This window comes from Pistacia vera, unplaced genomic scaffold (genome assembly GCF_008641045.1).
Source record: "Pistacia vera cultivar Batoury unplaced genomic scaffold, PisVer_v2 Contig220, whole genome shotgun sequence".
Taxonomy (NCBI): Eukaryota; Viridiplantae; Streptophyta; class Magnoliopsida; order Sapindales; family Anacardiaceae; genus Pistacia; species Pistacia vera.
In genome coordinates, this window is record NW_022196025.1 from 344,436 (window position 1) to 416,524 (window position 72,089).

Sequence of the window (72,089 nt, forward strand, 5' to 3'; positions counted from 1 at the left end):
TGGTTCCCCGAAAAAGTGCAGGGTACCCGGAACCGCTCACCCCTAATAACCACTTGTGCGGTCTAAGAATGACTTACTCATATACCTAAACGGTGTATTCTTGAATGACATGTGTTATTTTTTTTTCATAATAGAACCTACTTGTACATCGAGTTTATTCATTACCACACAAGTTTATTCAATTATTTTGAAAATTGTTTCTACAACTAATTTTTTTTTATTTCTTTTAATCCAATCATGCATTTTTTTCAAAGAAAACAAACAAATCACCTAAAACTAAAGACATACTATTACTACGTAAATAAACAACTAAATACACCTACAAATCAAAAAATAATCTTAAATCTAAAAAAACTGATAGAACATCAAAACTATTCTTTGGGAAATTGAATACGAAGTCCTGTAAGACAAGACAAATTTGTTGCCTTACTCAAATCAAAATATTCAATACAAGGCTTCTTAAGGTTTTTTTTTCCTCCTTATAGTGGTAGGGCAAAGGAAGTTAAGGGCATTTTTGCCCAAAAATATTGAAAAATGCCTTTATTATTGATGCATTTAAAAGTAGATGATTCCTTAATTTGAGTAGGAGAAAAGGGTCTTACTTTCCAAGTGTTTTCAGATCTTAATTAGTTGATATTTTGATAATTAATGGCAATTAAATAAGAAAACTTTCCCCATTTTTTCAATTAAAATTTAGGAGTAATATACTAAGAAAGTGACGAATAAAAAAAAAGATCTTCAGCCTTACGTAAACATATATGCGATTAAATATCTAAATCAAGCTTTTAGCATGTTAATTAAATATTTGATCAAAATTGCTTACCTATAATTAAACTTTTAGGAATTTGATTCCCTTTCTTTGTAAACTTGATACTTTGTTGCAGAATATATTGTATATCCTCATTGGACAATCATGCACACATTTATGGTGCGTTTGGATGGGAGCATATAAGATAACGGGGTAATCTTTGTTTATTTTGTAAAATTCTGATGTTTAATTTGTAAATAATAAAATATTATGAAAATCTTTTTTGCAAATAGTGTTTATTATTGATAATGTGAGGGGTAATCCGATACCCTCCCCCAACCCTTAGATTAAAACATTACTAGGATAATATAATTTTTATACCTATTTTGCCCTTAATTAAATACCATTTCGGACACAATTACCCCCAACCACCCAAGACCACCACCGACCGTTACTCACCACAGTCGCCTGCAGGCGTCAGTCACCGTAATGGTGCATGACCGGCGGGTTCTGGTCAACTGTGCGCGGGTAAACAACCAGATCTAATCGTTTCTATGGCATTTCACAACCAAATATGTGGCCATAAAAGGGTCACAGCCAGATCTGTGGCCGTTTCACGGCCACATCTTTGACCGTGAAATGGTCATGGATTTGTGATCCATGGCCAAAAATGGCTTTGCCAACGCATGATCGACCATATACAACTAGTCGTGCGCCATTCTATCGACTGCCGGTTGTGGCTAGCGGTGGTGGTTGGCTGCCGGCAGTGGCTTGGGGTGGGTGGGGGTGATTTTGCTATAAATTAATGTTTTATATGATTGGGGTGTTTTAGTAAAATTTCAAATGTAAGGGGTTAAAAAAATCATTCAAAAAATTAATTATAAAAATAATAATATATTTATATTAAAAAGGGGGCAATTTAGTAATCTATATTACATACCCACTAATTTATCCTCTTAACCAAATATATTATTCACCAATTTATTCGAACCAACCAAACACATTTTCTAAACATTTCCAATAATCTTCAAAGTGATCTATCTTTCCGTTAATATAATATCTCTCTATAATAAAATATTATATGATCCAAACGCCCCCTATTAGTTAAAGAATATTATATTATGTCAACTCCTAAAGTTAGATTATTTAGATAAAATTAATAATTAATCCATGGTCAATTGAAATGTTACCCTTTCGGGGTTGGTTACGCAAACTTTATTCTAATAAACGAGCCCCCTTTTCAACTTTTTGACATTCGTGAATTATTGATGATTGTGATTTGTAAATTTTACATTTATAACAATCAAATCAAGATTATATGTTTGGTTAATTCACTTTTTAACATCATAATCGTTACAGAATTTAACATACTTCAAATTGCAATGTAATTAACAATAAATTATTATATATTCTTTTATTGGCACGTTATATTAAATTTATTCTCATGATCTTTTTTTTTGTAGGGCTCCCAAATATCTAAATTCCTATTGGTATTCATGCATAATTGCACTTTAATTATGAGGATTGACTTTAATTTCATATGGAAAACACGAAATTTAATAAAATTGTTGCAATGATCCTATGTCCCTGTTTTTGCTTTCTTTAAACCCAAAAATACTATATATATATACGAAAATGATAGAGCCACCGAAGGTTGCGCACCGAATCTGTGCACCGAATGACGTGACACAATCCTGACCATTGATTAATATTAACTGATAATGAATCAACGGTCAGAATTTTGTCACGTCATTCGGTGCACAGATTCAGTGCGCAACCTTCGGTGGCTGTAGCATTACTCATATATATAAGGGTTAATGCTGCCCCATAAATTGGTAATTCCATAATCAAATATCCTTCCCTCAAATGCTAAGCCCCTGTTTGTTACACTATTCTGGATTATTATAACTATTTGTTTAGGGCCAGTTTGGTTGATTATTTGAAAAATGTTATTATGAAAAAAGTGTTTTAAATTAAGTTGAGTTGAATTAAATCGAATAGGATCAGATTCTGAAAATGTGTTTGGTAAAATATCTGAAAATTATATCAGAGTTTGAATAAAATGCTGGAATAGTTGTTTGGTGCGTTTTTTGAAAAAAGTCTTTAAGACAGAACAGTTGTTTTGTATATTTTCTGAAAATATTTAATGTTATTTTTTAACCCCCTACATTGGTACATTTAGTTAAACACGCCCACAATAGAAGTTTAAAAATAAACTAAAGCACCTCAACCACCAACAGGATAGTCGACCGTCAGCTACCACCGTCAAACGGCAGGCACCAGAATGGCGCACGGTCGGTTGGATTTGGCTGATCGTGCGTCGATATGATCGTTTTTGGTCGTCTTTAACAACTAGATAGCAAGATAGATCTAGCCGTTTCTGGTCGATCTGGTTGTTCCAGCCACATCGGTCGGCCACTGGTTGCTAGCATGTGGTGGTGGTCTTGGGTGGATTAATTTTTAGATTGGAAGAAGAGAAAAATGTTCTGAGTTAAATAGATTTGGATAAAAAAATGTTTTCAGTTGAATAGAGTTTGACAATCTAAAAACAGGTCTCACCCTTTTTTCATTTTTAGACTAAAAATCCTATTTGAGTATGATTGATTTTCATAATGGATTCCCTCAATAACTAAATAAACACTTATTCTGCTTTTTAATCCAAATAGGATAACAAAATAATAATCCACAACAATGTAACACTCACCATTCGCAAACCTCTACTCATCCTAGAGTTTGCGATTTCAGTGTTTTTTTGGGCTCGATTAGAGTTTGTTCTACTGAATTGAAAGGAGATTGATCTTCGGAGGTTGATTAGGATTGTTTTCGAAGTGATGTGTTGTTTTTCTGGGCTTTTGAATCTTTTTTGGCATTGGAAACCGACGTTTGTGAAGTTGGCACTCCACCTGTTTGACAAAAAGCCCAAAAACGAAATTAACGTTAATTGACTATCCTGCCTGTACTTATAACAGACTTTTGATCATCATGCCCTTCTTCATAATGAAATTGACTAACGAAACTGTACTGTGAATAGTAAAGTTGTATTTTGAAACTTTCTGAGTGGAAAAGTATCATTAGGCCATTATATGGGTGGGAAAAATTCGTTTACTCTATATTTTATAATACTAACTCCTAAAGTTAGATTATTTAGATAAAACTATTAATTAATAATTAATTAAGCTCATCGTATCACTAATCCATTGAAAAATGAGAGCTTAATCTTTTGGGGATTTTACGCCAACTTTATTCTAATAAATGACCCTTTTAACACTTAGTGAGTTATCGACCATTGTGATTTGTGAATTTTATATTTACAAACCATACTTTACTTTTAAAATTTTATTCTATTTTACTTGATTTGATTATTGCTACAATCAAATCAAGATTACATGTTTGGTTAATTCACTTTTTAAGTTTTAACATCTTAATAGTTAGAAAATTTTACATATTTCAAATTGTAATGTAATTAACAAATGGAAAACGGTAATCATATGAGTTATTATATATTGAATTATTGACCAAAGTAGTGACCACAGCCAAGTTCAAGCACTGCTTGAACTTGCTTCACATCCGATAGACACTTTTCTCTCAAGAGCTGAGAAGAAATATTGGATATCTTACTGCACTAAACAGAAGTCCAACAATGGAAGGAAGAAAGTTGGCTTCAAGGTGGAGACTGAAAAATAATGTGAAGCCAAAACGGGGTCGTTTCATTTAAGTCCATTGGTGGAATCCTAGCCGTCAGATCAAGATGGATCCAAGGCTGATATTTACTGATTTGATCATATATAAAGAAAGCAACAGTCTCGTGAACAATATAACGCGTCTTTGTCAAACAGAAGGGTTAGGGTTTGTGAGAGAAAAAGAGAGCAACTATGGTTGAGTATTTTGCTGGGTCTTTCTGGGAATAATCTGGGTAGATTAGAGAGGGTTGCGTTTCCTTCTTGAGGCTGGTTCTTGTCCTTTGTTTCTTGTAGATTATTGAGAGATTCTTGAGCGAATAGACCTTGGTTGAGGGGTGATCTGTTTCGGCAGATTTGTATGGTTGTCTTCTTGTAATCGTTGGTTATTCTTTTAGTGCTGTGAGTATTTGTATTTCGGAGCTCAACGTGTATGTAGTCTATCCAAGATTGGATAGACGAACCACGATAAATTCGTGCCTTGTTTGTGTGTGTGATTCTTTTGATCTTGAATCTTGTTTGTGTTTATTTGTGTTGCGAATTTGCTTATTAGGCTTGAGTTATAACAAAAGTCATAGTTTTATAGGGAGGATCAAAATTGAAAGAAAAATACTATCCTTACAAAGACTCATACAAAGAGGGTTACAAAGTGACATCAGTAAAAAGAAAAAAACAAAGAAAAAACAGAAAAAGAGGGAGAGCAATCATAAAAATCAAGGATGGAGATTGTCTTTATATGCTCTTTTGTATGTGTCTTTATAAAACTAGCATTGCTCAGATTGAAAACCTCAAATGTGAAAAAAATCAGATTTAAGATAACCTGTCTCTATCGTGAAGGTCTGCATCACCGTATTATATTTGGTGGTTGACCGTGCTCTTTCTTTACGTTTTTTTGTTTTTTCATACAATTAACAATTGTAATGAAGATGGTTTTAGAGAAATACTTATTTTTCCATGTGAATGAAATTCCATCAATATTCATATTTCATAGTTTATAGAGAGAATCAAACGTGGAGTTGACTTCACACAAGACTTCATTTTTTGAAATCATTTATTGTAGAATGTACTTTGAAGCAAACCCTCTACTGTATTTTAAAGGAACCTTAAACATATTAATATTTAAAAAATGTTGCATTACTGTCTCATTATCACCATTATTTATATAAAAAAAAAAAAATCTTACTTTAAGTTTTATATGAAAGATATGAATTGATAATATTTATTGTTGTTCATACAAGAATTCTTAAAAAAAATATTATTTTAATAAAAACCAAGATGTTAATAATTAATTTCAAGCCAGGTAAAGCCAAAAAGAGATTGAATCAAATTTTTTTTTTTTTCAATTTTTGTATTAAAATTAAGGTCTGCAGTCTACTTTATGGCTGTAAACTGCTTGTTGCTTTTTACTTTGTAAAATGCATTTGAAGCTTTCATGTACATAGGTTTAATTTGTTATATACTTTCCTCCGAAAATGTTTCCCATTGAAAGTTCACTTTAGGAAAGGCTAGAGAATGAAGTACAATACCATATACAGAACTGAAAATATATTGTTAGCTAAAAATAAGGATAATCAGATGGCATTTTCAATATCCGAATGTAATTAAATATAAACTCTTACTAAAATAATTATAATAATAATATAATAAGGAATTGTATGGGTTTGATGTATACACTTCCAAAGTAATATCCCAAATTTTCCATCTAAATGCCTTGTATGTTTTTTATATACAAATAAGGAGTTGATTTGGAACTCCAAGGGTTTGATTAATTTAGCAGTCAATGAGGTTTACACTATTCCTTGAGTTCATGGATTCAAAGCTTGAGGTCATCTACTATAGTAATATTATAGTTTACCTAGTCCTTTGGGCTTAAAAGATGGTCAATAGACCATAGGAATTTTGGTTGAAGTGCATGGAAACTGGCCTGAACACCCCGGTTACAAAAAAAAAAAAAGGAGTTGATTTGGTGAGTGATTTATCACGTCGCATGATGATATAACCTAAGATGAGAAATTTGAGGTTTCATTTGTGTAGTACTATTGCTCATAATAATAATACAGATATAATAATTTGTCTCCATCATGTAGGCCACCATCCGTAGAATATATTACTTGGTGTTCAATTCAATTTTTTTTTTTTAATAAGAAGTTGATAAATGTGAAAGAAGTAGAGGTAGCGAGATACTTGTGCTTAATAGAGTGTGGAAGCTTTGACAGAAGAGATAAATGTTCAATAATAAAACATTATTCACCTTTAAATAATGCATTATTCAGAGTTATAAATATGTTTACGAGTGATTAGAAGAAAACACAAGTGAGGTATCATAATTGCATACCATATTACAAAATATATTTGTGTGGCATTTGGGAAGGAGGAGGAGAAGCTCTTCTTCTCAACTCAACTATACGAGTATTTGTTCCCGGCCAAAAATGTTCAGGTTCTTTACATTTTCTTATGTTAGTTCTTTCCAAATATAACTAGATGACACCTGTATTTATTACTTTTATTAGTTTCAGACTTCAAAATATATATATATATATATATATATATTAAAGGTAAATTTCATAAAAGAAGAGAAATTATATAGAAAACTAGAGGTAAATTTCATAAAGGTAAAACACATCTTTTCTAAGACTATACAGAAAACATATCGTTAGTACTAAAACCACCTATCATGTATTATTCTCGTGTACACCATTACTCTTAGTTATATTTAGTCATCACTTTTTACTATCATAACAATAAAATGATTGATTTTCCCATATTAAAATCAATATGATATGATTTAACAAGTTTTACCTTAACGGAGACAAAATGATGAACTTACCCTTTTAAAGACAAGTACATATTATATATTAGATTTCAAGCTTAATGTTTTCTTAATCACATTGTCTACTAAATGTAACTCAATTCCATAAATTCAAAAGTATCTCTCTTAATTTGGATAAAGATAGACTAATAAACACTTCTTACACACTTATCTCACAAATATTGATGTGACGGTTTACAATTAGTCAGTTCGTATTTGGTCAGGTAGAATTTACCGCGAACTAATTAATTACGAGCCGATACATCACATTTGTGAGAGAAAGTTAATAAAAAGGGTTTGTAAGTATAATATTATTGAATTGGAATAAACTTATAAGCATATGTCAATGATGTGTTATTAAGTCCAAAACAAGATAGGTTGATGGGTGTGATGATAAAAGAAATGAGATTACAATTTGAAACCATTTTTTTTCCTTTCAAAGTTGAGTGTGTATGTATGTATTGATACAAAGTTGATTTTGCTCCTAGGAGAGGTAGCTTGATCTCAAACTTAGAGGGTTCTGCTGATAAAGGAGATGAGATCAAAATTGATATTGATATTGAGAGCAACAACAAAGTTCAGAGAATCGCCCCAATTACAATTGATATCAACATTGAGGATTACGAAGTGCCTTGTATTCACAAGGTTCCTAAGAATCTTCGTAAAGTAAATGAAGAAGCCTACACTCCTCAGTTAATTTCAATAGGCCCTTATCACCATGGGAAAGAACAGTTTGCCGACATGGAAATGCATAAAAGAAAATATAAGCATGAGTTTTATGAACGAATCAACGAGGATAGACAACGGAGACACAAGCGGTTTATCAAAAGCAAAGAAAATCAAATCCGCCGTCATTATGCAGAGCTCTCCAAACTTTCGAGTGATGAATTTGTAGAAATGATCCTTCTTGATGCCATTTTCATCATCGAGTTGTTCTTCAGAGTTTGGAATGATGATAGAAGTGATTTTTTGCTAAATGAGGTATGGCTAGGAGCTATAAGACGGGACTTACAATTACTCGAAAATCAGCTTCCATATTTTGTGCTTGAGGGTTTATATTACTCAGCCATTACCGTCGCCACCAAAGATGAACTCTTTTTTCCCTCTTTCACTACTCTTTCTTGTATTTTCTTTCAACTCCATATCCCACACAACAGACCACCTTATATGCAACCGACTGTCAAAATTAAACATTTCACTGGTTTGTGTAGATATGCTCTAGTTGCACCTCCGCCACGAAAGATGAAGTTGAGAGGAATTACGCCTCTCGATGGTTTACCAAACGCAGTGAAGTTGAAAAAGTCTGGAGTGAAGTTTATGCGACATAAGGGTACATATTTGGTTGATATAATCTTAGAAAAGAGAATACGGCCAATGTCATTCAGTAAATTTGTTGAGCTGAAAATTCCCCGCATCACCATAACTGACAACACAGAGTGTTTGATTCGAAATCTGATGGCCTTGGAGCTCTGTCATTATCCATCGAAAACTTACATATGCGATTATATTCACCTGATGGATTCGCTTATAAACACTGAGAACGATGTGGATTTGCTTGCTGAAGAAGGTATTATTCACAATCCTTCGGGTGACAATTCTGTGACAGCGAACATGTTTAATAAACTTCGGCTACAAATTCCACCAAGTCAGTCTTCATTTTACTCCACCATTTATAAGGATATGAGATATCATTACAACAATCGTTGGAACCACGCCATGGAAACCTTGAATAGTATGTATTTCAGCAATCCATGGAGAGGCACCGCAACTGTTGTTGCAATTATACTCCTGGTACTCAGTTTGACACAAACTGTATTTTCTATTCTGCAAGTATTCTTTGTTAAACAACGCTAGCTTGGTGATTTTACTATTTGCAAATAAATGGTATGCTTTATGTGTTACTGATTGGTTTGTTGTTTTCTACTGTAATTTGTTAGGCTTTATGCCCTAATATAAAGTCTTTGATGTTTACACATTTGATTGTCGACGATTTTTATTTGTATACGAACTCGTAAGTTATATTGTACATAATTTAGTGACAGACTAATTTATCTAACTCAAATTAAATTATATTCAAACTTCACATAAAAAATAATAATAAAATAAGCAACCATTTCAAGAACATTAATAATTAGAGGATAGCAATCCCAATATGAAGGTACATTATTTAAGTATCATGAATTATTGGAGTTTTACCAACTACTGTCCATGTCTTTTGTTTAATGGCTTTACAATAATTTGCTCCCCAAGTTTGAAGAAGTAACAAAATACCTAAAGTTTCGGATAACAACAAATGCACCTAAAAAATTGATTACTTTACCGTAATACCCTTTGTCTAATTACATATTCTTTTCAATTTTCTATTTCTTCTATTTTCATTCTAACTATAAATAGTAACATTTATTAACCTATTTTATATAATAAATTACAATTTAAATAATACATATATGAATAGATAAATTATTATTTAATTTAATACAAAGGATGCTAAAGTCTTTTAAAAACAACGTTCAGATTCTTAATTTTTGGTTTTTATTTCTTCATTTTTATATAGTTGAATTAAAAATTGAAGAAATAAAAATTGAAAAGAATATATAATTAGAAAAAGGGTATTATAGTCTTTATTGGTAAAGTAATTAACTTTTTGGAAGCATTTGTTACAATCCAAAACCTTTGGGTGTGTTTGTTCCTTTCCTCAAACCTTGAGGAAGAAGTTGTTGTAAACCCTTTGTATAATTGACAGGTTCTAATATCTGGCAATCTTTTAGATTAGTTATCCCTATGACGTTTTAAAATTCATCAAAAATCTATCTCTTTGCTTAGATTAACAGGAGTTTTTAAATTCACAGCAGGTGAAATGACTTAATTTACATATATAGTCAATGCATTTTTTTTAGATTCAAATGTATAAATTAACCACCTGTTTTTGCTGAAATTAATTAAAAATTTGTTAACTTTAACAGGTGAAATCACTAATTTATCCCATAATTAATATTTTTATATTTAAAAAAAAAAAAATAGTACAACACTAAACATTAATACGTACTCAAGTTAAAGAAAGATAAATAAAATAAAATAAAATGAAAAAAAATTCATTTCGATCGAGATCAAATTAATATAAAATAGTACAACCTCTAAACACTACTACAGTCTACACTAGTACGTTATATTCTTCAAATGTCACATGGTTTACGTCATGAAATTTTCTCCCGCTCATGTCTCTTCATAGATGTATAGTTATCTTTCTACCCTGACAAAATCCGGACCAGATCATTGATATGGTACCATCTCTAACAGTTGAAAGTTTAAAAAAAAAAAATTTTAAAGTCAATGATGCAGACAAAACCTACCTCGTATGGCTTAGAATCGCTGTTAGTTTATTTGTTTGTTGAAATGAGAAGTGTTGGAGAGAGAATGCATGTGGATGGAGAGTTTTGTTAAGACTTAAACTATTGTTAATCTGTGTCCATATATCTTAAAAGAAAAAAAATTAAGATTTTAATATTAGAAAATTATACTGAAATTGTTTATTTAAACGTTTCTTGGATCAATTAATTATAAGATCGACATTAAAAAAATATATATGATTTGCCGAAAAGACAACTATACATGCCTATACAAATTCAACTTTCAATGAATAAAGTTAACAGCTAACATCTAAGCTAGTGATTTCTATCTGCTGTTCTGTCATACTATAAAAAATATAATGAACAGATAAATTCGCATCAACATTGATTAAAAAAAATGATATAATTTGAGTGTAGACAAGATAAATTATTGATTAGGTCAAATTTCAACATTTTTCATAGATGAAGAGATGCATTTTAATTTTCTCACATTACTTCAATGTGATAGATAATTTTCTCTTATATTTACAACTTGTATCTTAATTAAGTTTAATTAAGAGATAAAAAAAAATACCATATATATAATATATGAAACTTATGTATTTATGCTTATGAAACTTAACAACAAAAATTTTGGCCACCCAACCATTAAAATTCTGACTCCGGCCCAGATCTTAATGAATCATATTTATTGATGCCAGTTCATCAGAAGATCTGTATGTAACAGCTAACTGGTTATGGTTAATGTGTAAGTGTGTCCATACAATATTTATATAAGTCAATTAACAGATAATTGAAAAAATGACTTCTTTTGCCATGTGATCAAAATTCCATATTTTTAGAGAGAATCCCAATTAAAAATCTACGATGCAAAAAGGAGAAAAAAAAAAAAAATTAAAATTACCTGCTTCTATCATGTAGGGCAGCATCACCATATTTCAGAAGTAAAAATTTGAGAAAGAAGCAGAGATAGAGAGAGAACGCATGTGAATGAGAGAGTGTGAAACCTTTGACGGAAGAGATAAATTAAAGAATAAATATTCATAAAACAGAATGGTGATCAGAATGTTGTTGCTCATGTTTAATTAATCATAGCATTACTGACTCTGGCCCTACTCTTAATGAATCATGTGTTTCAATGTTTATTGATGTCAGTTAATCAGAAGATCGGTATGTAACAACTAACTAGTTATGATTAATGTGTAATTGTGTTCATACAATATTTAAATATGTCGATTAACAAATAATTTTTAAAAAATGACTTCTTTTGCCATGTGGTCTCTATCGTGTAGGACAGCGCATCACCATGTTTCAAAAGTAAAAAATTGAGAAAGAAGTAGAGATAGAGAGAGAACGCATGTGAATGAGAGAGTGTGAAACCTTTGATGGAATAAATATTTTATAAAAACAGAATGGTGATCATAATGTTGTTGCTCATGTTTAATTAATTAAAGCATTACTGACGGTTATAAATATGTTTAGAGTGAGGTATCATATTACAAAACATATATTATCTGTGGCGTTAGGAGGGGGAGCTTTCGTTCTCAACTTAGCTATACAAGTGCTTCTTTCCGGTCAAAATATTCAGGTACTTGTCTCTCTTTATTATTATTGTTGTTGTTTTTATTTACGTTTGTTCTTCCACTATATAATTTAACAATTAGGCCTTGACTTAAAATGTACATCAAGTTAGCTAATAGCTAATATTAGCTAACTTGCTACGGGGGACAAGTTTAAGACATAAAAATTTTTTTATTGAAATTGTATTGTTTTTTATTTTTTCTCACTTAAAAACATCTCTAAAAGGTTCTTTATATTATTTAAACTCTTTATTTTAAAGAGTCTATCCATAAAAATAAGAATCCAACATACTTTTTATCTTTTAAATAAAAATTAAAGAATGAGTTTAACTCTCCATATCTAGAAAGTCAAATGTTATTCTCTATCTTAATTTTAATTAATAAATTACAATTTTTTATACATTTTATTTATTAATTCTCTCTCCTATTAAGTCTCTTTCTTGAAAATAAAGAGTATTTTCATTAAATTTAAAGAGTCCATAGGATTTAAATAAAAATTTTGTTCTTTGCATTTAAAAATTAATGAAGATGCTCCTTATTTACATGAAATATGTTCTTTAAAATAAAGAACATCATTGGATATGCTCTAACAACCAGGTTATTAACTTCTAGGAGCTTAACAAATATGGCATTTTTCTTCTGAATAAACTCGCCAAATTCAAGTGCCTTCCATTACCTATTTCAAAATCCATTTCCTTGGCTGCATTTGGTTCAACGACTATTGTATTACTGTAGAATGTTTTATTAATAGAAAGATGGATCGTCTTGAAGATTATGAAAATGTTATGTAAATTCATTTAGTTAGATTGGTGGGTATAAATAATTAATATGTTTGATTGGGATGAATAAAAGAATTCTGGGAGAGACTTTTATTGAATTGCCCTTCATTTTAATATTATTTTTACTATCATTAGTTCAATTATTACAACCCCACCCCCTATATTTGAGAATCTAACTAAAACATTCCAATCACAAACAAGTATGAAAGTTAACAAAATACCCCCAACCACATAAGACCATCGTCGGCCGTCGACGGTAGTCATCAAAAGAGCGCACAACCGATGGGATGTAGATGGCTGTATGCCGATCTGGTTGTTTCTGGCTAGATCAAAGGCCAAAAAGGGCCAAATCCATGACGAGCTGGTTATTTCAAGCCAGATTCAGGGCAATCTGGTTGTTTCCGACCAGATCAAAGGCCAGAAACAACCAAATCGTCGTGAATCTAGCAGGAAATGGTATTTTAGATTTTGGTGATTAGGGTATTTTAGCTAAATTCTCAAATGTAAGGGGTCTGGGTAATTATTTGGTAGACCTTTGAAAGCAATTATATCCGAAATGGTATTTATTTAAGGGCAAAATACGCATAAAATTAAGATTACTCTCGTAATCTTTTAATATCAACCCCTAAGGTGGTAATTTGATTATCCCATATTTTACCAATAATAAATACTATTTATAATGAAAGGTTACCGTAATATTTTATTATTTTACAAACAAACAAGAGAATCTTTAAAATTAAAGAAATAATACCGAAGTAATCCTATTTGACCCCTAACCAATCGCAACCTACTTTAATGGGCAAAAATGGTAACTCCGCCCAAACACTTAAAAGGAAATTTTGCTAGAAGTTTTGTGAATAAGTTTATAATATAAACTATTGTGTACTTTCATGTCATGACGAAATGCATATATTTAAATCCATTTCAGGGACAATTTAGTCTCTACGTAAAATACTAAAATTCTTTATCCGGTAAATAGAAGAATCATTTTGCTAGTATTTTAGAAATTTGTTCTTTGATTGTTAGTAGATCAGATGGGTGCGTAGTTGTTTTTTTAACCACAAAAAATAAAATAAAATAAAATTACCTATTTTGATAGTTGATTTGATATATATTGATAGAAATTTGATGATTCGCCTGAAAGGTAACGAGATGGAGTCCAACTTAGCAAGCCTTCCTCGTGATGAAGGTCAGGTTCAGATTGATACCGAGGAGCTTGAAGATCAGTTTAGATGTAGCATTCACAAGGTTCCTAAGAATCTTCGGAAAGTAAATGAAGAAGCCTACACTCCCCTAATAATTGCAATAGGCCCTTATCACCACGGCAAAGTAGAATTGGCTGACATGGAAGAGCATAAAATGAGATATAAGGAAGAATTTAACGATCGATTCGGCCAGGATAAACAGAAGGAATTCAAAAAATATATCAGAGACAACGAAAGTCAAATCCGCCGTTATTATGCTGACCCATCCAACCTTTCGAGTGCAAACTTTGTTAAAATGATTCTACTTGATTCTGTCTTCATCATCGAGCTCTTCTTGACATATCAACTTAGAGATAGAAGTGATTTTTTGCTGGAGAAAGTATGGCTAGGACCTTTAAGACGAGACTTGCAATTACTCGAAAATCAGCTTCCCTATTTTGTGCTTGAGGAATTATACATATTAGCCTGTCTCTCCGCCAACCAAGTTGAAAAATTGCATCCTCCTTTCCGTACTCTCTCTTGTGCTTTCTTTGATCTCCATCTCTTGCACAACATATCACCTCCGGACAGAGAGATCAAAGTTAAACATTTCACAGATTTATGCAGACGAGCTCTTGTTGGAATTCACCAGATGGGCAGCGTAGGAACAATCAACAGAAGGATGAAAGAAGTACCAAACGCAGTCAAGTTGCAAAAGTCTGGAGTGAAGTTTACGCCTCTTTCGGTGGAGCTGGGGAATTATTTAGTTGACGTACACTTAGAAAAGAGAAAAGGAAGAATATTATCATTCTCTAATGCAGTTGAGATGCGAATCCCATGCCTTTACGTAAATGATGACACCGAATGTTTGATTCGAAATGTGATGGCCTTGGAGCAGTGCTATTATCCGTCGGAAACTTACGTATGCAGTTATATTGAGCTAATGGATTATCTTATCGAAAACGAAGAAGATGTGGATTTCCTTGCTGATAAAGGAATTATTTACAATAATGTGGGCAGCGATGCTGCAATAGCGGAAATGATTAATAAGCTTTGCCGACAGATTCCACAAAGTTCCCTTCACTCCGACATTTATAAGGATCTGATAAGGCACTACGGCAATCGTTGGAACCATGCCAGGGCAACCTTGAAAAGAGTATATTTCAGCAATCCTTGGAGAAGCACCGCAACAGTTGTAGCGGTTATACTCTTGCTGCTCACTTTAACCCAAACTGTATTTTCTATCTTGCAACTGCTCTTGGCTTGATAAAGCTCAGTGATTTTAGTATTTGTATTCAATAATCATCTACTTTGTACTTTCTAATCGGTTTGTTATTTACTTAATTTTACACTGCAATTTCCATTGAATCAAAGGGTTTTCTCTATGTATGCTGGAATTATATTTCTATAGGTGTTATTTAACATAGGTAAGTGTTTGTGTTTCATTATTGAATGGTATTAAGGAATGTATTTATCTGTTTATATTTCAAAATAAACTGCCTTACCCGAGGGTTATTTTAGCATCACAAGGCTTGTTTTCTTAATCTCAAAAAGTTTAGATTGCTCAATTCTTTGTAACTGTAGTATTATTCATATATATTCAATTTTTTTTAATTAGGATAAGCTATAAAATGAAAAACATATATACTTGATATGAACAACTTAGGATGATATCATTTTCCATTAAAATTCATTTAAATCAAGGAAAATGTTATGCCTAAAATAAGGGTTGACATATGCTGACGTAATCAAGCACCAATCAGAATCTAGGAAACCATTCTACTGTCTAGAACATGACACGTCTCCAAAAGCAAAAGGAATATAACTGTCACAGACCCAAACCAACAAAAGAATTTGTGCCTGAGTGAATTTGGTTCGCATACTTGTCCAAGCCCCATTTAATTGAAAGATATACTTTGTGTTTTCAATTAATGGGAAGGCAGGAGGTATCTACACGATAATAGGTCACTTGCAAAAATGTAATTATTACCTTGAGCTAAACGGATATAAATAGGCAACTCTCCCTCACAAAATAAAGATTAAACATTCACGCATTCAACAAAGCAAATAATAAGACATACTACTAGAAAGAGATTACTGACTTGACATTCTTTTAAAACACCAAACACAAACACTTGTAATCGCAGATGCAGATCACAATCTCATGTAATTTCTTGCAATCAGAAAGTAATCCTTATATAAAAAACTACAGTGGATGTAGGATTCGCTTTAAGTATCTAAACCACTATAAAAATCATTTTGTCAACTTTACTTTACGCCTTTGCATGCTACTGTATTCACAGTACCTCACCCATTTATTAAAATCATCTCACGTGTGACTTCTTAGCATTTTATACATGTGAAGTCGTTGGAATCAAAATCAAGCATTAACAAAACCAATACTTCAAAGAGTCAAAAGTAAAAAAAAAGATATATTTTTGTTATATGTAGTGGTATATATCATAAATTATTAAATTTACACATCATTGATCGCATAATCACACAATTAACACAGACTATTCTTTTGTTTTAGTTGATGAATGGCTTGTAGAAACTAGGTTTTCACTATATGTATATTTGTAATTTTGTGACTTAAGTGGAGGGTATAATTGTAATCTTTAATTAGTATATAAGATCACTTGAGTGACTAAGCTTAGTAAGAATAAGAAAGTGAGTTAGAGAGTTTTAACTTGTGACATAATATACTAAGTGTTGAACAAGTTTCAATACATGAGTGAGCAAGAACCTAAATACAAAAGAGACTGTGAGGTTGACTGATTAAGATCTAGAGTGTGTTGCAAACTAAAATTTTTATCTTTATTGTTCTCTTTAATCTAGTGAAATCGGTAGCCTCCTATGGACGTAACCATTTTCGGTGAACCACGTAAAATTCTTGGGTATTGTGTTGCAGTTGTTTATTTGCTTGTCGTTTCATTCTTTATTGCCATTTATATCATTTAAGTCCATTCAAATAAGGTTTCGAATGTCTTCTTTGGATTTGTTCAAAAGGTGTTCTACAAAAGTCCCACATGAGCACAAGTGTACACTAACAGTGTTTTCGGTTGTGCCTTCAACAGTTCTGTTGTTTCTTCCATTTTCTCCCTCTTAAACCTTGCTTTAGTGAAAACTGAAGAATGGATCGCAGACAAAATTGGAATCGTTTTAAGACAACTAGGATGGGGCATCTGCAAAAGTTTAATTATGAGCTGGATTTAGAGCAAATTCCCTTGATTCACGGGTCAAGGAGAGAGATGCAATCCATTTGATGCAATGACAGCTGCTTCATAAGAGTTGAAACCTGATAATTTTCTCGGTAGCCTCGATGTTAGACTTACATATCAATAGTGAAACTTAAATATAAAAGCTTAAAAGAACAAGCATGAATGACAACTTTGTTGTGCAAGCCAAAGAAATTAATTAAAATTCCCAACCAAGTGATGAAACTATCAATATCGATATATGTATAACCACCACTCTGTCTCTACTAATGCCCATGTCACTGATAATTATAGACGGTAAAATCTATTATCAATTCGGATGAGACATATATTGTGAGGATGGAGGCACTAACAACCTAATGGACCTGCACAGAGAAGAAAAAAGAACATGAATGCCAAATAAACATCGGTGTGGTGTCTGTCGTAAATATTTCGACTCTCAAGCTCAAGTCAGTGAGGCTTAGGGTATTTAGTGAGGGCTAAGAATAGGAAAGATTACCAAAATAATGTGGTGGTTCTTAGAAGTAAGAACTTTGAGAGCTAGAGGTTATGGGTGATTTCTAAATGAATAATGAGAGGGTTTACTAGGGGTTGGAATCCTAGTAGGACTTTAAGTCCTACTTATTAGAGGAGTTCCAATTAGGAAGAATATATGATCTCTTGTCTTTATTAGATTAGGCTTAACACTTTAAGTAAGGTCAAGGATCTTGTCAGAAGTAGAAACTGAATATAATTCTGATTCCCATTATAGACTATTGTGGGCTAATGGGTTGAAGCCCAGTTTAACTTAACTAATAAGATAACTCAACTTATAAAGTGAGCAATTCACAAGGTAGATTTAAGTGTAGGCCTAATCGGAATTGGGTTGAAACATTAGGCTGTAATATGCTTACTTCGTTATTAGTTAATTGAGCTATAGGTTGATGTGATAATAACACTTTATTATTTTTTAATTTAATATTAAAAAAATTACCTTTTTCTTGTAAAAATATTTTGCTATTCTCTAATCAAGATATTCGGATGTATAAAACAATTCATTAAACACACTTATATTATTTATGGCCATTATAGAAGCATAATAAAGCTTAATTTGCTCTATCAAAAATGTAAGCATCTTATTATCAAGATACTATCTATCTTTGACAGTGTTCATCAATTAATATTCTACAAAGGTAACCGTTTTGATCCATGCAAATCAATTGAATAAAATCCTAATTTATCACTACCGGCAGGAGATTTTAATACTTTTTCAAAATCATGGTGCGTTTTATTTAAAATTATTCACATAATTGAAAGGCTTAATATTTTTTACGTTGTTTGATTCCCATACAATACAATTTCAACTTTGAATATATAAATAAATATAACAGTAACGTGTTGAGGGCGCTGTGGGCTTTTTGTTTACGTGTTCTTTCATACAATTAAAAATTATAATTACTAACTTCTTTTGCCATGTGATCAAAAGTTCTTATTTTTATAGATAGAATAAAACTTGCTCCGACTGACATAACATCATGTTGCTTTATTTATATCTGTGAATTGTGAATTGAGAAAAAAAAAAAAATTATCTATTCAGTGGCAAATCAACTAATTTATTTGAAAGGGATCTTAAACATTAATATTAAAAAAGATAGAAGCATAATTATATCATTATCTGTTTTATATATGTTTGAATCTTACTCTGAGGTGGTGTTTTATATATATTCGAATCTTACCATGAGTTGTTTACTTTTATATAGGGTACGTAAATATCTTAAAATGGGTGATTTGACATATATGTCCTTATTAAAAAATTATATAATTTTATATTTTACATGTTTTAAACAATTTTATGTATTCAAATTATGAAAATAAAAACAAAATATACAGTTACATAAATTAAAGATAAATATGTCATTATATAGTTTATATTAGTATTTAAAATTTTATTATAACAAAAAAAAAAAAATTCAAAATCAATAAGAAAAAAAAATAAAAAAAAAATAAAAAAAAAATAATCCAAACTACTTGAAAACATGATAATTAATTGTTACTATAAAGTACCAACTAATTGTCAAAGATCTAACGAGTGGTTATTGAGGTAGAAGTTTGGTATAGGTATGATGAGTGAACAAGACAAAAATTTATAACATAAGGTTTTGATAGAAATGGAATTATATAAATTATATAAGCGTAAAGTTGACAAATAAAAATATTATTGATTCATATGTTTTTGGCTTCTTGATTGTATTTTATAATAATATGTAAGTTAAAAACAAACAAACCTATAATGTCAATAATCATTAAACTTAAGCTTGTTCAGACCTAAAGACGAAAAAACAAACAGACCCTAAATATATAAAATATATTATTTAATTTGCAAATTTGAAATCAATTATTCTTGTTCATCTAGAAACGTGTTAATATAGGTATTTAACCATTAATTTCCAAATCACTCTACGAAAAGCTACAGAAGGAACCATCAACATATCTTATTTGGTATTGAAAACATGTGCTGAGCAAAACTAAGAATCCGGATTAGATGGAGATGGTATTATCCACTGGCTAAATGTAAACTATTAAAAAAACAAAAAAAATTAATATGAATTCAAACATAACCAGCTGCCTCGGTCAGTGTAGGCCACCATCAACATATTTTATTTGGTGTTGAATTTTGTGATCTGATTTTTTATTTTTTGGGAATTAAAAAAATACCAAAGAGGTACTGGCGGAGAGAGAAAGCGTGTGGTTGAGAGTGTGAAACCTTTCACAGGAAGAGAGAAATATTAAACATGCGTATTCGTAAAATAAAGTGGTGTTGTTGCTCATCTTTAATTAATGCATTATTGATAGTTATAAATACGTTTAGGAGTGATTAAGAAACACAAAAAAGCGAGGCATCATAATCACATACCATACTACAAAACTATCTCTGTGGAATTCGGGAAAGCAGGAGGAGAAGTTCTTGTTCTCTACACAATTGTACGAGTATTTCTTCCCAGCCAAAAGTATTCAGGTTCTTCCCTTTTCTATTATTTATGTTCATTATTCTTTCATGAATATAATTTGTGCAGCACTTATATATTTAATTTTTCCTTAGGTCTAGATAATGTGTATATTATTTATGTGAAGTGACTTTCTTTCATAATATAATTTGGTAGCACTTAATTAATATCTGGCTCCCTCTCTAATTCAAAAAAAACTTTCATTTTTTTATATATATGCGGACATCTGTAAAATAAGAAAGATATATTTTTTTTAAAATATAAGAAGTGTTAAGTTACTACTTAACCTAAAACTAATTAAGTTATACGAAAATGCTTGACATTACTGTTTAACGCAATATTTAATCACAAATATCACAAATTATAAGAGACTAGTCTCACAAACAGTAACAATACGCTTATGATACTACCAACTTCATATACAAACATTTTATACAAATTTTCTCTGACAAACTGAATTGTTGTAATAATTGAATGACTTAAAATTAAAAATAAATCAAATAAAATAGGAAAATTACGTGTAAAACATGTAGAAATAACACATCAGTTTGTAAAAAATAATATATATATATATATATCAAATGACTGAAGAAGTAGACTTTTTCTTTTTAAAAGAAAAAAAAAAATCATCTGTTCATGACAATCTTTAATTCTATAAATTAATGGGTAAAGGAAAACACAGTGAAATTGGCAGATCTCTCAACAGTCACCAACCAAGAACAAGATCTAGAAGAATCAGAACCGGTTAGCTTTTACATTCATTAATTTAAAGTTGAATATCTATTGGAACCAAGCTTGTATATTTGTTGGTAGATCATTATTTGATGATTGTGAAAGAGATTTAGATATATTTGCTCAACACACTTGATGTTATCATGTTGTTATTATTATTATTATGATGATGATGATGATGATGATGATGATGATGATGATGATGTTGGGAATTTCCATTTTTATTATCCTATACTTTTTTGTGGAAAAAAACGATTTTGGAAGTTCATCCTGTATTTATTGATACAAAGTTTGATGATTTTGTACCAGGAGAGGTAATAAGTTGATGGGGAACGTTTTCGCAGCTGATTATCCTAATGCAGGAGTGCCTTGTATTCACAAGGTTCCTACGAATCTTCGAAGAGAAAACGAAGGAGCCTGCACTCCTCTACTAATTGCAATAGGCCCTTATCACCATGGCAAAGTAGAATTGGCTGACATGGAAGAGCATAAAATGAGATATAAGGAAGAATTTAACGATCGATTCGGCCAGGATAAACAGAAGGAATTCAAAAAATATATCAGAGACAACGAAAGTCAAATCCGCCGTTATTATGCTGACCCATCCAACCTTTCGAGTGCAAACTTTGTTAAAATGATTCTACTTGATTCTGTCTTCATCATCGAGCTCTTCTTGAGATATTACCGTAGAGATAGAAGAAATTTCTTGGTAGAGAACTTATGGCTAGGGGCTATAAGACGGGACTTGCAATTACTCGAAAATCAGCTTCCGTATTTTGTGCTTGAAGAATTATATGAGTTGGCCTTCCCTTCCCCAGCACTGGATGAGAACTTAATTCCACCCTTCCGTTATCTTTCTTGTGTTTTCTTTTGCCTCCATGTCCCGCCCAACATACCACCTCTAAACAAAGAGATCAAAGTTAAACATTTCACCGATTTATGTAGACAAGCTCTAATGGGAACTAAGAAACCCAAGTTAGATGCCATCAAAACCGTGAAAGGATTACCGCGTGCAGTCGAGTTGCGAAAGTCGGGAGTGAAGTTTAGGCCTCACATGGATCGGAAGAAATATTTAGTTGACATAAACTTGAGAAGGAGAAAACGACCAGTACCCTTATTTAATGTAGTTGAGCTGCAAATCCCACCAATGTGCATTAACAATTACACAGAAAGTTTGATCCGAAATGTGATGGCCTTCGAGCAGTGCTATTATCCATCATATGCCTACGTTTGCAGTTATATTGGACTAATGGGTTGTATAATCGCAGATGAAAAAGATGTGGATTTGCTTGTTAGGAAAGAGATTATTTCCAATCAGGTAGGCAGCAATGCTGTGATTGTGGACATTTTCAAGAAACTCGGCAAAAAAATTAGACCAAGTTTTTCCTATTACTCCGACATTTGTGATGATCTGAGAGACCACTACCACAATCCTTGGAACCATACCATTGCAAAATTGAAACGTAAGTATTTCAAAAATCCTTGGAGAGGTACCAGAACTGTTGTTGCAACTATATGTCTGCTGCTCGCTTTCATACAAATTTTAATTCCTATCCTTGATGTTGTCTTGGCTGAATAAAGCTCAGTGATTTTAATATTTGTATTTGGTTGTCTACTTGATATGTAGAAACTAATCAGTTTGTTGTATTTTAATTGATTTATAGCGTGTGGTTTATATTTAATAATACGAGTTTGTTCTATGTACATCCTCACTTTTCAAAAACTGTTCAACTGTTTGCAAAAATTCAATACTTTTAACAGTTAGTGGTGGTGGTAGTCAGTATAATCCATATTCTAAAACATTAGAACGGTGGAGAAGAATGATTGATTCTAAAATTTTTAGTTTAGATCACATTAGTTACGGCTAATTAAAGGGAAAATTTTGGCCAAAATTTTGTAATATCATGTTTCATTAAAATTCAATAATTCATATATATTAATTACGGCTAGTGGGTAATTTACATAACATATAATATTATCATGAGTTTGTTCTATGTACATAGCACGGGGGTATTCTAGATTTCCTCTTTAAAAAAAAAAAAAAAAAAAATAAAAAAAATTCAATTATTTATGCAAGTATTTTGTCAACTTATGAAGTTTGTGTGCGTCATTCATTTCTGTGTTTGCACACCTTTATTAAGACAATTGTTTCTTCAGTTTACACCGTCATGACATTTTTTTACTTAGTGTGCACATCCCATTAGTCTAAGCTAATTGCATTTATGTGGGCATATTAAAGTCAGATGTGGGAACAGTCGTCCAATCAGACCTTTAGCATAGATGTCAAGTTTTATTAGCTATAGATTTTTTTAACAGTGCTAGTCTTACAAAGAAACCTACAAATGAGACATACAAAGAAAACCTCCACCCTTCATCTTCACCATTTCTCTCTCTCTCTTTCTCTTTTTCCGTTTTTTCTTGTTTTTTTTTTTTAATTTGTAAGCTTTTGTAGACTCTTTGTAAGGATAGAATTATTTTTTTTTTTTAGGTTGAGATATTTCTGTGTGGTCCTTACACAAGTGTCAAATATCTAGATGTGGTCCTGAAAATTGTTTGTTTTTTAGAAGTGGTCCAAATAAGTTGGTGAAACTTCCTAAATAAACTAAACATGTGTAGGGATTTATCGGTTGGTTGTCTAAGGGATTCTTGTGCAAGGGTTCTTTACACTCTCCCTCATCTGCATTTAAGTTTGAACCTGAATATTCCTTGTATTGTTCTTTGAAAATTCCAAAAGCTTTTATCAATTTGAGGTCAGTTCCTAGTTTTTGTTAACCTCAAATACTTGTCTAGCTTTGTTTTTTCGAGTGTGTTGGAACATGGGTCCATTTGAGATGCTTGAAGGGTTCTCAAGTTGTGGAGCTGAAAGGGGTCTTCGACATTAAAGCTTGAGCGGAGATCAGCTATCCAATGGGTGTCTTGGATATACGTAAGTTGCGGAAGATGATGGATCATCCAAAGGGTGAAGTTAGAGTATTGTGAAAGAGGGAATATTTTGCATTTGTTTACTTAACTTCAACTTTGTAATGAACATTAAATATTGCTATAGTGGATTTGCTTTGTCTAGACTTGGTCTCATAAATGTAGGTTGTTGACCGAACCATGTAAATGTGGTGTGTACTTACTTTATGTGTGAATATGTTGATCAAATACCATAACCACAAGCACCTTTGAACAACAAACAACTTATCGCATAATTTAATGAACTGGTAAGTCATAAACTTTAGTTTGCATCAAATTCCATATTTTAACAGTTAGCGGTGGTGTGATTAATTAGTTAAATGATCCAGATTTTAAAACATTAGATATATTTTTCATTAAAATAATAGAAAGAACATATACTTTATCAAAACCAAAAAAGATGTGGATTTTGCTTGCTGAAAGTTAATTTAACTTTGGGGGCAACAATGCTCTAATAGGACATATCTATTTACACATTTTTGCGTACAATTTCAGCGGTTGCTATTACTCTAGCAAATTTGTGAGGCATTATAAAGAATTTCCGTATCGTAATGAAGTTGTAAAAGGATGAAAATTTGCTTGACAAACTTGAGCCAGACAAACGACCAAAAATAATCTATGATGTAGTTGAGCTAAAACACACCCTTTACATATGATAATATGCACGAAAAGTTTGATTAAAATGCTATGGCCTTAGAGCAATGTTATCATATCCCAGATTCACATATTCAGTTATATTGAGGTAAATGAGTTTTCTGAGATCAAAACTAAAAAAGATGTAGATTCGATTGTTGAAGAGGAAATTATTACATATTATAGGCACAATACTGTAATTGTGGACATGTAACCAACTTTGCCGAAACAGACTGCTTCAGTTATTACTTCGGCATTGTGAGTATTCAGAAAGCGCTACCACATAGTGTGGAAACATAAAGAGGATATCTTTAAATTTGTGCATATCAAAGTTGGGCAATACTCTTTCTCTGTACAAAATATAAAGCCATTGACAATGTTGTTTTCTCTCAAGCCTATTTTTAAAACTGTCACAGGCTTTAATGAAAGCTAAAGAATGGACTGGTTACAAAAAAAAATTGAAAACTTTGTTATAAAATATGCTCTATTTCTAATGAACCCATATATAAATTAATACAACAGTGCTTCATTAGCTTACTGATGAATAAAGAGAATACAAGTTCGTATTTTTACAGCTAAAGAGGAAAATCCGGAAAAAAAAATGTTTCGAATATTATGAGCTAGATTTGGGGCAAATTCCCTTGATTTTGGATCAAGGAGATTACATAAAATCGATTGGGAGCATTACATATACAGAGCTCATTAAAAACATTGTATTGTTATGACAACTAAAAAACATAATGAACGTAATTAATTGCCACTACCAAATATGTAAGCATAGTTTATCAAGATACTAATATCTACCTTTCACATGTATTCATCGATTACTGATATACAAATATAAATAAATGTAACAGTTATCCGGTTTGATCCTTCTGGTTCAGGTTCTTGGTTGACTGTTGAAGGAGGACCCAGTTAGCAATTTCTGTGTGCTTTGATTTACGCGTTCTCACACAATTAAATATATCTTTTTATATAGAGAATAAAACGTGCTCCTATTGACTACATTATGTGCTGTAAACGCGGAGTTGACTTCTGGCTTTATTTTATTTGAGAAATAGAAGATTGGAGTCATTCTTTATTTCCCAAATCATTTCCTTTTTTTTTTTTTTTTTATTTGAAAGGGATCTGAAAATTTGATCCAAAATGTGACTTAACATTATGTTGCTGTAAACGTGGAGTGACTTCACTCGGCTTTATTTATATTTTGAGAAATAGAAGATTGGAGTCATTCTTTATTTCCCAAAAATCATTTCCTTTTTTTTTTTTTTTTTATTTGAAAGGGATCTAAAAATTTGACCAAAATGTGATGGCCTTTAAGCGTGCTATTATCCATCGCAAACTTTCTTATCGAAGATGAAAAAGGTGTGGATATGCTTATTGAAAAGAGATTATTTCCAATGTTTAATAAACTTTGCGAAGAAATAATCCACAAATTTTAATGATCTGAGAGACCACTAACACAATCCTTGGAATCATACATTGCCAACTTGAAAACTAAGTATTTCAAAACTCCTTGGGAGGGTACTGGAACTGTTGTGCAACTCTATTCCTGCTGCTGGCTTCCATTCAAATTTTAATTTCTATCCTGGATGTTGTCCAGGTTTAATAGCTTAGTAATTGAATATTTGTACTGAGTTATTTACTTTATAGATACTAAGGGTTTTTAATTAATTAATTTTACTTTGTAATTTCAATTGATAATATGACTTTGTTATAGTATTTCTTCATTTCAATTAAAAAAGAAAAGTGATACTAATTAAATGAACGTGTCAATACTACATTAATTATAGAAATATAATATCACACCAGAAAATCAATATATAATGTAGTGTTATGGGATATCAACTTTATATGTATAGTATTATTGAAAAAATATATATATATTACTGTGGCCTATAAGTTTCGGAAAAAGCCACTACAGTACAAAACAATCACCAAATCAAGACGTCAAATTTTTTAACGTAATTTAACCTTTGAATGGTGAGCTCCTTAAGCCAAAAACAAACCTATTTCTCGCTTTTCTGGCTTCTCTCTCTCTCTTCTACTCTCTTCTTCTTTTCACTCATTCCGAAAGGTAATTGGGCTTCATTTTCAGAGAGAGCTTTACTTTTTCTTTGTTATAATTGATTGGGCTTAAAATCCAATTTTCTGTTCAAGCCCACACATAGGTGGCAGCCCAACAATAAGAGACTGTCTATTTCTAGAGTTCCCGGCTCTTGCTCTCTTACTGCAAAGTGCAAACATATATAATTTCAATTGACAGGAGTTATTGCCAAGGACAGAGCTAGAAAATTTCATCTAACTCTGGCTAATTCTTTTATAAAATGTACGTAGGTTATAGTACTTATTAAGATGAAAAAAATTTGGTATCGTCAAAAGAATTTTATAATGAAGTTTATAAGAAGAGATATGTATTAAGAAAAATAAATTATATAATGAACAGTTTTGATAATATGTGTTTATATAAATATAAAAGCAATAAAAACAATGTTATATTGTTAATTAATCAAATTTATATAAGAAGGCAACATTGATAGAAAATTTCCGAAATTGAAATCACAACCAATCAATCAATTTCAGAATCTCAAAACAACATGGAGGTATAAAATACTAATTAAGAGTCAAGAATTATAGACAAACTTGTTTGTGTCATGATTGTTTTTCCTTAAATCTTGATAAGAGTAACAATCTTCTTTCTAATAACGGGCTCTGCATGATGACTTACCATAGTTTAAATTGTTATATTCGTTTGGAAGTGAAAACCAATTTTAACAATGGTTATTTATGTTCTCTCATTAAAAATCCAATAAACCTTGAAACCTGTTACAGACCAGCACATTAATCGTAACCCAGATTATTATAATAAAGCGTATAGACAATTATAAATAATACATAGCCTATCAGGATATCTCATTTGGACTACTCATTTTTCCGATTTGTTTAAAACAAAATTATAATTAATGTTAATCCGAAAATTTCACAAACAAATCCAAAGTAATCTAAATAAGTATGAATACAATTAAGTTTAAAGGAGTAAAATTAGAGAATTGACAAACAAAGATATTGACAGAAATGAAAGGAATAAACGACTTATTCAGTACTTACTAAATAATTTTTTTTCCCCCTTAAAAGAAGAAATAAACCTTCACAATTTATTTTTCTAGATGGCCACCGCTGGCTTCTAGTTTCACTTTGATTTGATGAGGCAAGGAACATACTTTCTTGAAAAAAACATGAAATGTAAATTGTTACTTTCAATCTTTAATCGAATCCAATTCTTTTTTGAAAGATCTTTATTTCTATACTCGGCAGAGAAATTACAAAGGTATGTATATTTACCGTTTAATTATAAAGTGCATGAACATTATCAAAGTTTTCTTGACAAAGAATACTAACTGTGGATTAATTTATTGGAAAGAAGCAATCGACTAAAAGAATATTCATTGCTTTTGAAAGAGAATATATATTTAATTAATATTATTGTGAATAGGAGCGGACCCAATTATAAAAGGAAGGGGGCATGTGCCCCCCACCCAACTTTTAATTTTTAAATTTATATATTATATAATCTTATATTATTTTACTGGTATTTTATCTTATTTTTAAAATATCTCATATTTTCTTACTTATGATTTTTTTTTTTTTTTTTTACGATAATCAATAAATTTTTCCAGTTTTTTATTTATAAACCTTAATTGACCCAAAATTCTATTCAACCTTATCTTGCAAACCAAACTATAAGATTAAAGATTTAAGGCTTTTTCATCAATTAAATACTACTTGTTCTTTTGAAATTTATTCCATAAAAATTATTTAAAGTTTCTTTTTAACAAGAAAAAAATCAAGAATTTGATTCAATTAAAGTACATTCGAGTGTTCGAATCCATCATTTCTAAAGTGTTGGTATACAAGACATTCATATATGTTCCAGTTTAATTTAAAATTTTGAGTGGCCACTGTAGTAACTAAAGCTTTCGTTTAATTAAATCTTAAGAAGATTCTTAGAAATTTGACCTAAACGGCTTTTGCTAAATTTTTCGAAACCATGAATGCTGTGTTTATCATCGAGCCCTTCCCGAGATTTCTAAGAATGGATAGAGTTGATTTTTTGTTAAATAAGATTTCCTGAGGGCTATGAGCGGGATTTACTTTTACTTGAAAATCAACTACCATCTTTTGTCCGTAAGGATTGTTTAATTTAGCCTTTCTTGCTCCAGCACCCAGATGGCCACCATATGGCAGTTGAGGCTGCAGTGAGTGACACAGATGAAGCCACTGTCGCCGATGTCCAAGATGTTGGGTCATATCTATCTTCCGCAAACTTTCTTGTGAGTTTTTTGTCCCCCCTTTCTCGCGCAACATAAGAGCGGTGAAGGTTTAACATTTCACGGATTTGTATGACATGCTTTAGCGGAAGCCGAAAAAAACAAATCAAAAGCTGTCACTTGGGAGAACTCTCACGCCATAGAGTCAAAAAGACGCATAGATTTGCCTAATGCAGTCAAGTTGGACGAGTGTAGGATAAAGTTTAAGCGTCTTCTAAGTCCAAACTAGACGTGCAGTTGAAATTATCTTCGATGGAGTGAACTGCGAATCCCATGTACAAAATAACGAAGAAACGGAATTTGAATCGAAATGTTATGGCATTAGAACAGTGTCATTATCCTCGGAAATTTCTGCAAGTGACCACATGTTACGCCGGCGTTTTAATGCCTCTAAGGCTCGTTGCAATAGCATTTTGAACCGTATCAGAGCACAGCTGTATCAGAAACTTTCTGCGACTAATTTTAGCTTGGAGCTCTCATGTATATAAGTTTACAAAGCTTCCTCACTATTTAACTTTCTTTATTTATTGGTATACAATATTTGTAAGAACAACTTTTAATTTCTTAAAAATATTTAACTGTATAACAAGGCGAAGCATCATCTGATTTACACCAAATGCATCATTCACCTAGCCTTTTATTTGTGTTGATTATCGTATTCTGTGAACTACATTTACAGCTCAACTTGTATCTACAAAGTGGAAAAAGAAAATCGGTCCTGTAAATAATACATAGAACTCACAAGGTCACCCATAGAGGTGTGATAGAGGATGAAGAAAATCTGTGTGGTTCGTGTTACATCTATTTTTATACGAAAGGCTCACTGTATGTGCATAAATGCTTGAATTGCTTCTGCAGATGGCAAGATGAGACATTTGTCACTTGCACAAACGTTTAGATAAAAATGGTTAGAGTATTGATCTTAGGAGCTGAATCGGTTACCTTACACTGAGTTTGTCGCAAAGGTTGTGCTTCGCTGATGCTTCATATTGTGTTGGCTGTCAAGTGGCATATACTGTGACATTATAGCCATATCTCTGAGTCCATGTAAGACTGCAAGTGGAAAAAGGAGCATGTAGTGAGTCTTTTAGGAAGCAGAGAAACAATCAAAGATTGATGGACAAAATAAGAGAAAACATGTTTAACCATACCCGGATCTGTATTTGTAGAATATAACCAGCTAAACCAGCGCCGACCACAACTGCTAGGACCACGAAAGTGAGGAACCATCCAAATTTCGATCCACTTCTTTGTACATTGGACGGACAAAGATGACTATGAATTAAATAATTTAGGATCAATGAAAAAGGATCATAGCCAATACATCAAGGAAGAAGTTTTAAATTTCTTTGCCTTACCAATACAAGTATCTTGTTCCTTTATGTAAAGAAGGTCCCCTTTACACTTGCACTCATATCCTCCCAGGTATTCTTACCGGGCAGCCATCACACTGACAGGCGGAACGCTCCTTGCATTCATTGATGTCTGGTGCAAAACAGGAAGGACACAACAGAACAATATCAGATATAGATTGAAAGATGAAAAGTTATACTACTGGGAGAAGTAATACACCTTCACATGTAAGACCATTGCCCAGGAAGCCTTTTGGACACTGACATCCCCTAACGAGACTCCTGCTGGTATAAATGAATTTCAGTATGCTACTAAAGAAGAATACATAGCATAAGAAAAAGATTAAAATCATAAGAGGAAGGAAAAAAATCACTGAACGAGCAGGCTGAGAAGGTTAATCCATTTTGGAATCCGACCAGCAACCCCATTGTTTAATTCACCCCTTCCAGGTCCATAGGCTGTAAATTAAGGAGTAAAAGTAAATAGCTGACACAGCAAAGGAAAACAGAATTGTCATCTTATTAGAACAATTGTACCTAAACCGATAAAATCATCTCCTCGTACTGGACACCCTTCACAGTAGGGCACTCGCACACTCTTCCCCTAAATGTGTCCTGAACAAGTTCCAGATTCCCCTTGAAGTTCCACATTTACAGGAATCATCTGACAAACAGAATTTTGTAAATTTAATGGTGTACCTTGCAAGCAGTGATGTTAGCTTTGCTGTCCTGCCAACAGCCGCCATTCCTTTCAAGGCACTCATTAGTCTCAAGATCTGCCAAAACAAAATGAAGCAAATTCAAAAAGGGGAAAGAAAAGCAACTAAACATTTCTGAAACGTCAAGTAATCCCAGTCAATACAGAATAAGAAGTCTAAAAGGATAAAACGAACTAGACAAATTGCAGGATCAGTTGTCTCCTTGAATCCAGCACATATGGCCTTGAGCACAGCAGTTCTCCAATTTTCCTGCAGAAAATGAAATTAAGGGCTTCAGCATCCAGATAGTCTATTGTTTAAATTACAGTAAAGGATAGCAAGGATTACATATAATGATGATTGATAAATTCAAACCTCGATATTGAACATATTGATGACTAGTGTTGGCAAGATGGTACATCGCCAGAGATCCTCGACCAACCTAAATTTCGAAAATAAAACAGAAAAACAATAAGTAATTTGATGCTGCCAGGAGTTCTAAATTGAGCCACAAATAACATTTTGTTTTTCTGAGAAGTTGAATACCTGGGTTGTTCCCAGTTTCACACTTCATTTTCCACATCAGCTTCAGGATCCCCCATACATTTCTGATCTTCTCAATGGGCAGACCTGAGTTAATAAGATTAAAACTTAGATATTAAAACACATAGTTCCAATTTAGCACACTAATCAATCACGTGTCCTACCAAGTGATTTCATGACATCCTCGCGCATTTTGCTTACTTTTTCTTCCTTCATGGAGCATTGATATGAAAATCAGTCACTAATCCACCAAACCAGGACGGTTGCTTTCTTGGCACTCTGGCACGCAAAGCTGCCTCAGTTCTCGAAAACCACATCTTCCCTTGATACCTTCTCAAAATCCTGTTCGGATCAGAGCGCATATCTTCCGCGGTTATGCACTGAGACTTGCATTGACTGCTGAGATAAAAGCCTGAGGCAATACCAGGTATGTAGTGGTGTAAACAAAGTGACCCTCCCTTCTCCAGGATTTGAGCATGGCCCTTGAAACTTTTCACAAAGTTCATCTGCTCATCGCAGCAGTTCCACACTCGTCGTTGCTGTTTGTCCATAATTCATACTCAACTCTCTGGTCAGGATGGGGCACTGACTCTCTCCAGTCCAATTTTATCCACATCTTCTTCTCCTTTTTTCAAGGCCTGCTTCAACTCTCGCCAAAGGAGCGCTCTATCAGCGCCGAGGGGATTCCATTTTCTCTACATATCCATCGCATCAGTGCTCCTCAGAGAGAATCCATGGTGATCAGAGGTTCATCTGTTATCTGCAACTAAAACCGCCGCTGCTCCGCCTGTTGACCATTCCTACCTTCAAGGCAAAGTAGCACTCTAGAGTGCAAGAAGGGGAAAAGAAAAAACCAATCAACCTAAGATTAAACAAAAACTTTCATGCCTCATTTGCTCTAGCTCAAATCACTCAAAACTTGAAATTGAACATCGTTAATCTCATAGATAATTTGATTTTTTGTCAATATATTGATTTAGTTTTTCCATGAAGACTAAAGGGTTCTACAACGAGAAAAAGTGACAATTTTGGCCTACAAAATGCTATACAATGCAAAAGTAGAAACAGGGAAAACAGAGCACCTTTTCAAAAAAGACTAAAAAGAGAGTCTTACTAAATTCATATAAAATCCAATCTCAAAAGCAAATAAAACTAAAGATAAACATAACCACAAAATGGAAATCTATTCAAAAACTAATCAATCAAATCCCCAACAATCAATCAAGCCAAGTCAACAAACTTTAAACTTTAAAGTCAACCCATGAAAACTTTCCCAGAAAAACTCACCTCCTCTATCAAGAAGCAGAATAGTCGGTCTGGAAACTTAGATTTGAAAGGCTTATCACCCTCAAAAGCTGCACAACCAAAAGTTCCTTTATCAGGATCACAACAGAACCCACAAAAACCTCCATAGTCAGGAATCCCAAGTTCCCAATTGAACCGTCGCGCTTTCCACGCAGGCTCAAGGCGACAACAACCAAACTGCTCTTCTCACACCACAACCTTGCACCTACAGAGCTCAACCAACCGTCAAAAATCAAAACCAACATTTGAGCTTCTTCAACAACATGGCTGAAAAAAGAAAAAGAACAACTGGGTTTGTTTTTGTTCTGTTTTGTTTCTGTTCTGTTTCTGTTTTCGTTTTTGTTTCGGGTTCCTGTCAGTTTAGTCGAAGCCTTGAGGGGAAGACTTGAAAGGCGTTAAGAGGGAGAGTTGTGGAAGGTTTAAGCTAAAGGAAGTTTAAGTTAGAATAGAAAAGTGAAGAGTCAAATCAAAAGTCTGACGTAAAAAGACGAGAAGAAAAGTAGGGTGGCGAGACAAAGTCAGCAGAGCTAACGTTTTCTCGGTACATGGCAACAACTAGTAACTACTCCTCAACTACTACTTACTGCAGGAAACTTGAACCAAAGAGAGATTTGAACACTTGTGCCTTGGAAATTTTTGGCATATGTGAATTTCTTTAAGAAGAGAAAATAGAAGAAATTTTTTAGCAATGAAGAAATTTAACTAATGTTTAAAATTTATGAAAGATTCGACGTAATAAAGATAAAAGAAAAATTCTTTGTAATGTAATATTGTTCTTGAACATTAAAGGTTTTGTTTAAATTTATATTTCGAGTTTATATATTTTTGTCTTGAAAAATTGGAATATGTGTTTGACATGCGTAAAATTTTTTTTTTTTTTTTTTTTTTTTCATACAGATGATGGAAGTTTGAAAATGTATACGTATAATTATGTATTCGAATTTATGTATATAAATCAGTGGCTCAAATTGAATGAAAGAGTGTCAATATAATAAATGAGAGTGATGGATATGAAAAAAGTATGTGAATGTAGTATTATTCATTATATAGTAATAATTTTCATTTTTTCATTATAAATTTTTTTTTTCATGTTTTTATTACGTTGAACGGTAATATTTTTTAAGCGTTATTAATATTTTTAAAGGTTTTTGATAGTATATTTTTCAATAATAATAAGTGTGCCCATATTGAACACTCTCATAGTGGATAAATAAAATAAACCCTTCAAATTACACAATCATTTTATTTGTAAGTATTTATAGTTTCATTTTTTAATCTTATTTCATAAAATAAAATCAATATTTTGCAAAATAAAAAGGACAATATTCTAGTTGGGACATTGGGATTAGTATTTGATGAAAACATTGGATGAGTCCTTAAAGTATATAGTTACATTACTATCAAATATCATTATCTAATTCAATTGAAAATTATAAATAGAAATTTAAAAGTCCAAACAAGTTTAATTTTAAAGTCTCCACTATGCCACAAGATCATTGTCTAATTACAGTCTATATCGCTCCACCTCATTATATCAAGAAATTGTTATCGTATTATAAGTATGACTCAGTCTATTTATTTTCTTGATATATTATTAATCGTTATATTAATTTATAAGTATCGTAATTTATAATTTATTTAAACTTTATCTTAAAACAATAACCTTCCTTGTCACATGGGTTAATATATTATATGAATATGGAGATCTTTGTAATTGATTCCATAATTATATCCTTATCACATGATTGGTTATTTTTTCAAAATATTTTAATTATAGATAATGAGGATTAGAAATTCAGTAAAGGAATCACAATAAAGGCTGTACTAAAAAATTGCATAAATCTTTCTTGGGGATAAATAATTTAAAAATAAGTTGGGATTAAATCATTAAATTAAGGATTAATTACATCCCTATAACTCAAGAAGTTTACTGGGCCCTTCAATTATCAGAAACTGCTGAAGACCCCCTGCCATCTATTTTGGCTGTTAATTAGATCTGACTGTGTTTGACCTGTTATATCTGAATTGCCTTAATCAATCACTTTTGAATTTGTAAATATTAAAAACTGTATAAAACGTTAAAATATTAAATCTAAAACATTTAATATCAATAAAAACAAATGTATAGAAAATTATTAAAATATTAACTAAACCAGAAAGTAATAAAAAAGCTAATATATAATTATAAAAATTTAAAAAAAATTAAATTCAAGAACAATCTACTACAAATTCTTCTAGACTTCCTACCTCTAACTATTGAACTTTAATACATATTCTCATAAAATTAATCAACAAAATTAATCAAAAATTTGATACAACAAAGTAATTTACGTTTTCCCAATTTTTTACATTGTTCTCCTCAATGTTTTAACTTTCCAATTACATACACAATGCCACAAGATCAAATCATATGTATATGAAAAAAGAAAAAAACAAAAATAAAACCTTAAAAAAAAAAAAAATCATGTGATGTAGATTCAATGATTAACAAAATGGGAGGTGAGAGTGGGATTGGTTGAGCAATAATGCTAGGTTCACACCATCTCCCACAACCCTCAACATGACAACTAGTTATTGGTTAGCTCACAAAGGGCAGGTGAGACCCATACAAGTAGTCGGGATCTATTTTGTGAGCTGACCAATGATGAGCTGCCAGTGGGGGTTATGGGAGAAAGTTGTAAGATTGAGTTATGGACCTAGATTATTCTTGGTTGAGGTTGGGTGAATGGATGTGTGGGGGTTTGAGTGAGCGAGATTGTGGATGGTGGTGGGAAGCTTGTTACGGATGAAACTTATGTGATTTCTCGGACCAAATTGCAGCCAATAGGCGAGGCAAAACACCATTGGCAAAGGCTTCAATCAAGTGGCTAAACGTTGCCAATAGCCAAGCACGATTACATCTAGCTTGGTCAGACGACACCAGGGCACGCGGCCTAGGCAATGATCTGGTTGTCTAGATGCCAAGTCGTGTTAGCTCACGAACGAGGATCGATGCTTCTTCAATTTTCTCCGGTACTTTTTTTTCTTTTTTGGTTTGAAATCGAAAGAATGTGAACAATTAGCTGTAGGTGTATGTAGTTAGATGATTTTTCAAGTATGTGTCTATGCCCAATCCACTATTGTGATTTGTCTTAATCTTTTTACTTTTCAAATTGTTATAATTTACATGAATTTTTATTTAAGATTTAGTTGTTATTAAAAAGTAAAAATATTTTTACCTTTACATAAAAATTTGAAGTTCAGCTTTTCACACAAACTTTGTGTTTGTTTAATTGAAAACCTATTTTGCCATTGTTCCCGTTAATTTAACTAAAAAAATTAACGAACGATGTCTCTCAGTAGTTTCTGATAACTGAGGGCAATAGGTGATATCCTGAGTTACAGGGGTGTAAATGGTGTTAACCCTTAAATTAATCAATCTCTTACATTTTAATAAGATAGGTATTAATAAAGTTTTAGTTAGATTATAAATTATGTATTTAATGCTTTAAGTATTACTGTAGTTCATTACTATCAAATATCATTATCTAATTCAAGTTGAAAATGAAAGATAGAAAATTTAAAAGTTCAAACAAGTTAAATTTAAGTCTTCCACTAAATGCCACAAGTTCATTGTCATATTACAGTCTATACATCACTCTCACCTCATTATACTGAGAAATTGTTATCGCTATTGTTAGTATGAACTGGTCTATTTTATTTTCTTTGATATATTTTATTCGTATATAGAATATTTGCTATTGGAAAAATTTATTTAAAATTTATCTTTAATATACTAAATGAATAATTTGAGATTTTTGTAATTTGATATCTATAATTTATAATTTCTTTATCACATGATTTAATTATTTTCTTCATAAATTATTTAATTATAGATTAATGATGGATTAGAAATTCAGAAACGAATCACAATAAAATGGCTTGTGCTAAAAGATTGCATAAAATCTTTCCTGGGGATAATAATTTAAAAAATCAGAGACATTTACATCCTTTAGCTCACAACATCTTTTTAGCCTTAAATTATCATAAACTATCAGAGAGACCCCCTACCGTCTATTGACTGTTAAGATCTTGACTGTGATTGACCTGTTAAATATCTGAATTGCCCTTATATACACAATCCCACAAGATCATAATCATATTTTATATGAAAAGAACAAACAAAATAAAAAACTTACAAAAACGAAAAAAAACCTAGTGATATTAGATTTAGTGGTTAAGAAACTGGGCGTGAGAGTGGATTGGTTAAGGGTTTAAGTGAGTTGAGTTGTGGATGGTGGTGGGGGAGTTTGTTGCGGATGAGACTAATGTGATTCTCAGAACCAATCATAGCCAATAGGTCAGGTGACACGCCACTGACAAACTTCGATCTAGATTTGCCAAACGTCATTGACAGCCAAACACGGTTCGACATTGGCTTGGTCAGACACCACTAGGCCCATGGCCTAGGCAACAAACGGCTTGTCTAGAAGTCAAGCTGTGATGCCTCACCAGCGATGGGCGATGCTTCTTCAATTTTTAGTACATTTTTTTTTATTTTGGTTTTAAATGAGACGATTGTTGAATGATAGGTTTATAGGTTAGATGATTTTTTAGATATGTTGTCTATGCCCAGATCCAACTGTTGTGATTTATCTAATTTTATTATTTTTTACTAATTTTTATAATTAACTTGAATTTTTATTTTAAGATTTAGCTTTTATATAAAGTTAAATTTTTACCTCTGACATATAAATTTGTAGTTCAGTTTTTACTAAACTTTGTGTGTTCAGTTGATAAAACTCTTTTTTGCCTTTGTTTTAAATTTAACTAGAAAATAATAGAGGGGTCTCTAGTAGTTTCTGATAATTGAGGGGTCTGGGTAATTTCGTGAGTAACAGCACAGGGGATGTAATGGTATAACCCTTAAATTAATATATTAATAAGATATCTAATTAAAAAGTTTAGTTAGATTAATAATATTCATTTAATACTTCTCTGGTCAACAACTTCAATTATTTGCTTGGCCTTTGATCCATTCTTTTTAATATTGATTACAATTACTATTTATATCATTTTCTATACTTAATTTGATCGAAACAACAAAATATTTATTTTTATGGATTTTATTTTAAATCATAAAGATAATAAATCATCATCACTAATACTATTTAAGATAATGAGATTTATTGTGCCCAAATTTTTTTATTTTTATTTTATACATCCACATAAAATAAGTCACAAAACTTGTCCTTGTGATCAGACGACAAACCCTTAATTATTGATGTTAATTACTTAGGGTATTGTATTGAATCGCAGAGATGTACTTACCACATTTGTGAATTAAGTATGTTGGACTTGTATAGTACAAAAGAGAGAGATGTCGTTACCAAAAGTTACGAATAATAAAATGAGTGACTAGAAGGCAAGTTGAGTGTTTATTAAATTAGTCAATTAATATTAATTAAATTTTAATAAAAGTCAACAATATTACACAAATTACATCTACTTGGTAATTAATTGATTATCACCTTTTCCTTCTTTATTATTTTATTTTGTATAAAAATTGTTTAAAATATATAAAAGTGGGATTTTTTTAAATAAATAATAGTAAGAATCTTAAATAATATTTTATAGGTTGGATTGCTGATTTTCTTAAAAATATACATTACATCATAGTTGACTTGCCCAAAGTTGACTTTATTTCTAGTGGTTAACGTTGTGTATAAAAGCTTTAATTGTGACATCTCCTTTAAAATATCTCATCTATAAGCCAAAGTATTCATTTTCTTGTTTTGGATTTCTCTATTTTACCCAAAATAATTTACTCCCTAAGTAACCTCTAATTTGTATTAATATAAACTTTCTTCCTTTTTTTTTTATTCCTCTTTTACTTAATAGTGTTTATGAACATAAAGTCTTCATACTAGAGATTTATATGATCCTCTTTTTGAGAATTACAACACGCAACAACGGCAAAAGAGCGTGGGATATGTTTCACGAATAGCTACAAGGAACAGTGAAAAAGTTCGATTACAGACATTTTAGAGGAAATTTGAACTTCTTCAGATGAAATATCAAATTCTTTCTAATTCTTTTTTGCGGTTTATAATTCGACTTTTTAGATTTTGTCATGGGTCTTAAAGAGATTAGTATTTTCTTTGGTAATGAGTTACTACTTTTTTATTATGATTTTTTTTTTCTTTTTTTATTTTTTTTTTATTTGAGTTATTCAATCTCGAATCGTTTTATTCGAGATAAATTAAAAATTAAAAAGCTTGTTTGCTTTAAGCAAATTAACAATAGATAATGTTGTTGAGTAAAGCTCGGTATGCAAATTCATTTATTTTTCTAATGGAATAAGATCTTTTAACTCAATTTTTTTAATTTTTTTGCACAAATTTCAGTTGTAAATTCAATACAAGTAATGTGTAAGGGTTGCTGAGGTGTAAACAAAATAACATTTTTAAATTCTTTTTCATATTCATTGGATTGTAAAAATTTAAGGATGATAATTTGTGTTTTCAATTTGAATCAAAATTCTAAATAAAAGATGCCCATTTTTCTAAACTATAATTTTAACCAGTAAAATGAATTTTTCAGAGTTGATGCTTTGTTTCTCGTTTGGGCCCAAAGATGAACTCCGTGATGGCCGAAAATGGACTTAATAATGGATTTGGAAAGCATTGCTAGGTTTGTTTTCGGCCTGTTGTTGTCCTTTGGTCGGAATCGCAATGAAGGTACACAAATCAGGGACTCTATATATCTTCTTCTGACACAGCAAATAAAACCTTTTAATCTCCGCCCCGGTCTCCTTCTAGTCTACTGTTCCTTGTAAGATTTCCTTTGTAAATTTTTAATTATGTAAATACTATGTAATCTTTTAGTATGTCAGGTATACGATCTCAGAAATTGTAGAGATATGTCAAACAAGAATATTGTGTGATCCGCAATTAATAATTAAAAAATTACATTAATCACCGTTAAGTAATTGTTGAAATACTTTTTAATCAAACTTTTCACTTCACAACATCATGAATGTTGCTTTTAACGTTAGTCGAAAGTAGCTTTATGGTACAGTCCAAACTTTTGTGAGTTTATTTGGCGCAATAGCCTTGTTTGTAACAAAAACATGTCAGAATTCAGAGAGACATAAATAGGTGTCAATGTTATCAACTCATCTTCCCATTTTGCCAGTTTTTCTCTTGTTTTCGCTGCATTTTCCTGTCTAGATCATAAGCATGTTTTAGTGATGCAAATTCGTATCTTATGCCTAGACTTCGAGAAGGAGAGGCTTCTCTCCTCCAAAACAAACACTCTCATGGACCCTTTTGGAGGTTTTCTTCTTGGACACGTGAAGAATGCTGCAATGGAGTGACATTGAATGAGCAACTGAACCGTCACACCACCAACAACTCAACGTCTGAATCTGTTCAGTAATCAATGGTGGAGTGGTGATCCCAGTTTATAAGAGGTCTTGGGGTGAAAAAACCCATCCTATTTTGTTCTATTGGAGCATTGAGGATTAGCGTTGAGTCTGAGTTGGACTTGTGAGGGTTTGTGTTGGTTGGGGGACTCTCATGACCGACGGTAATGTCATCTTATATTTCTTAATTACTACGTTTGGTTGTAGTATATAAATGATTCCGGTAATCCTCCAAAAATCAGTAATATTTGGTATAGCAGATAATTTGATTACCTTATTTTCTAAGTATTTTAGAGATTATTGGTAATCATTTTTGTTACAATTTTACCCTAACATATTAAAATTTTTGGACAATATGCCTCAATTTGAAAACAATTTACAAATATATCATGATGATTTTATCCTTTATAAAAAAATATTAGGACATAATGCCCTTGGACTTATAAAAATTACCCAAGAGGTGGTGGCCAGATCATCGGCTTCCGGCCACCATCATAGTAGGTGTCTGAAAGGTGCATGACGGCCAGAAATGGCTAGTCGTGTGTCGATTTTGGTCAGAAAAACGGCTAGATCTATTTTGGCTTTTTTCGACCAAATACTTATAACTTCTAGACTGTTAACGACAACCAGATCTTTGGTTGTCGGTTAACAACTAGATAGCTAAATCTTGGTCGTCGTAAACAACTAGATGACTAGAACTATGACCAAAGTTCTGGCCCATTAACGAAGGCCATATTCGTGCTATAATTCTAGTCATTTTTTGGCTAGATCCATGATGGATTTTGGCAAAAAATGGCGAAATCTAGCCGGTCTTGTGCTGTTACGCTACTGGCGGTGGCTGGCTAGTAGTGGCTGGCTGTCTGGCGGTGGTGGCTTGGGTAGGTGAGGGTGTTTTTTGCTAAGTCTTAAATTTTTGGTTGCTCGGTTGTGTTAACTAATCTGAAATGTAGGGGGTTAAAAGAAATGATTAAGAAATAATAATAAAAATAATATTATATGAATATTTAAAAGTACGGCAATTTAGTAAATTATAACTACCTACCAATTTATTCCTCCCAATAAACATATTAATTCCAAACAACCTAACACATTCCCTAAACATTTCTAGTAATCTTCAAGGTAACTCAACTTTCCATTAATATAACTTCCTAGTAATACAACATTTTATAAACTAAACACAACCCTGACGATGTTAGGAGATGTGTGTAAAAGAACAACATAATTCAAGATGATATACATAGGAATAAAATCACTCACACACAAAAGAAACGATATTTAGTGATTTGGCATAACAGCCTCACATAAAAGATGAGAGAAATCTATATAGTTTCATGAGATATATAATTAACAGAACTTCCAGGCCTATCCTAGTACCTAGAGAAATCCATTATAATTTCATGACAGGTACATAATTAACAAAGCTTAGCTCACCCCAATAACCTAGAGCAGGCTCACCCCAGTTCATGGGTTTTGTAACTATTAAAACTGATAAACCAGAAAATATATAAAAGTATATATTAATATAATAAATTAAATTAATGAAAAATTTATACAATATATTAGATACTATATATTTACTATAAAATATGATACCACATATTATTGAATAACCAAAAATATATAATTTGGGAAATAGTTAATTTCTATATTCATTGATAAATATACAAATCTTAAATTGTAAGAAAAAATCACAACAAAATTTCCGAGCTTACTGCTCAACTATTGAAACTTGTAATACAATATCTCGTAAAATAATAACAATCTGATACCACAAGTAAAATATTTGAACCACAATGAGTAGTCTGATGGTTAAAGAATAAAGGGTTCAACATGGATTCTTAGCATTTAAAGTCTTCTTAGACACTAATAGAGTGGCTATTAAGGGAATTTAATCTAGTTGATGTCACTTCGGGGCTTCAGGGACTGTGAGAGCACCAGCTGATCGGACACCCCCAATCACAAAAAGAGAAAAAAAAAGTACCACCTTCTTCCAATTTTGTAACATGGTTCTCCTCGAAATAACAACATAATCAAAAATCGTGATACTAACAAAGTAACTTCAAATTTTTTTTCCATTTTTTTATTGTACTCCTCGGTATTTTTAATTCCAATACATACACAACCCACAAGAATCAATCATCATATTAGGAAAAAGAACAAACAATAAAAAAACTTACAAAACGAAAAAAATAGTTGTATAGATTTGGGTGAAACTGGCAGAGAGTAGGATGGTTAAGGGTTTAAGTGAGTTCAATGGAGGGGGGTATTGTTGTGGTGAGGATAATTGATTCTCAGAACCAAACACAGCATAGGTCAAGTGCACGCCCGACAAGCTTCGTCCAGATTTGCAAACACGGTTCGAATTTGGTGTCGACCATAGGCCAGGGCCTAGAACAATTGGCTTGTTAGAGTCAAGCATGATTGCTCACCAGAGGGCGTGCTTCTTCAATTTTTTAGTACATTTTTTTCTATTTTCTGTTTTTAAATGACTGATTGAATGATAGGGTTTATGTTAGATATTTTTTTAGATATTGTCTATGCCAGATCAAACTGTTGTGTTTATCTAATTTTATTCTTTTTTAATTTTTTAAATTAACTGATTGTTTTTATTTTAACGATTTAGCTTTTATTATAAAGTTAAAATTTTTTACCTTGACATATAAATTTTGAAGTCAGCTTTTTACTAAACTTTGTGTCAGTTGATTGAAAACTCTTTTTTGCTTGTTCCGGTAAATTTAACTAAAAATTATAGAGGGGCTACGAGTTTCGTGAGTAACAGGGGATGTAAATGGTTTAACCCTTAAATTAATATATTTTAATAAGATCTATTAATAAGTTTAGTTAGATAATAAATTATGCATTTAATACTTCTCTGGTCAACACTGTCGATTATTTGCTTGGCCTTTTGATCATTCTTTTTACATATTGATACAATTACTGTTTATTTATCCATTTTCTATACTATGTTGATCGAAACAACAAAATATTTATTTTATGGATTTTATTATTTAACTCATAAAGACAGTAAATCATCACACTAATAACAGTTAAGATAAGAGATTTATTGTGCCCAAATTTTTGTTTTTGCATTTTATATTTTTTCTTTATTCATTTATATAAAATAAGTCACAATAACTCTTATTTGTGGTCATAAACCCTTTAGTCACTGGAGTTGATTATATCTACAAGGTATTGTGTTCGAATCGTAGAAGAGGTATTTATCAATTTGTGCAATTATTTTAGTCTATTGGACTTGTGAGTATCAAAAGAGATGAATGTGGTTACCAAAAGTTAAAAATACAAAAAATGAGTAACTAGAAGACAGTTGATGTTTATTAAATTAATCAATTAGATAATTAATAACTTTTAATGAAAGTCAACAATGTTACAACACAATTACATCTACTTAGTAATTAATTAATTATCACTTTTCCTTTTTTTATTGTGTATATAAAGTTTTAAATATATTGTAATAAAAGTGGGATTTTTTTTAAATAATAATTAGTAGAATCTTAATAATATTTTATAGGTTGGATTGCTGATTTTCTTAAAAATATAGCATTAATCCATAGTTGACTTGGCCAAGTTGACTTTAATTTCTAGTGTTAACTGGTTATGTATACACAGCTTTAATTGTGACATCTACTTTTAAAATATCTCATCTATAATCCAAGTATTCATTTTTTTTGTTTGGATTTCTCTATTTTAACCCCCAAAATAATTTACTACCTAAGTAACCACTAATTTGTATTAATTATAAACTTCTTCCTTTTTTTTTTTCTCTTTTCCTTGTAATAGTGGTTTATGAACATACACAGTCCTCATACTGAGAGATTTAGTGATCCTCTTTTTGAGAAAATTACACACACAACAATGGCAAAAAAAGGGTGGATAGTTTCATTAATAGCTATAAACGAACAGTAAAAAAAGTTCGATTATAGACTTTTCAGAGGAAATTTGACTTTTTCAAATGAATATCAAAAATTCTTCTATTCTTTTTTGGGGTTATAATTTGACGTTTTAGATTTTGTCATAGGTCTTAAAGAGATTGTATTTCTTTTTGGTAATGAGTAACCGCTTTTACTATATGATTTTTTTTTAATTTTAATTTTGTTTATTTGAGTTATTTCAATCTCGAATCGTTTATTCGAGCATAAATTGAATTGATATTAAAATATTGTTACTCACCCTTAAACCATGTAATGTACTACCCCAATAAGCCCTTGATAACTTTATTTTTGAAGGTTACATAGCCTAGCCCTACTTGTATTTTACGCATACGCTGGAAATAATTTATGTTATTCATAAATGCTCGTTCATGCAGTTATTTGGATTTTTTCAGTTAATTATAAGGATTAAGAAAAGTAAAAAATAAAAAGCCCGTTTGCTTTAAGCCATATACTAGATAGAAAATGTTGTTGAGTAAAGCGTCCGTATGAAAATTCATTTATTTTTTATATATATTTTTACTATGGAATAAGATCTTTTAACTTCAAATTTGATTTAATTTTTGCACTAATTTTTAATTGTAATTCAACAACTAATGGTGTAAGGTTGCTGAGGGATAAACAAAATAACTATCTTTAAATTCTTTCTCATATTCATTGGATTGTAAAAAATTTAGGATTAATTTGTGTTTTCAATTTAAATCAAAATTCTAAATTAAAGATGCCCTCATTTTTCTAAAATATATTATAACAAGTAAAGAATTTCCAGAGTTGAGTGCTTTGTTTCTCGTTTGGGCCAAGATGAACTCCGTGATGGGCCGAAAATGGACTTATAAATGGATTTGAAACACATTGCTAGGTGTGTTTTCGGCTGTGTGTCCTTGTCGGAATCGGAAAGAAGGTACAAAAATAGGGACTATATATACTTCTTCTGACACAGCAAATAAACCTTTTTAACGTCCGCCTCGGTCTCCTTCTAGTCTACTGTTCCTTGTTAAGATTTTCATTGTAATATTTTATATTATGTAAATATTATATTAATCTTTAGATATATCAGGGTATACGATAATAAATATCATAGAGATTATGTAATCTTCAATTATATCAAATATAATATTAGTGATCTGCAATTGACATAATTAGGATATCACATTAATCACCGTAAGTTAATTGTTGAATACATCATTTTAGTTAAACTTTTCACTTTACGAGATCATGAATTTATTTTTAACAGTTAGTCGAAGTAGCTATTATTGGTACAGTGCAAACTTTTGTGAGTTTTTTGGCGCAAAGTCTTGTTTGTAAACAAAACCTGTCAGAATTCAGAAGACATAAATAGGGTCAATGTTATCACTATCTTCACCATTTTTGCCAGCTTTTCTCTTGTTTTCGCTGCACTTTCCTATTAGATATCATTAAGCTATGTTTTAGTGATGCAAATATCAGTATCTTATGCGTTTTATGCCTAACTTCAAGAAGAGGGGCTTCTCTCCTTCAAACACACTCCCATTGACCTTCTAGAGGTTTTCTTGGACAGGTGAAGAATGCTGCAAATGGAGTGACACTGAATGCAGATCTGAACCGGTGCTCAGCAACTGAACCGGTCACATCACCAAACTCAACCTCATGAATCTGTTCGTTAATCCATGGTGGAGTGGGTGATCCACAGTTTAAAGAGGTCTTGGGTGGAAAAACCAATCCTACTTTGTTCTAATTGAAACATTGAAAGTACTTGGAGTTGAGCATGAATGATTTGGGATTGTTTGGTTGGGAGAAATCTACATTACCGAAGTAATGTCATCTATATTACTTGATTAATAACGTTTGGTTGTTAAGTATATAAGATTCCAGTAATCTTCTAAAACCAATAGTAATTACTTTGGTAATATAGCATGTAATTTGATTGCCTTTATTTTCTAGGTATTTTAAGATTATTGGTATAAGTTATTTTGTTACAAATTTTACCCTTAACTATTAAATTTTTGGAAAATAATGCCCTCAATTGAAAACAATTTACAAATATTCATGGATTATTTTATTTCGCATAAAAAATTTTTAGGACATAACACCTTGGACTTTAAAAAAATTACATAAGGGGTGCCAGATCATCGGCCGTGGCCCCATCGCTCAGTAAGTGCTTGAAAGGCGCACGATCAACAGAAAGGCTGTCAGTGAGTCGATCTGGTTAAAAAACGGCCAGATCTATTCTAGCTTTTTCGACTAAATCTATTCTGGCTTTTTTCGACCAAATCTATAGCTTTGCTCTGTTAAACTCCAGATCTTGGGCTGTTGTTAACAACCGATGCTAGATCTTTGGTCGTCGTAAAGCCAGATGGCTACAACTAACGACCAAAGTTCTGGTCGTTGTTCATGGCTAGAACTTTGGCATTACGACTGGCAATTCTAGTATAATTCGGTCATTGTCGGCTAGATCCATGATGGATTTAGCTAGAAATGACCCAATCCACTGGTCGTGTGTGCCGTTAGCGGCCATGGGTGGTGGTAATTGGCGTGGTGGCTTGGGCTAGGTGAGGGTGTTTTTGCTAGTTTTAAATTTTTTTGGTTGTTGGGTTGTTTTAGCTAAATCTGAAATGTAGGGGTGAAAAAAATGATTAAGAAATAATAATCAAAAAAATATTATAGAATATTTAAAAGTAGGCAATTTAGTAAATTATATATAACATACTCACAGTTTACTCCCCCAACAAAAATATTAATTCCAACAACCTAACATATTTCCCTAAAACATTTACAAAATCTTCAAAGGTGGCCTCACACCTAACTTCTATTAATAGCGATTCCCAGTAATACAACATTCTCTGAACCAAACACCACTTGAGATGTTAGAGGAGATCGTGTAACGGAAAACATACATTCAAGATTAATAACATAGGAATAAAATCACTCACACCATACAAGAGACAGATATTTACGTATTTGGCATAACCAGCCTACATAAAGATGAAAGATCCATATAGTATTTTCATGAGATTACATAATTAACAGAACTTCCAGGCTCACCTCAGTACCTAGAGAAATCCACTATATTAAGTTCATGAGGTTACATCAATTAACAAAGCTTCTAGGCTCACCCCAATACCTAGAGTAGGCTCACCCAGTTCATGGTGTTTCATAACTCTTACATCAAATACTTTGTATTCTCACATTCTCTCATCACCTTGAATGATTCTCATCTCTATATTTATAGGTATATATGAGACATTCTATTTCTAATATGATTCATATTTTAATTCTATTGAACTCTCATAATTCTATTCTATCTAACCATATATATTATTTATTATTCGTTTTTTAAATTATCACATTTTTACATGAGACCATCGACAGGAACCACAATACCCTAGAGGTGTGAAAAGTGGCTCAGTTTGCTCCACATGGGGTAGAAGTGATATGGAAAAGGTTAGGGACTTATGTTACTAGGCCACTGTTAGTGTGTCCACCTTGCTTGGGAATGAAAATTGGGAAACTTTTGGGGCCTATATATGGGGACCTAATCATTGTATGTTGTATCCCAAGCATTAATTCCATTATACTTCTTTGTTTAGGGTTCTTTCTTTAAGGACCCTTTAGTTGCAAGTTGTGTTGTTTCTCCCTTTTGTTTTGGGTATTTGTTGTATTGCCCAAAGTTGTAAATTATGTTTGGAGATAGTGCGGTTTTCTTTTGCAGCGCCCGAGGACGTAGGTTTTAATACCGAACCTCGTTAATTCCTGCATTCTTTATTTTTGCATTAATTTTGGCAATTTATTTATGCTTACTACTTGTTTTATTATTTATTCAATAGCTAGCATTAGAATTTATGTTTCCGTTGCATAACAAGTGGTATCAGGCCTAGGTTTAGGACAGGAGTAGCTATTTGTATGGTTAAGCATGTAGGAAAATTCTGTCAAAAAGACGATAAAGTCTAAGGAGACTGGATTTTAAGTGTGACCATTGTGACCCTCCATTGTTTCCTGGGAATTTTCCTGGTGCGTATTTAATCATTGACAGCACTGACTACTACCTCAGGGCTATTGTTGATTTTGTGGTTAGCTATTGATATAATAATTGTGGAGCTTGGTATTGGGAATTTTGTTTACCAAGCCAATTGAGTAAGGAAATGCATCATCGTCCGAGGCATCACCGTTGCTCGGCAACACCATTCCGATGCCTAAGTAAAGATGATAACGGTTTCAAATGCAAAAATTGATGTTTGAAAAATTTGATGGCCAAAATAATTTTGGCTTGTGGTAGAGGTGAGCGGTAATGGTAGCTGTATCAGCAGGATCTAGATATCGTTCTGGAGGAGGAAAACCAGAAGATGTCTATGAGAAAGACTGTGTGAGGTTGAATGTAAAAGCGTGGGGATGATTCGCTCATGTCTTGTTAGTAGTAGAAAATATCCATTATTGAAATAGACTTCTGCAATAAGTTATGGAAGGTGCTGGGAAAACAAATACAGACTGAAGAGAAAGAGGAAAGATCTCGTTCGAAGGGGAAAACTCATCAAGGGATCAATGAATGTGCCTTTTGTCGTGAGAATGGGCATTGGAAGAAAAGATTGTCCGACGTTGAAAAAGAAAGAGGGCAAAGCTGCTTCTAATGCATGCGGTTGTTGAGCGGTGAAGGGATGAGTCAGATTTGTATAGTTAGCCTACCACCACCTCTGATCAATGAGTGGATTATGGATTCAGGTATACCTATCTATGGTCCTCACCAGGACTGGTTCTTTAATTTTGAGAACGGATGAGTTATTATATGGGCAATGCATGATGCTTGTAAACAACTGGGATGGTTCAATTCGGTTGAAGAAATCATGATGGCTTGACTAGAACTCTGACAGATGTTCGTATGTACCGAAGTTGAAAAGAATCTCATCTCTTTGGGAGCCTTGGAATCTAAAGGGCTTCACGGGAATATGCGGATGAAATTCTAAAAGTTTCTTCATGCGCTCTTGTGGTAATGAAAGGCACAAGGAGAAACAACGTTGTATTACTATAATGGTAGTACAGTATTGGAACGCACGCTGCAGTCAGACAGAGGATGCAGATTCAGAAATGCTAAACGGTGGCATATGAGTGTGAGCATACTCGGCCAGCAGGTGGAGTTTGAAACAACAGTTGAACCACATAGTGTCCACAAGCGAGAAGGATTCTGAGGGGGACTATTGGATACTATTGATGAAAAGGAGATTTTACCCAAGATCTCCTTAGCAACGGAACATTGCATACATAGCCAAGACGAGAAATTCGCAGGCCTCCATTTCGTAATATGTGGCTATGCACTCCAATCGTAGGTGAGATATTCTTACTACTTATAGAAGTAGTTAGGAGTTCAAATTGTGAATCATGGAAACCGACCATGAATGATGAAATGCGATCCCTACATAAGAAGGCGATTGGTGCAAATGGGGTATGCAAAGAAGAGAGATTTTCCTAATAGAGAAGAGTTCGGCACAAGGTTTAGGTTGGTAGTAAAGGATACCTCAAATGGAAGGATTTGATTACAGTGAAGTTTTTCCTCCTGTGGTAAAGTATTTTCCAATTCTAATTTTGCTAACCTTGGTGGCACAATTTGATTTTTGAACTAGTTCAATTGGATTGTGAAAATTGGCGTTTCCACATGGTAGTTGGAAGACGGAACGTCTACAAGACTTAGCCAGATGATTATAGGGTTGCTGGAAAGAAACTTGGTTTTGCAGATTGAAGAAATCGCTATATAGTTTGACAGCGACGGTCACACTATGACAGTGTAAACAAAGACCGTTTGATCAATGTATGTAGGCCATGGGTACACAAGGCCTGATATTTCACAAGAGTTAGATGGTGAGCAGGCTATGCTATGTGCATCGGACCAAAGGACATTTGCAAGTTGTGAACATGGTTTCTTCTACAGTAATATTGATGTACTATAGATATTGGTTTAGTTTTTTGTGTAGGATTATATGAAAATGGGGGCAATGATTATTGCCAGTAGATTCACAATCAAATATCCTGACAACATGTCTGATTATATGGGCAAAGGTATTCAAGATTTGAACTGACAATCCTGCGAGTGTACCTGTGATACTTTGTGCATTTGAAGGTGTTGAAATTTTGACAGAAGAATACAAAACCTTTGAAGGTTTGCTATAATTCGCGAAAGGTGGAGTTGTTGAGAAAAGTAGCGCTCATTTTGCAACCTCACATGGGGTAGAAGGATATGGCAAAAGGTTAGGGATTATGTAATAGCCAAAAATGTTAGTTTGCCCCCATTGCTGTGGAATGAAAATTGGGAACTTTGGGGCTAGTATATGGGGACCTAAACCTCATGTTATATTGTATCCAACAGATGTATATTCTATTTAATTTCGTTTGTTAGGGTTCTTTTCTTTAAAGAAGCTTTAGTTTTGCAAGTTTTTGTTTGATTCCCCTGTGTTTTGGGTATATATTGTATTCACCATAAAAGTTTTGTAATATTGTGTTGTTGGAATAGTGGAGGGGTGTTGTTTTTTTTGCAGCGCCGAGACGGTTTTTAATAACGACCCTCGTTAAGTTCCTGTATTCTTTATTTGTTGCATTTAAATTTGGCAAGTTATTTATGCTTAAATATTTTATTTCATATATTCGATAGCTATGCATTACATATGTTTACGTGCATCACACGACAGGAACCGGAATTCTGAGTTCATTGGTCAGTTAAGAACTTGATCTATCTCAACTGTCATTTTCATCATTTGGTGGAAAGATTCTACTCAGTTGGTATGTCAAGTTTGAAGTACCTTGACTCTATGCAGATTCATACAGCAAGTACTCCTCCACCGGGTCGCGCACCGAACTGAGATTCAGGTCTCACTTCCTTGAAGTACCTTCTTAGGATTTGTGAAACTGGGTAGTGCCGAACTGATTGGCTGCAAGCAGTAAATAACTTTCTGCCCTGGTGGAGCTACGTTGCATTGGTGTAACTTAGTTCCACTTTCATTGCCATTCATTAACTTCACTCACTTTCAGTTCTTGATTGTCAGAAAAATTCTTTAATTCTGAAATCCCTGAATGGTTATCAACCTTACAGCCTTTCCAAGCTGTCACTCAGATGGAATTTCTTTAATGGTCATTCCTGATGGTTTGCAAAACCTGAAATTCTTGAAGTCCTGATGTCTAACAATTTGACCTTGGAGGCCAAATTCCAAGGTCTTAAAAGAAGAAATTAAACATAAATATCTGTTTGAGTTCACTTGAGTGGAGAGCAAGGAACAAACTTTGCTGACAAAACGAATGGTATTTCATCTTTAATTGATTCCAAGCTTCTAAAGAAAAGCAGTGCTTAAAGTATTAAAGCACCTACGGTATTTTAACCCCTCCAGACTTAACACTTGCATTCAGTTGATAAGGAAACTGCAAACTTGCAATGGTCAATTTGAAGACTTCAAATTTGAACCAGCAGACTTGCCAATGTCAACACTTTGGTGCTTTCTAATTCCCCAACAACTGACTTTCAGTATTGTTAGAGCATCAATTTCATCGGCCCTTTTACACATGTCTGATTCGGCTTTTGCTAAAGTCGACTCATTGAGGATGACAGAAATCCCCATTGGATCGGATGGACAACCCAACCCACAAAAATAATTAGTCGTCCATACTTCTTTCAAACTTAATAATGATAATCAACTATTCTTAAAAATTCATATAAGAATCAATTAATTCTTTAGTAAAGTGCTAAAAGAGTAAACGCTACAGTTGTCGCCATTGCCATCTAGGTGTCCAGGAATGGTGAAGTGTACCCATGGATGGCCTGCATGTTGAGGATTCCTTCTTTAGAATTCTAAAGTGATCTGTTTGCAACAACCTAACAGCATAGATGGCCTACATATAATTAATAATTAAGAACACTTTATTATCTTCACACCTTGTTTTAATTCATCAAATAATTATAAATTTATATGATGGAATATATAATCTATAAAGATATAATCTTTTAACTTATATATATATTATTTTGGGGTATTTTTTATTTATGTATATTCTCTCAAATGTACACACCTGACTCTTAAATAAAACAAAAAAAAACGAGCCGTCCCTACCTTAGAAGTGAATTGCTTTTTTTTTTTTATTTTTTAATCGCTTTAGCAAATACCTTGATGACAAGAAGAAAAACAAAAACTGGACCTCTTTTATTAAATTTTCAATTCTCTAAAACCTATGTTTTTGTTTCTATGAATTTTACGCCAGTTTGCATCTTCTGTTAAACCCCAATTATGGTTTTTTTAATTTCCAAAAAAAAAGAAAACAAAACCCCCCAACATCATGATGAAGTAGAAATCTTATCTGGGGTCGGACCTCTCGCCAACTCACTTGACTGAGGTGGTGGACCCATGCAATATATGATGACAATCTTTCATAACTATTCACATTTTCTACTTTTACTTCCTCCACTGCACTATAGTCCATAAAGGATAGTTTTAAACTTAACTATAACGTGTGTTTGCTTATTTTATTGGACGGTCCCTCACGTAATCAGCCAAATAAGTTGGTGAGATATCCCAGTAGTACACCTTATTTTTCTTTTTTTTTTTTTTTTGGCGCGGACAAGGCTAATAAAACTTATTATGACAAAAATTTAGATGGCATCTGGTATTTTCCGTACTTTATTGATTCCAGTTCTTTAGAAAGCACCCTATCCTAACTGAGATAAAACATATAATTTAATTTTACTTTTTTGCCATGAAGAATGAAAAAGCAATGTGCTTGTGTTTAATCTTTATTATTAATAGCGTTACACTTCTACAAATCCACCAGTTATTGAATATTCTTCTTTTTTAATAAAACTATATAAGCTTAATCTTATAGATTCTTCGAAAATTTCCTGACTCGGCTTTACTAAATCTACTAAAACAGAATAAAGAAATCCTTGTCATAGAGGCAAAAGAATCCACTACTTCACACTATAGTACCATATTATATGCAATTTGTGTAAGTAAAGAGGATATTAGAGGTCTTCTCGACTAAACACCTATTACTGTGCCCAGAAATATTGATCATGTTCTTAATTCTTCTATTTACTTTATTTTCTTCTATATAGAGTGTTTTTAAAGAAATAGATTGATTGATATTCTAACGTCAGGAACATGAGATACTAGGGAGACCATTGTTCACCTGCTAGTACTCTTCTGTAATGAGTCAGTAACGTCGGATTGAGGAATTGAGGAATCCAGCTTTGAGCCGTACAGCTGAGTGTTTGATACCAGGGTTCCTAAAATCGCTCGAAGAATATGAGGACGTCTTACACTCCTCAAATAATTTCAATAGGTCCTTTGACTCAGGTAAGAAGATTGTGCGAACATGGAAAATGAGAAAAGAAGCTACAAAGAAGAAATTTATTCAACGATTGGTGACCATAAATGGGGAATCAGAAGTTTGTCCAAAAACAAATGAACAGAAAATCCGCCATTATGATCTCAGAACCCTTGAAGTTTCCGAGGGCACAAGTTTGTGGAATTGATTTTGTCTGATGCGTGTTCATATTGAACCTTTCTTGGAAGATTAGAGCGTGGGATAAAGGTGATGATTTTTTTGTTAAATACGTTATGGCTGAGAGTCTAACACACGGATACATCTTATTACTTGAAACTCAAATTCCATTTTTCGTCCTGGTAGGACTGATTCAATTAGCCTTCTCTCCAACCACCCAGTGGACGCCTTCGCCACATCCAGAAGCCTACCTATACGCGGGGCATGAGCAACCCCAGTAAGCCTAACTGGTCCACCACAGCTTGCTTGCCAAGCATGCTGCCGTTACTTCTGATTAAGTATACTTCAGGACTTCGGGTGAAGCCGACTTAAGAGCTAAGTTAACTTAGGAGCTAAGTTAACGATCTAGCATCTAGGTTCGGCACTAAGCACCTTCGTTCCAGTTGCACATATGCGTCGCACCCACGCAGCTCGTTCCAAAGAGTCAAATGCCGCACACCCAGGGTGTTTCTATGCTGACGCATGTAGCTTGTCATAGTTAATTTGAGGTGCTTGGGCGACATAAATAGGCAACTCCACAGTAAACTATAAACGTGTAATTCCAGCAATACACATGAGAGTTTACATTGTTCTCTACCTTCTTTCTGTTATATCCTGTTGCCTTGAGCGTTAGGCTGCTTAGGCCTTCGCGAGTTAGGAGGCCCCGCAACTTCGCCCAGCAAGTTAGTGCGGCCCTTGGTCTCCGCGCTCGGTCTCGCCACACGCGCAGTCTTTTTCCGCACTCCTTGCCCTGCTCATATTAAGCCTACACTCCTGAGTCGCACTCACACGTCTATGTCACAGAGCACGCGCACCGCAACAAGCACAGCACGAGTCCTCCTTACCGTGCCCCTACCGACCACAACAGCGGCAGTGTCGCCTGCGCAGCGCTTCCACCAGTGCATGCCTGTACAGACACGATACCGCCAGGACAGAAGAGGAAAGGACAGGACCTCCCCCAACCCCAACCCCCCCTCGAGGGCACCCAGCGCATCTACGGTGACAGTCGCCCACCACCCGTAGTTTTGTTCGTTCACCGCGGGATGGCACTGCGCAGATTGACCGCCTTTCGTAGCTTGCGCTGTAGGGAGACGATTATACGGGCATGGCGCTTTTGTGAGCACTGCACTTCTGCGAGACCGACGGCAATCTGGAGAATCTCGAGTGGATGATTAGAGTCGGGAGGTTTTCGAAACTCCACTGTCGTGTCCTAGAACGCAGCACCGTGCCTGCACGTCGAAAGTAGAGAAGCGTGGCATATTGAGAGACTATGCAAATGGGTCCGGAGTATGGATTCCTAGTGCAAGGAGTGTGCTCGATGGGGGAGCTTGCCCAAACCCAGCATGTTGTTGTCAGCAAGCCGAAATAGGACAGAACGCAATCGTAGGTTTAGACCGAGGTGAAGGCTCTGAAGGTAGTGAATCGTTAGGCGGTACGATGCAAGGCGGTAAATGGTTAATAGGAGCCACGGCCACGCGCGTCATTGAACCTTGAAGCCAAAGGATGGCCGTCCACTAAGGCTAGAAGTTTTGGGGGCTCAGCATTCAAGGCACAAGATGGTTGACAACTTCTGTGGGGACTAGAGCAAGTTACTTCGGGGCCATAGGGTCACGGAGGAGGAAAGATGAGGATTGGAACCTGCGACGTCCCTATCTCACAACCCCGGCGGTTGTGGTGGCGGCGCCGCGCCGCGACCTCGACAACCAGGTATTTGCCCTATGTCTACTTTTGCTGGCTAGTTTACCAAGAGAGGGATCCGGATGGCAGCTTTATTGTCCCCCCCGGCCCCGGTCAGGACTTGCTTATTCGTCTCCGGCGCCTCGCAGGTGCCAGGCTTCTAGACCGGCCTGCCGTCGGCATCACCACTGACGAGTCGCTTTGATGACAGCGCAGCATCTGCTTTCCCCGGGTTCGGCAGTGCCCTGCCCCGAATCCCTCAGTTACGTCAGGGGCTATTCTCTGACGCACTCGAATTGATCCTGGAGCTCCCGGCCCAGACAGTAGCCCGACCCCAGGCTACCTCACCGCTACTCGCCAGATTACTTTGCCATGGCCCAATTCGGCGATATGGCCAAACCTGGGTGTACCCCCCGTTATGGGCCCTTGTCACCCTCACACCGGAACGTTCCTCTGAGAACTGGGGCGAGAGTGCGGCTACTCAGCGATTCATTCAGGAGCCCATAAAGAGCCCTCGCGTTGCCCTAGACACAGTTTGTACTTTGATTAGGAACACTCACCGCACACCAAAGAGAGGCTGCCAGGACAACTGGGCGCCGGCACACCATACACCCCGCATAGTATACCTGCAGCAGGCCGGATCTTCGGCCTATCCACAATGGGCTATGTCACAGCGGGTCGCAGGGAGCATTGCCTATATACCGGGCCGAGCCTCATCGAAAAGAAACCCAAAGAAAGCCAACCGAGACACCGACCAAGGCGACTCCTCATGCCAAAGGCAAAGACAAGGGCACCACGTTGGGACCAGGGCTCAACAAACTCCGCAACAATTGCCTGCTTTGCAATGGGCCTTGGGTGAAAGACTGTCAGGGAATGACCACACAGTAATACTGTTACTTCTCCCACAGCACCCCGCGCATCCGTTAATTTTGTGGACAGAGGCCATCAAGCGACAAACGAGTCTGATTCACTGACGGAACAAAGACACGCGTCACGCAAAGTAGTATCGAAGGGCGCGCAACAACAACTGCAATGCGATAATCCAAGCCGCAAAAGAAAACCCCAAAACCAAAGGGTTGATATATGTTGATATGGCATCAAGGGTAGGGCAAGGCCCACCCCACAAAGCATTGGTTGAGAGAACAGGTGACTATCACAGACCACATTCATTCAGTAAGATGAAGCCGTCGGTGCCAGAGGAACTTCAAAGGCTTAAAGCGATCCAGAACCATAGGTTGGAGGGAACCAATCAATGGGCAGTTCAACTCAGTGGCACGGCAAACGATACAGGGGTGGCTCGGCATATCAGAAACACGATGGGAACTTGGTAGGATAATGATTTCTAGTGGGCCACCAGATGGATGACTACCAGGTTGTTCTTGGCTTAGAGTTCATGAGAACAGTCGGGCATTTCCATTGCCCCACCAAACCATGTGTATGCATGGAGAAGGGCGAGCCAGTTGTGTGTTGTCCACTAGCCGACTCTGGACCAGCCCCCGGAGGAGACTAGAAAACACTTCTCGGCTTAGCAGTTCAAGAAAAGCATCAATAGAAAGAGGAAGGAAAAGCTACTTGGCCATCCTTAAGGCAATACGAACGCCGAGGAGACCAATCCCGCCAGTGGCAAGTGCACAGGGAGTAGCAAAGTACTCGGAGCAGTGGATTGATGTCTCCACACAAAGGAGCTGACAAAGGAAAAGGACAAAAGACCACCTAGAAGGGAGTTAGGGACCACCAGATTGAGCTGGAACCAGGCGACAAGCCACCTGCCAAGCGGTCACCTTACACTGTATGGCACCACTCGAGCTGCGGAACATAAGGAGTGGAAGTTACGGGAACACAACTAGAAAATGCACGGGATTCCTCAAGCCTCCCATCCAAAGCTCCTAGGGCGCACCCAGTTGTTTCAAAGGAAGAACGGCAATGGTTTCCTGCGCAATGTGCAGTGACTAACCGGACGCATCTGAAATAGAGACTATCTGTTAATTAAAAAATAGCTAATTCTATTCCTTTGATTGCGACTTATAGATCAGAATGGGGCATATGGCACAGCGACTTCACCGCAAATGGAATCAGACGGTCAGGTTAGTAGTCAATGCGCATAGCTGATAGGCGGACGAGGCCAAAGACCACCTGTGTTACAAGGTATGGGTTCATGAATTTTGGTTATGCCATTTGCGTCTAACACAAGGACCTCCAACGCCAAATGTGTTGTGCACTACCACTGATGATGAATTAAGATATTCCATCCGTACCTACGAAACGGTTCGTGTCGTCTAACTTGACGACATCAGGGGTGTATGTAGCCAAAACCTGGGAGGAGCACATATGCAGGCACCTCAGGGGAAGTGTTCCAAAGTCTGATGGCGACAAACAAGCTGTATATCAAAGAAAGAGAAATGCATCATTAGCTAAGCCGGAATGGTAATGTTCTTGCGGACAAGACAAGCGAGGTGCAGCTTATGATGGAAGGATAGCAAAGTGCAGGACATATTCAAGCGTGGGAACGACACCCCCCAAAGTGCGAATACGATCCTTCTTGGATTTAGTAAACTAATACGTCACGGTGACAAAGGCTACTCAGCAAAGGCAGCACCGTTGACTCAGATCTTATCAAGAAGCAAGCCGACGGAACTTGTCTATATGAGTGATTCAACCGCGTTAGGAAGCATGTGAAAGCTCGCCAAGTAAGCAAAGAACTGTGCTTGCCTGTGCCAGGAGCCAATACTCAGCCATATGAAGGCACACGGACGCATCCGCTTTGCATCGGGGGAGTACATCATGCAGACAATGGGCATCGATTGCTTACGAGAAATAGTCGGAAAAGCTCAATGAGACCGTACAGCGGCGTTACATTTTGCAGAAAAAAGATTGGAACAGCACATCATCATTGTCTTAGAGTATCGGCGGAAACGATTGCTTGGGTCCAAGTTTGTCGACTTGACAGAAAGCGTCGCGCCAACTACTTGAGACCCAAAGAAGCTGAAGTCCGCAGCCAGGCACGATGGCAAGGACGTCGTGTGAGTATGATTATGTACTGGGTACAAGGGGCAAGAACAATGTAGTGGCGAAGGAACTAAGTCGAAGGAGAGTTGGCGAGCATCAGGTAAGGTTCCATCTAAGCGAATTGCTGAACGAATCAAGCAGGGACTCCGCATGAGCCATGGGCTCGAATATCATTGCCTGGGTGGAAGAAGGGAAAAACCCGGAGCGTTTTGCTGCTGACGGCTTACTCTAAACCAAAGGCAACCGCCTATACATCCCACGATGGGGCAAATCTGAGGAAGAACGGATCAAGGAGTGGTCATGATCTTGTCGGGCAGGCCATCCAGGTATGCGAAGCACCCTGGCTCCTCTTCAAACTGCCTAATATTGGCCTGGGATGCCGGCTAGCATTGAAAAGGGGTATGTGCGAACGTGCCTTGTTTGCAGCAAAGACCCGAAGATAGTTATCAAAACACATGCCAAACAAACGACAGAGCTTGAGCAGTAGTCAGAAACAGCGCCCTTTACTGGCCCGTGCACGAGATAGAGACCGTGGGAACGTGTCTCCCAATGGACTCATCCGTGTGTTGCAAGTACGAAGGGAGTAAGAGAGGAGAAGATCATAGTTGTGTGGACAGATTTAGCCCGTATGCCACATTCATCCCTGACACTCCACCGAGTTGCCCAGCAGAGGAAAAGACAAGCTTTTCTCGCCGACAACATAATCAAAGTTATGGGGCATTCCGACAAAGGATCGTCCGTGAACTCGAGATCCTCGGTTCCATTGGAGGATTTGTGGACCTGCAGTATCGAAGATGGCTCTGGATAAAAACTAGACCGTTCCCCCCTTACAAACAAGCTTTTCATCCCCAAAACGTGGTCAGAAACTGAGGCGCGTCAACGAACTGATAGAGCTGATATTGGCGGGGGCAACTCCGTGCGAGCTAGTCAGAAGGATTGGGACACATGCTGCTTGGACAAGCCCAATTCTCATCAAACTGGCAACGGAGTGAGGCACAACAAGAGCCCTCGAGATCATCTGGGCAGACAACCAAAAACACATCTCTCTGTCAACTCGCCACACGATAAATGATGGGAAGAGCCCTGCAGACTTCAGGTTAGCCCAGTCATGCCCACGAACAAAACCGATCGTGGGCGCGCGTGCAAGCCACATACACCACGGCACCGCAAAGAGACTTGAAAGAAGAGGACGCTAGACAAGGAATTAGACCCGGCTGGAATGCACAGTACGAAACAGTAAACTACATGGCCGGTGAGGACACGCTTCGATAGGGCTTGGGTAAAGACCTTATGAAGGCCACCACGGCGAGCAAGCCACTGAGGAAAAGGATCGCTCTCCGGCCCAGAAGCGGCAACCTCGTCGGCAATTACGCGCGGAGGGCCCTTTCAAGTGCGAATACTATCCACGCATCAGACCTTGGCAAAACCGTTTTTATGTAAGCTTGCTCGACGCCTTCCATTGTGAAAGACCGGAGGCAAGCATCCCGAGGAGTCTCCAAACCGACTCCTTTGATAAGCACTCGAAGAGCTGTTGCGCACCGAGTGTCCGGCGGTGGGCGTGGCCAATACGCACATGGTCGGGGCAAATAACTCCGCATCCTGGCCCTGTGCAGGTTCGGTCGCAACCCGTAAGCGGCCGGACTTCCCTGCATCTACCCGAAGAGCCGTTGGGAGCACACGGACCTGGCTGCACAGAGAATGCAGATTGTGGGCCATTCACAACAGCAGGATTCAATCCTGGCGGGTCTAGACGATGTAAGTGAGCGATCCCTACGAGGGGAATGTTCGCAGCAATGTCGGTAGCGGGAGCGAATGATGTCCGAAATGTAGGCAGGCTTGATAGCCATATTGCTCTAGAGCAGCTCCGACGGTAGGTAGCTTAGTCTGGGCAACCCGACACTAGGTAATCCGTGATTCCAGGCGGAGGTGATCGTCACTAGAACCTACGAGCTCAGTGAAATATGTCGGCAGCAGATAAGTAAGACGAGAACTGCAGCACGCCTGGTTGGGAAAAATTAACGGCGACCCTAACGCAACCTCTTTCCAAGGTATGCGACATCGATGGATCCGACATACCACGAAGCGCTTCGCTGCACGCAATTTGGCACATACAACTATTGCACACCACCCATGTCAGGCAACACGGCCAGGGTTTGTTGTAATGCTGAATACAAGCACTGTAGCTTAAAGTCATAGTTAATATATTGTGACAGGTGCGCTGAGCCTATACGAATTTAGGAGCACAACTGCCATTCCATGGTAAAGTTGACGCATATAAACTTGAATTGCCAGGCAATACACAGAGTTACATTTCCTTTAGACGTCTCTGCTGTAATTGTTTATATAGTTACTTCAGTGAAGCGTTAGGCGCATTAGTCATTAGCTGACAGAGTAAGGCCGCAGAATTAGACAAAGAAGTATAGCGTTCGTGACACTTTACGCTATAAAAGCAGAGAAGGAGACCATCTGTAACGATGATGGAGTACCACAAGTAACACAGATGGAGGACAACACAGTAGGACCAACAGAACGGCCATTAGAACTAGGTCACATCGGGTACCAATACGCGAAGTAGTTACACGATATCAAAGATGAGGCCCTACCGCCAGAACCCAAGATGGGTTGCCAGCGACAATTACACCATAGCACGGGCAAGAGTAGAGCCAACGTAACCCGGATGAGACAATCGACCCCATCGCAATAGAGGGGATCACCGGCCACGTACACCCGTATGGAGGGTAAATGAACGACATCCGTATGAGTATAATGCTTATGACGGCCACGTACGTATACACCAGATACCAAGAGCCTATGACTACATATAGCATAGTGATGACCCCGGCAGTACCAAAGAGTCACGCAGCTCGAAGCCACTGGTCGGTATAGAAGCCGACACAATCCCATAAGCTGAGAAACCACCTCGATGGACACACGAGGTTACCACTGGAACAAATATGAGGAAGCACCTTACTTGGAAGACAAGATCGTAACCTGATGGAGCCACGATGGTTACATATTGAGGCACCACACAGTAACACAGATGGAGCAACCTGGTTATCGAATGATGACGACCATGTCAGGGTGGTAGCCTCAAAGATGGAGCCCACCACAATGTCAACCAACGCAGGCTGGTTGGAGCCACCAGGTATCGACTAAGGAGCGCCCGAGGGACACCAGATTCTTGGAAGGAACAACGTTAAACCCAGAAGGGGCCAGACACGATAATTGCACTTAAAACTAAATGATATCCACGCAGTGAACGACGAATCTGAACAGCCTCCGCACGATGTAAGCAGACCGTGGAAGAATCCAATGGTGATACAGATGAGCAGTGTGGTTTTGCGAACATGTTGTAATCTTTGGGTATAGGAGCAAGCAGTAACGAAGGGATAAGCTAACCACGAGATGGGGCCTCCGAAGATGCCAGGTACCGACATGAGCCGTTAATTCTCCCATTCCAACATTAGTACGAATCCTCACTTCGTAAATTTCTTGTCAATTTTTTGTTCTTCCGGTTCCCGCCAAAATATAAGGAGAGTCAAGGTTAAACATTTCCAAGATTTATAACAAGCATTTAATTAGTGGAAAAGGCAAATCAACAAAATCAAAAGGAGCACCACGGAAAGTGGCGTACCCGGAAGACACGTTCACGTTAATAGCCATGTCCGAAAACATTTCCACTGTGGAGTCAAAAAGACGCATAGATTTACCCAATGCAGCAGAGTTGAAAGCGTTAGGAGTGCAGGGTTTTAGGCGTCCCTTGACACTGATCCTCGTTTAAAGTACGTTGAAAAAGGAGTTGACACCTGCGAATCCCAGCATTAAAAGAACTGACGAACCGGAATGCTTGATCGAAATGTGATGGCAGTGGAGCAGTGTCAGTATCCATCGGAACTTGCAGATGCAGTTACTATCACGCTAATGCTTTGATATCTACTCGAAGGGATGGAAATGCTCAGAATCCTTCAAAGGCAAAAAAATTATAAAGATTCTGTCGGGGCCAATGCTGTAATAAGTAGAGATACGATAGTTTAATACAAAATTGGCCGACAAATCCCACAAAGGGATGACGCTGTTGAGCACAGGTCTTTCAAAAGCCTAGAAGAGCAATGGGCCAAGGCCCGAAGAACTAAAGACAGCAGCGCTTCGATCGCAATCCCTGATAGCATGTTTCCAAAGGACGGTGAGACCGTTGTTTGTAGGACACAGAACGAAAAACACTTAGACATGTACCATCGAAGCAGCATAGTATGTACGGCATATGCACGTTCTATGCATGCCTTGACAGTTGCTTTATTGTTGGGTACTACGTTTCACCTCTTGTTATTTAGGCTGTAAATAATGGATTTATTGATAGGATTTGCCATGTATGGTACTCCGTTTATAAAAATATTCAACTAATAATTCCCTAAGCCACAGTTTACTCAATTAGAAATGCTAAAACTAGAACTCTAATATCCATCTTGCTTGTCATTGTTATGAACACAAATGTCAGGATCTCAGTCAAAACTTAATTTGCCTTTTTTTTTACATTAGACACTCCTAAGAGAGTCCCGGATCTTATCTTGCGCTATCTCACGTTCCGATAAAGATTTAGTGTGTTTTAGGTTTGTTTTATAGCTATCTAAGTGAACTTTGTCGCCTTGTTTCTTGTTTCGATGTTCGGTTTTTATTAAGGTTGGGATGCCTAACAGCTCATGCTATGATTTGCAATTTTTTGTAAAGTTGGCAGGAGGTGCATCGATTAGGAGCATGGCATGAACTAGTAGGGCTGTTCACAAGTTCTGACATAAATTGAGAATTAGTGGACAGCAGTGAGGCATGGCCTTGCCTCGGTGGTTCACCACGGCCATGGTGGGGGAATTGCGGCTAAATATGAGGACAGGAAGCACCATGGCTCGGCGTTTGTGGTGATGTACATGTGGACATGGCTAGGGGCCGTCTGTCAGCACTTTAGGGTTTTGATCATTTTTTTTTCATTTTCACTTAGACCTTTTGGGATACGGGTGATTACGCTTACTTTTTGGGAGGCCGCATTTTGCCTCTTCTCTGGGAGGGAGAGCATTATTGTGTAACCGCACGAAACAGGACAAATGCCAAGACAAAAATTCTGCCTAGACTGGTTTGTTACCCAAATATCACATCACTTTACTTGTTCAATATGAGTTTATCTTTTTGATTTCTATATCGGATTTGTATTATGAAAACTCACATTCTTCTCCAGGTCCTACGAATTAGGGATTAATCGTATTTATGGATCTATAATCATATCTTTTTACTCTTGGGCAGTGAATGACTTTGTTTAAGATGCGCTTATATAGGTGATTAATGCTCTTCGGACCTGAGTACAATTTCGTATAAGTGTTGTGTGCCTTGATGAAGCCGGAGATACCACAATGCGAGGGCTCATAGTAAGTCCTCGGCCAGTAGTTATCAATTAGAGGATGCGATATGCTGCGCACTCCTCTGACGTATACAGGCGCACAAGGTAGTCCTAGCCCGATTAAATCTGTGCTGAAAGCTAGAGGCCTTTCATTAAAGATTAATGCTCGTCATATTCATTAAATCTATATAAACGAGGTATCTAGGTTGTGAGTATAAGTAGACATAATATTGCTGAGACAGATTATTGGTTACCTGGGAAAATCCATTGTACACAATAATGAAATAAGAATTATGAACCATAGTAATTAAAACGGGGTGCGCCAGAGACAGTTATAGAGAGCATGAAGGGCAGATCGTTTCTCTCCTCATTGAATCTAATTTTGTGTAGTCCTTACGATGCAATTGATTTCTAATATTTCAGGTTATGAATAATGGGTTTTAGCTTTTAAAGATCACCATTTCTAAATAAGGTGTGTATATAGTAAAGTTAAGCCTAATTAATATTTCGGTAATTGTTTAGACACAATCCCTTGGGTTATCTGAAAATGAGGACCACGTGTTTTGTACACTATATTACTTTTTTTAAAAAACAAGGGGGGAAAAGTAAACGGGAGGTATTTTTTGTTTGTAACCTTGTTAGTAGTATAGTTTCAAAGACCCACAACACAATACCATTGGTAAGAAGATGAAGGCATAAGAGAAGCTTATGAAAGAACATCACTACTTTTTTATTAGCTCGTTCCGATTACATCTACAAGGGAATTTAACTAAAGCTAACTGTAGCTCCTAACGGTTAGTACTTCACTACAATATTACAGCTCACTAAATTTGGTAAGTAACTTAATACATTTATCTCACTAGTTAAAGCAGCTAAGTCAAAAACTAATTACAACAAATGGAGTACGACAGCAAACTAATGCTCCAATCCATTTTCATTAATTGCAACTAGGGTGGAGAAACAACACGTCAAGCATGGAAGTATATAGGATAAAGGGACAATTGTCTGATAGGACTAGGGTTATGTCGGTAAATAATCGAAGTTATTCGTGTAAGTTCAATATTGGATTATATGACATACGAGTTTTTTGTTTTGTAAAAGCTACAGTCGTAAAGAATACACAGTCTGTGAATAATAAGGGGATATCATATATAAGCTCACATCGTGTGCCCAAAAGAGGCCGGTACCGAGGATGCAGAAACAAGAAATCGATGTACAGGGTTGTGTATACACGATCTAGTTACCTATAAAGTCGAAAGTATTGTTTGTGCATTACATGCTTGCTTTCGACTTTGCTTCTGCAAAAATCGCTTAGCATAAAATATATTAGGGTATGATCTTAGAGGCACGAATCGTCGTAAAGTTTGTGCTTCGCATGACGCTTGTTATTGTTGTGTGAAAGGTAGTGTTCAAGAGGACATATACTAGATCTGACCCTTTTTTTTTTTTTTAACTTGCAATTCGATGTGGAAAGGAGCTGTATAATGGGTCTATGGGCTTGTGAAAAAATATATGGAAATGTACTGGCAAAGCAGTGATGTTTAGTCTGAAAGATCTACCACAAAACGTTTTTTTTGGGGGGGGGGAGCGGGACGGGGACGGCGCGGGCAAGGTGAGGTTTGGTATTCGCTCGAAACACCATGGAACCAGAAATGGACTGGTCCCAGGGATTTGGGCTCGACCCAGCTAAAAGCCTGGACGTAACTAGATTTAGGGTTTATGGTTTTACTTCAGAAAACCCATGACACTCCAACCCCCCCCAAATTGTTACAAAAATGATGATTGGCTAAATTACATAACCTGGGATCTTGAACATTATTGCATTATGACAGTGTTGGCATAGATGGCCGACCATCGAAAAGGATGGCTGCCTCAGACCAACCGCAAATTCAAAGACTAAAAACAGAAAGAACACAATAAGTTAATTGATGATGCCAGGAGGTGTCAAATTGAGCCAAATAAAACATTTTTGTTTTGAGAAGTAGGAGTTGAATTACTGGATTTCCTGCTCAGTTTCAGCCACATAATTTTTCCACATCAGCTTCGGGATCCCCGATCATTTCTTGATCTTCTCAATGGGCAGACCTGAGTCAATAAGATTAAAATCATTAGAATTAAAACAGTGAGTTCCAATTTAGCACAACTAATCAATCATTCGTGACTCACCAAGAGATTCCATGACATTCTCGGCGCACTCTTTGCTATACTTCTTCTTCTTCAAGGAGCGTTTGATATGAAAATCAGTCACATAATCTCACCAAACACAGGACTGGTTGCTTTCGTTGGCGACTCTGTGCTCGCAAAGCTGCCTCTACTTCTCGAAAACCACATCGTTCCCTTGATACCCTTCTCCAAAATCCTGTTCCGTGGTTTATGCACTGAGACTTGCATTGACTGCTGAGAATAAAAGCCTGAGGACAATATCAGGTAATGTAGTATGGTATAAACAAAGTGTAGCCTCCCTTCTCCAGGATTTGAGCATGGCCCTTGAAACTTTTCACAAAGTTCATCTGCTCATCGCAGCAAGTTCCACACTCGTCGTTGCTGTTTGTCCATAATTCATACTCAACTCTCTGGTCAGGATGGGGCACTGACTCTCTCCAGTCCAATTTTATCACGTCGTCTTCTTCTCCTTTTTTCAAGGCCTGCTTCAAGCTCTCGCCAAAGGAGCGCTCTATCAGCGCCGAGGGGATTCCAATTTTCTCTACATATCCATCTGCATCAGTGCTCTCCTAAGGACAATCCATGGTGATCAGAGATTCATCTATGTTATCCGCAACTAAAACCGCCGCTGCTCCGGCCTGTTGACCGTTCCATACCTTCAAGGCAAAGTAGCACTCTAAGAGTGCAAGAAAGCGGAAAAAGAAAACCAATCAACACTAGATTAAACAACAAAACTTTTCATGCCTCATTTGCTCTAGCTCAAATCACTCAATATACTTGAAATTGAAACATCGTTAATCACTCATGAGATAATTTGATTTTGAGTCTTTCTCAATTGAAGACTAAAAGGGTTTCTACAATGAGAAAAAAGTGACAATTTTGTCGCCTACAAAATGCTATAAAACAACTGCAAAAGTAGAAACAGGGGAAAACAGAGCACCTTTTTCAAAACAAGACTCAAAAAAGAGTCTTACTAAATTCATATAAAAATCTAATCTCAAAAGCAAATAAAACATAAAGATAAACATAACCATAAAATGGAAATCTTAATTCAAAAACTAATCAATCAAATCCCCAACAATCAATCAAGTCAAGTCAACAAACTTTAAACTTTAAAAGCTCGTATACAAAATCATTTAAGTTTTTATATATTATTTTCTAAAGGGATGGTATTTTTTAACGTTAAAATTTGATTTAATTTTTTTGCACAAATTTTCAATTATGAATTCAATACAATCTAATAATGTCGGAGTTACTGATGTGACAAACAAATACCTACCTCTATATTCTCTCTCATATTCATTGGATTGCAAAACAATCACGGATAATAAGTTATCTTTCAATTTAAGTTTATTAAAAGATTATGTCCTTTTTCTAAATTATAATTTTAGCTAATAAAATGACTTAGGCCCTACTATTTTCCAGAAGATGAACTCCCTGATGGGCGGAAATTGGCTTAATAAATGGATTTGAAGCACATTGCTGGGCTTGTTTTTGGTATATTATGTGAAAAAATTCCTTTTAAAAAAAAAATCCCTTAAAATGTCAAGGGAGGATGGATTTTTAACCATTGTTGTGATTAAAAATATAAACAGAAAAAATTTATAAAATAATTTTATGAAATTTTGAAAAATTTTAAGTCCATAAAAGAAACAAAGTCAAGTCAAATTAATTATTCATCTTGTATAAACCAATTATAAATTTTATTCACGTATTCTTGGTAAGTTTCTTTAATGGTTTCTCGGTGAGTTTGTAAACTTAGAAACTTCTAACGTTATTGGTTTGACTAATAAAGAATTTACGGGAATAATCGCCAGGAAATCTTAAAGAATCTGCAAGTTCTAGTATACTTTCAGGAAATTAATTTATTGATTATTTGGTAAATCTCTGTATATATATAATTACCTGCCCTCATGATTTTCCAGACCAGAGTTATGGCCTTGTTCATCAGTAGGTTTATTTTGGCACATTATGTGAAAGATTTTTAAAAGAACCTTAAAAAATTGAGGATTTTGAAAATTGTAGGGGATTACACTATAATATGTAAAATTTATAGGATGTTTTATGAAATTTTTGAAAAAATTCGTTCCATAAAGAAGCAAAGTTAAATGAAATTTAATCATTTATGCTGTTTAAACTAAACATTTTTTTAGCTAATCTTCTTAATCTTATTCCTTTAAATTCATAGATTGAGAACTTTCTTGTTGCCAAAAAAAATAATAATAAAAAAAAAAACCCATCCTACAATCCATCAATAACCATCCAAGTAATAAATTTAAGTTGACATAAGATGTTTTTATTGAATGGTTATTTGCACGTCTTCTATACAAAAAGAATATACGAATACCTCTTCGAACTCATTAATGTATCTTCTCTTATATTTTTGAAATTATACAATTTTTATAAAATAATCACTTTTAGTAATGTGGCAAAACTAATCAACATAAAGAAAACATCATAATGATTATAGTTTGCATAATGGTTTTGCAACTATACAAATTTTAGATTTTAGTATAGAATTGTTAGGTTTTGCACTGTAAATTATATTATCCCTTTAGCTGGTGCATCTCAAAACGGTGTCAGAATTATTATTCCGTGACTCAAAGCCTTTACTCCACTTCTATGAGTGGGCATTTCCACCAGGTTAATGGACACAGCACACAATCTCTTTCCCACCGTTCTTATCTTCTCTCTTTTATAGACATATGAATTTGGACTTTCTCCTGAGTCTATACTATATCTGTTCTCAAATATATATGAAAATTCTCGAATACTAATATCATGATTCTTCTCATTAATCACCGTTCAATTAATTGGTGAAATATATAATTTCAAAACTTTTCACTTCATAGCATCGCGAATTTGTCTTTTAACAGTTAGTCAGAACTCGGAAGTAGCTATTATTGGTATAGTCCGAACTTTTGTGAGTTTATTTTGGGTGCAATAGTGTTTTTTGTAAACAAAAACAGTCAGAATTCAGAAGGCATAAATGGGTGTCAGCGTTGGTTTCAGCTCAACTCATCTTCCCATTTTGCCAGTTTTTCTGTTGTATTTCGCAGCACTTTTCTGTCTAGATATCATTAAGCTATGTTTCAGTGATGCAAATATCAGTATCTTATGCCTAGACTCCGAGAGAGAGGGGCTTCTCTCCTTCAAAACAACCCTCACTGATCCTTCTGGCAGGCTTTCTTCTTGGACAGGTGAAGAATGCTGCAAATGGAATGGCATCGAATGCAGCAACCGAACTGGTCGTGTCACCAATCTCAACCTCAGGAATCCGTATCAGTTAATTAATGGTGGAGTAGGTGATCCAACGGTTTATAAGAGGTCTTGTTTGGGTGGAAAAATCAATCCTGCTTTGTTGCAACTGGAACATTTAAAGTGCTTGGACTTGAGCATGAATGACTTTGAAGGAACCCAAATTCCTGAGTTCTTTGGTCAGTTTAAGAACTTGATCTATTTCAATCTGTCATTTTCATCATTTGGTGGAAAGATTCCTCCTCAGCTTGGAAATTTGTCAAGTTTGAAGTACCTTGATCTCTATGCAGATTCATACAGCAGTACTCGTCCACCGGAGTCGCGCGCTGAGAATCTAAACTGGATTTCAGGTCTCACTTCCTTGAAGTACCTTAACTTAGGATTTGTGAAACTGGATAGTGCTGGAACTGATTGGCTGCAAGCATTAAATAAACTTTCTGCCCTGGTGGAGCTACGTCTGCATTGGTGTAAACTTCAGGTTCCACTTTCATTGCCATTCATTAACTTCACTTCACTTTCAGTTCTTGATTTGTCAGAAAATTCTTTTAATTCTGAAATCCCTGAATGGTTATTCAACCTTACAAGCCTTTCCAAGCTGTATCTCAGATGGAATTTCTTTAATGGTCCCATTCCTGGTGAGTTTGCAAACCTGAAACTTCTTGAAGTTCTTGATTTGTCTAACAATTTGGACCTTGGAGGCGAAATTCCAAGTTTCTTTGGAAATCTTTCCAGGCTGAAGAGTTTAGATCTTTCTGCAAACAATTTGAACGGTGAGATTCAGGAGTTTTTGGGTGGTTTCTCAAACAGGCCAAACAACTTAGTATTTCTTGATCAAGTTCTAATTCACTGGAAGGAGAATTGCCCGAATCATTAGGAAATCTTAAGAATCTGAAATTTCTAGTCCTTTCTGGCAACTCTTTCTGGGGTTCAATTCCATCATCTATAGGAAGCTTGTCATCATTGAAAACATTGGACCTCTCCTACAACAGGATGAATTGCACGATTCCTGAAAGTTTCGGCCAACTCTCTGAGCTCGTTCATGCCGACCTGATGGAGAATTCCTGGACAGGAATCTTAAGCGAAGCACATATGATGAAGCTTGGAAGATTAGAATATGTCACAATCACAACAGAACCAACCAGGTACTTGGTTTTCAATGTTTCCTACAAGTGGGTTCCTCCTTTCAGGCTCAAATTTATTCACTTTGACAACTGCCTGGTGGGTCCTTTCTTTCCTTTATGGCTTCAAGTTCAAAGTGAACTTGCCTCTGTTAGCCTTAGAAATGCTGGAATCTCGGACACTATTCCAGGGGACTGGTTTTCAAAACTATCTTCTCAAATCACCTATTTGATTTTATCAAATAACCAGATCCAGGGAAAGCTGCCACACCATTTGGAATTTCCAAATTTAAGGGCCCTTGATTTGGGTTCTAATCATTTTGAGGGCCCTTTCCCGGTTTGGTCCACAAATGCATCTGAGATCTCTCTTCAGGACAACTTATTTTCAGGATCCTTGCCTGAAAATATTGGCAGCCTAGTGCCAAGGCTGCAAAGACTGTATCTTTCCTGGAATCGTCTTGACGGAAAAGTCCCCTCATCAATGTGTGAACTAGAAGGTCTGCAAGTTCTCTCCCTTCGGAGCAATAAGTTGTATGGTGAACTTCCCAACTGTTGGCACAAATCTCGAATGTTATGGGGGATTGATATGTCAAACAACACATTAACTGGCAGCATTCCAAGTTCATTTGGCTCCTTAGCTTCCCTTAGTGTGCTGATGTTGAACAATAATAATCTTGATGGGGAAATCCCTTCTTCCTTGCAAAATTGCACAGGAAATTTGGTCATTACTGTCGAGCATCTTTCAAGGATCTGGGCGTTTAGAAAGAAGCTTCTCAACAACGGAAACATGTCTTCAATAGCCGCCATATGAATTGGAAAGGGCTCTGTTGTCCTCTGAACAGCAGTAAAAGAAAAGTGTTTTAACAAGTAGTCAACAGTCTCAAGATAACCAACAGATGCAGCCAGGTGAAGCACCGTCTCCTCTTCATCTCTTCCGATGATGAACTTTGGCTCCTTCCACAATATATTTCAAGATATTTTGCATTTCATAAAAACAAAAATAATAATAAATAAATAATAAATAATCCTTGTCATTAGAGGTTTAACCACATCAATAGAGAGTTAAATGTTCATAGTATTCCAGGTCATTACCGGTCGCCGTCTTTGCACGGCAGTAGCACTGAGAATGGCAGCATGATAGGTGATTTTCCTTTAAGTTTCTTCTGGGTTCACAGCTTCAGTTGACTCTAACATAGATTTGAGACATATTAAGGAACCAGCGTCAGCAGCCAGACACAAAGAAGTCTTACTTTCATTGTTTAGATTGAAAGAAACTTGAGGATCTGCTTCGATTAACGCTTAGCAACGGATGTATGACCATTTATCAAGCCTCTTGCAAAGCAGTATTTCCATCTTCATTCGTTATCAAGAAAGAATGATCTATCATAATCATCTTCGTGATCCGTAGTCGAAATGATAACGGTGAATTGCAATCATCCTCGCTGACTTGCAACTCACATCCTTTGAAGTTAAAAATGGACAAATGAGAGCTCTTCAGTGGATAAATGTCCAGCTTTGCAGCACATGCAGAGCAGTATCTCCTTTCGAGTTCTTCCTATCGAGAATTGGTAGACCGATCTGAGCAATGAACCACAGTCTTCCTGCTGTCAAAACTCGCGGCCACATGGAGCAATGTATTGCTGGAGTCAACAGTTTCATATAGGAAGTTGAAGCAAGCTCTCCACAGTTTTATCACTCTGAAAAAAAAAGTTGCGGATGGAATAACATTATCTACCTTGGCAGCTTCGTACAACTTCACCTGTTTCTCATAGAC

At 35.2% G+C, this 72,089-nt stretch overlaps 4 protein-coding genes and 1 pseudogene across 4 annotated transcripts; 4 read left to right on the top strand and 1 right to left on the bottom strand.

Annotated features, from left to right (window-relative positions):
• The first annotated feature begins 14,092 nt into the window (after window positions 1-14,092).
• Window positions 14,093-15,391, top strand: LOC116130438 (putative UPF0481 protein At3g02645). The gene has a single exon (XM_031416188.1). The coding sequence runs from the start codon at window positions 14,093-14,095 to the stop codon at window positions 15,389-15,391; it is 1,299 nt and encodes a 432-aa protein (XP_031272048.1).
• Window positions 15,392-21,383: 5,992 nt separating this feature from the next.
• Window positions 21,384-22,637, top strand: LOC116130440 (UPF0481 protein At3g47200-like). Its single transcript, XM_031416189.1, has one exon. The coding sequence runs from the start codon at window positions 21,384-21,386 to the stop codon at window positions 22,635-22,637; it is 1,254 nt and encodes a 417-aa protein (XP_031272049.1).
• Window positions 22,638-29,650: 7,013 nt separating this feature from the next.
• LOC116130441 lies at window positions 29,651-33,120 on the bottom strand (annotated as a pseudogene).
• A 35,795-nt stretch (window positions 33,121-68,915) lies between these two features.
• On the top strand, window positions 68,916-70,080 carry LOC116130449 (receptor-like protein EIX1). Its single transcript, XM_031416199.1, has 2 exons — window positions 68,916-69,376; window positions 69,488-70,080. The coding sequence occupies exons 1-2, from the start codon at window positions 68,929-68,931 to the stop codon at window positions 70,069-70,071; spliced, it is 1,032 nt and encodes a 343-aa protein (XP_031272059.1). The 5' UTR covers window positions 68,916-68,928; the 3' UTR covers window positions 70,072-70,080.
• Window positions 70,081-70,187: 107 nt separating this feature from the next.
• On the top strand, window positions 70,188-71,126 carry LOC116130442 (receptor-like protein EIX2). Its single transcript, XM_031416190.1, has one exon. It carries the CDS (start codon window positions 70,188-70,190, stop codon window positions 71,124-71,126), a length of 939 nt encoding a protein of 312 aa, XP_031272050.1.
• Window positions 71,127-72,089: the final 963 nt, after the last annotated feature.

Excerpts from the sequence above, each read along its gene's own strand:
- LOC116130438 (XM_031416188.1), top strand. The coding sequence starts at position 14,093 with ATGGAGTCCAACTTAGCAAGCCTTCCTCGTGATGAAGGTCAGGTTCAG.
- LOC116130440 (XM_031416189.1), top strand. The coding sequence starts at position 21,384 with ATGGGGAACGTTTTCGCAGCTGATTATCCTAATGCAGGAGTGCCTTGT.
- LOC116130449 (XM_031416199.1), top strand. The coding sequence starts at position 68,929 with ATGGGTGTCAGCGTTGGTTTCAGCTCAACTCATCTTCCCATTTTGCCA. Across the intron at positions 69,377-69,487 it reads CCAAATTCCTGAGTTCTTTG|ATTCATACAGCAGTACTCGT; the intron begins GTCAGTTTAAGA and ends ATCTCTATGCAG.
- LOC116130442 (XM_031416190.1), top strand. The coding sequence starts at position 70,188 with ATGAATTGCACGATTCCTGAAAGTTTCGGCCAACTCTCTGAGCTCGTT.